This window comes from Callospermophilus lateralis, chromosome X (assembly GCF_048772815.1).
Source record: "Callospermophilus lateralis isolate mCalLat2 chromosome X, mCalLat2.hap1, whole genome shotgun sequence".
In the NCBI taxonomy this organism is placed as follows: Eukaryota; Metazoa; Chordata; class Mammalia; order Rodentia; family Sciuridae; genus Callospermophilus; species Callospermophilus lateralis.
Window position 1 is genome coordinate 56533358 of NC_135325.1, and position 71796 is coordinate 56605153.

The window sequence follows — 71796 nt, forward strand, 5'->3', positions numbered from 1 at the left end:
CAGCAGCACTGGGGTCTTATCCCAATTTTGAGTACTGCTCCATTAGGGTAGCTTTGTTCAGACCATCCATGTTAGTGGTTCCCACATTGCAGATAAACTTGTCATTCTTTGCCAGAATGGTGAAGACTGAAATAAAAGAGAGGAATCCAGATCCCTTCCAGCTTGAGCAGCACTTTTGGAGTTGGGGGCAGGGAAAGGGGATTGTCCAGAACCAGAGAACTTAGCCCTAGAAATAATTTTGTCAGTGTTGTTATTATATAAGTAAAAGCCGCTATACATAAGACTACTTGTAGGAAAACTGGAGCCCAGGGAGAAGTTAGTGTCTACATGACATTAAAACTAAGCAGATCATTTGGTCAGTTTTGGTCAACTTGATTCACCTGATTACTTCAGTGGAAAACAATCAGGCAAGCTTCTTGGCATAAAACTGACAAAATAAACAATTCCTCCAACTAAAGGTTTTGCTTTTCCACTCCTGACTTTTGATTCATGGAGACAATAAGTCTGGACTTCATTTGATTTTCTGGTATTCTCATCTCACCTGATGCTCAGCAGAAAGGACAGAGGCACTCCTGTGCCACAGTTCCCATTGTTCCCTCTGCCCATCTGCCTTTGACAGGCCTGGATCCCATCTCTGAGAAGCAAGAACAGGATCCTATGGGATCTCAATCTTTCTTTGTCTCTCTTTCTCTCCCTCTCCCTCTCTCTTGTTTTTGCTTTCTTCCTCTCTTTCTCCCCTTTCCTTCCTTACTTTGCCCATGGAAATATGAAGGGCTCTGACTCCTAATCTAGGACTCAACTCTCTATACACTGCTGCCCCTCTGCTAGCAGGGGCTCCATCTCATCCAGCCTATATACTTACCATCTACTCACTGTCTTTGTCAGTAACTCTCTGTCTCTGGGGAGACCCAGGAAAGCATAGGAATGGAAATTATTTCCTTTCCTTCTCTTAACCTAGGGAAAATTTTGGTGGGGTGAAGGAGAGAGCTATTTTCATGCTGAGGGATGCAGTTCTCCTGTTTCTTGTCCTGGCCCCCTCTTAGAGGACACCCTCTGGTAAGGAGGCCTCAGTCTATTTCAAAGCAAAGGAGGTCAAGGGATTTTATAAGGAGCAAGGACAGGGAACAGAAAGGAAGGTAAGGAAAAGGTAAGGTGTAGGGTCTTTTTCAACTAGGTTGGCAAGATCTCCAAATCCTCACTGACCCTTCAACTGCGTTCTAAAGATCCTGGGAACAATACATCACTCTACAACATCTGCATCCTCTCTACCTTGCTTCATTTTCCCCCAGGAGTTAGAGAGACATCTTTTGTAGAGCCAATTTAATTGAATACATTTGTGAGTATTCATTTCAGATGTTTGTGGCCAAAGAGTGATAGACAGGAAGCTAAACAATACAAGAATGGTGGGGAGGATTGTTGGGGAATGAGAGTAGTGAGTAACAGTAAAGGGACCAAAGAAGTTAAGGGGAAACAAAGGGGGGAAGGTTGTGCACAGGGAGCTTTAAAAAAGGCATAGGGCTGAATATCTGCTAGAGAATCACTCCCTGTCCCATTTGTACCCCATGTAGTGCTGCTATCTAGTCTAATTGGAGGATGGCATCTCAATAACTGGATAGATAGGGCCTGCCTCCTCAGTGAACAGTGGGCCAAAATGTTATTCCCCCTTCCCAGTTTCTGTGAAAACACTCCACCAAGAGAATACCTAATAAATATGGCCCTGCTAAAGTATACATTAGTGAGATAAACTCACAGCTTGAAGAAGGATCTCAGGACCCATCTAGGTCACTGCTCCTTCTCTACCACCACTGCCTTGAAGGTGAAGAAACTGAAAGGGAAGTTACTCCAGCAAGTTGGCCACACCTATATGCCTCTAGCTTAAGGGAAGATGAGAAAAATAAGGGTACCAAAGTCTTCTGTAACCATGAATGCTTAACACAAAATAATACTTCCCAGTGTTACATTTTTGGAATCCTGGTAGTCTAGTGGGGGACATCTAGGGGTTGTTCCTGCACCCACATCAGAAGATGATGAAGAGGCAGTTTTAGGGTACAGAATTCTGATTTTGGACCCTGAAAAGCAAGTTAAGACCCTGTACACCTTTAGTCTCTTTGTCTCCATTCCATCAATCTAGATCACCCAACATTCAGTCCTTACCTTCACACAAGAAGGCTACACTTTTCTTCCAGAGCCCTGGAAATAACAGGCAACAAGTTGACAATGTGTCCTAAAAGAAGCAAAAGCCAGGGAAGGAAAGGGTTAAGAGAAGATCTTGGCTAGTCATTTTCCTTCAAGCCAGAGGCTCACAGATGTTGCTTGAGCAACCAGAGCCAGCCTCAAAACCCCAAAAGAATGCAGAAACAATTTGAGAAGGGGCTTAGGGTCAGAACTAAGGATTTCCCTAAAGAGGCAATGTGTTGTAAGAAGGGTTGTATGGAATATTTCAAAAATCAACTGTGCTGTCAGCTCAAGACCAGAACAGTCATTTGTATATAGTTCTGCAAACATAATCACTGTCCAGATACATTGTTCAGGGCTCTGAACAGCCTGCTTTCTCAAGGAAATTAGCCCGTGTCATCGAGCTTATTTTGCATGAAGTCACGCTTATATGAATCTTTCAAAGATCATGCATGGCCTTTCAACTGCCCTGGGAGGTGAGCAGGGCAAGTTACAAGATATTCATTTTATAGCTGGAGGAAACTGAAGCCAGAGGGGTAAAGAGATTTGCTTAAGGTGACAGAACAGGGAAGGATCAAACCTAAGTTTTTCAAACTCTCTAGCTAGAGTTATATTCCCATATTTTTACTTCTAGGGTAGAGGCCGAGGAGAGTGAGACTATTAAGGGTTGCTTCTAACCGAGAGTATAGGAAGGATGACTGTGGTTGTCAGGACCTGAAAGGTGAAATTGATGTAAAGGAGAAAGCTATGGGGTCTATATATTGACATGTAGGACTTCCTGCAGCTCTACATAAATCAGCTGCTACCAGTAGTTACATCTGCTTTACAATAATGTGTTCTCCATTTACGTGAAGGAGGCAAGGATAGACTTATGACAAGGGCTAACATTCAGTTACCTTTGGGCCAACCCAGGTCCTAGCTGTCATGCCATGGGTCTCTGGCATAGGTCTTAGAGAGCCCAGAGAGGCATAAGTGAATCCAAAGCCCAGGCCCTTGGCTAAAACCTTGTCCAGTTTCAACCATTAAATGTTCCTTACAAAGTACTTCCAGACATTTTACAGAGCCTGCAGGACTTCATCCCAGTCTGTCCGGAAAAAGATCCTCTGGAGTTCTGACAATGGCAGGAAATTGGCATGGTAGTAGAAGGTGATTTTGACAGTCTATGGAACAAGGAAAGGGGGCTGACATGAGGGACCCAGGCAGCTGTTCTGGCTCCAGTTCTGAGCTATGAACTCCCCCAGCAATTTCTCTCTCCTACACACATACTGTTCTCGACTCACATTTTCTAGAAGGGGGGAAGATGGGCCTCTGGCCCGGGCCTAGCCAGAGGAAGTAGGAAGGGGAGAGTAAAAAGGATAGATGAAACAGGAAACTTTTGGGTCCTGGAGGAGATAGATAACAAGGCAGTTTGGTGGGTTTCAACCAACTAAGGATTTTATTGAGGAATTTATTTAATAGCTTAGCCCCAAGAGGAAAGGTTGGCTCTGACCTTCCTGGAAAAACAAGCATCAAGTTACCACAGGGAATAGATAATCCAGTGACTTCAGATGACAATTTGGAGCTTGCTGCTAATAGACACTGTGAGTACTGTGAGAAGGAGGAGGCAGGGAAAAGGAAGCATTTTCTTATTCTAGTCCATGAGCGGGAAGAAAGAACAAGGAAATGAGCTTACAGCAAACCTGATCATGGAGTAAGATAACATTCTCTTGTTCTCTAGACTTCCCACCAAATTTCCAAATATAATGACAGCTCAGCCTCCCCTTATGGAGGATGAAGGATGTGTTTCTAGGAGCTTCATGATCCTCAGCTCCAGGCCAGATATACTAGCCTAATTTTCATAGTACTCAACTTCTGTACCCAAGTCCAGAGGAACAGGATACACACTTGGACTCACAACTCTGAATGACTTACCAACACTCTTCAGGCCCACAAACACATTGAATCACTCTAGTTTACCATAATATACTATTACATACTCACATTCAACCTGTTCTTGGGTCAGAAACATGCACCTTCCCCAGATATACGTGTACACACACACATACATATATACAATAAAAAATATCTACAACTTCTGGTTCGTGGATTGGCCACCAGCCACACTCACAATATTCACACTCATTCTCTTTGGGCTAAATATGTCTACATTTCATCACACTCATACCTCCTTTGTATACACACAGCCATATCCCTGTGCACATCCATACAATGATATATAGAAACAAAACCACAGTCACATATACTCTTACCCTCTGTGCTTACCTACACATTTCAGAACCACCTTTACGTGTACCCAGAATGTTGCTTTCTGTTCCTGTTTTTCGTTTTGTTTTACTTTTTATCTCCCAAGACGCATGACCTCAGCTTAGAGTGAGAACAAGGTAGTGCTGTGTGAGAGTGTACAAGTGGACAGTGAAAGTCTTCTATGAATAGAAGGCCTGGAAACAAGGAAAGAACACTAGTTTTGGAGTCACGAGGCAGGTTTAAGTCCAGACTCTGCCAACTGGTCCCTCAGATCTCATCAAAACACTTTCCCTCTCTGGGGGCCTAACCCTAACCTTTAGAAGACACCTCTTCCTCCATTCCTTAACATTCCTGTAATGACCACTAACCTACTGGTCTTTCATCTTACTTGTCACACAATTCTGAGAAATCAATGAAATCCTGCAATGGGAGGTAGCTATCCAGCATGTTGACCACAAAGATGCAACTGATCTGGGTGATCAAAGAGAACACATTGCAAGCATACACAGCCTTTATGGCTTCTTAGTACCTCAGGCCAAAGAGTACCTCAAACATGGTATTTGTCTCCTGAAAGAGACAGACAAAGGATGTGGCTGTCTCATGACCATGGTCGGGAGTGAGGGTCTCCTGAGCTGGAAGCAGAAGGGTAGGTGATATCTCCACAGGCTATGTGACAATGCAGCAAGATAGCTAACTTCTCTCGTTCTGTATACCCAGGGAGAGTGAATACTGCCTACTCTGTTCTAGCTCTCCAGGTTCTATGCAGAGTAAGGAGATAACTGTGAAGAGCTTGGGGGTTCATTTAAGGGAATATTTGACTGGTATAAAAGGAATTGGTCCAGACACAGAATCTTCTTTCCACCAGATACTCCCTGGCTTCTGTCAGAAATTGTGTATCCTTTCTACTGGCCCAAATTTCATCCCCCACTAGTTAACTCTTATTGCTCAAGACCCTCATTAGCTTGGGAAAAAAGCATTGGTAGCAACTCAAATCTAGAGATTCTGAGTAGGGACTGTTGGCTAGATCTTCTCTAGGGATGACCTCTTTTCCAATTTTTCCAGCAGTAGCTTGGGCACCTTGGAGCAGATCCAGGAGTTGGCACTTATTGTCTTTCAGAGCTATATCCATAATCATCCTGGGGGCCAGAAGCACCATTTAATTAAATTAGGTCAGGTCTTTTTTTACTCCCTCACAGTACTAGAGATTGAACTCAAGGTACTCTATATTGAACTACTTCCCCAGCAATTTTTTTAAACAGGGTCTCACTAAGTTATGGAGGCCAGCTTTGAAGTTGTAATCCTCTTGCCTCATCTTCCTGAGTTATTAGGATTATAGGCATGTGCTACCATACCTGGTACAAGCTAGGTCTAATGAATGCCCAGGCTGCAGAGAACTTATTCATTTTTTTTCATTCATTCCACAAACATTTCCAAAGCCCCTTTACTCTGGGCCAGACACTGTGTTCAGCATTAGGAGCATAGTGGAGATTAAGACTCAATCTCTATGATAAAAGCACTGAGTAACACATGAACAAGCAATCATAGTACACTCTATATCATTGTCATGAGTCCTTTTGGGAATGTGGCAGTGTTTACACTTACAATCATGTACAGAACATACATGCATAAATGTGTGCTGTTATAGGGATGCATAGCATGATAGTGGAGATCAAAAGAGGGGTAGTTGACCAGGTCACAGAGACAAGGGGGCACTTAACTGGATCTTGAATGACGAGGAGTATTCTAGGTAAAGAGGATAAAGAACAGTCCCAGTGGAGGAAATGCCATGGGCAAAAGCAGGTATAGATAAAGCCGAGTGTGGTGGTACGCACCTATAACCTCAGATACTCGTAATTTTAGCTACTCTGGTGGCTGAGGTAGGAGGATTTCAAGTTTGAGGCCAACCTAGGTAACTTAGTGAGACCCTGTTTCAAAACAAATTAAAAGGGTTGGGGATATAGCTCAAGAGCTTAGTGGTAGAGTACCTCTGGATTCAATTTCCAGCTGAAAAAAAGCAAGCACAGATGCCTAAAAGGACAGTATGTTTTCCATAAAAATGAAAGGATCTATGAATTAAAACATGAGGAGGACTGGGGATATAGTTCAGTGTTAGAGCACTACCCATAGCATGCATAAGGCCCTGGGTTTTCTCCACAGCACCTCCAAAAAAAAAGAGGAGTGGAGAGGCAGAAAGTAGGGGAAAAATTTAAAAATTGGTAGAGGCTTTGATTTTGAAGGGCCTTGAATGCCATGCTGAATTTGATTTCCCCCTCAACAATAGCAAAACAACAAACAAACAACAAAAACAAATAATCAAACAAACAAAAAACAAAGAAAAGAATTGTTAGGCAAAGGGATTCAGCAGGATGGATTTTATTTTATTTTTGGTGCTGGGGATGACTAAACCCAGGACTTTGCATATGCAATGTGACTGAGCAACATCTTCAGCCCAGGACTGAATTCTTAAGCCTTCCTTAGAGCAATGCATTTACTACAGTTCATTTCAAAAATCTCTACAGGTAATTTTGAAATAATGTTTACTAGTTCATTTTTTTTAGTGAATAAAGTAGAGAAAATAGATAAGTTCAGAATATATCATTCATGGTGAGTGTAAGTATCGGTTTCATAAAACTTAAGATGTGTCTCTGTGTGCAATACCTAGAAAGTGAATGAAGGAAAGAGAGGGGTAGGGGGAAAGGAGAGGTAAAATACAGTTTTTACTGTGGGTCTCTGGCAAACACTTGGAAATCCATAGCCCTCTTAGCCTAGGTTCTAACATATGAGGAATTCCAGCCTCAATCCTGAAGAGACTTTATCAATAATCTTCAACCATATCTGACTCAACTCCCTTCTGGAAGCCTATACCCCACAGGCTATGACCAGTCAGGTCTCAAACCTACTACCTGGTGATGGTGGCAGAAAACTCCATATCCATAAGAACAGTTCTTGTACATGGTACTCCACCAGGTGAGAGGTGGGCTTCAGCATAGTCTCCTTTACTTTAGTAAAACAGACAGGGAAAGATGCTGGTAAGCATGCTTGACAGTGTCAGCCATCTGGAAGTAGAAGGGCTAGGCATGGGCTGGGTTTGAGGAAGAGGATCATCACTATCCATCCTTCAGCTTTGTGGGCCTCAGCAAAGCCACAAGAATTGGGTTTCTAAAAACGTTTCCTGAGATAAAGCAGGTATTTTATTTTCTTTATTTTATTTTTTTATTGGTTGTTCAAAATATTACAAAGCTCTTGACATATCATATTTCATACATTAGATTCAAGTGGGTTATGAACTCCCATTTTTACCCCAAATACAGATTGCAGAATCACATCGGTTACACATCCACATTTTTACATAATGCCCTATTAGTAACTGTTGTATTCTGCTACCTTTCCTATCCTCTACTATCCCCCCTTCACTCCCCTCCCATCTTCTCTCTCTACCCCATCTACTGTAATTCATTTCTCTCCTTGTTTATTTTCCCAAACCCCTCACAACCTCTTATATGTAATTTTGTATAACAATGAGGGTCTCCCTCCATTTCCATGCAATTTCCCTTTTCTTTCCCTTTCCCTCCCACCTCATGTCTCTGTTTAATGTTAATCCTTTCTTCCTGCTCTTCCTCCCTGCTCTGTTCTTAGTTGCTCTCATTATATCAAAGAAGACATTTGGTATTTGTTTTTTAGGGATTGGCTAACTTCACTAAGCATAATCTGCTCTAGTGCCATCCATTTCCCTGCAAATTCCATGATTTTGTCATTTTTTAGTGCTGCGTAATACTCCATGGTGTATAAATGCCACATTTTTTTTTTTTTATCCATTCATCTATTGAAGGGCATCTGGGTTGGTTCCACAGTCTGGCTATTGTGAATTGTGCTGCTATGAACATTGATGTGGCAGTATCCCTGTAGTACGCTCTTTTAAGGTCTTCAGGGAATAGTCCGAGAAGGGCAATAGCTGGGTCAAATGGTGGTTCCATTCCCAGCTTTCCCAGGAATCTCCATACTGCTTTCCAAATTGGCCTCACCAATTTGCAGTCCCACCAGCAATGTACAAGAGTACCCTTTTCCCCACATCATCGCCAGCACTTGTTGTTGTTTGACTTCATAATGGCTGCCAATCTTATTGGAGTGAGATGGTATCTTAGGGTGGTTTTGATTTGCATTTCTCTGACTGCTAGAGATGGTGAGCATTTTTTCATGTACTTGTTGATTGATTGTATGTCCTCCTCTGAGAAGTGTCTGTTCAGGTCCTTGGCCCATTTGTTGATTGGGTTATTTGTTATCTTATTGTCTAATTTTTTGAGTTCTTTATATACTCTGGATATTAGGGCGGTATTTTATTTTTTCCCAGAAGATTCTTTTAGAAAAAGTTCTAGTATAAACTGAAATTGGTGGAATTATATGCTTTTTGTCAAAATCAACTTTTATTTTGTTAATTCCTTTGTGGTACTGAAGATATAACCCAGGGTGCTCTGCACTGAGTTACCCCTCCAGCCCTTTTTAATTTTAATTTTGAGATAGGGTGTAACTAAGTTGCTGAAACTGGCATGAAAGTTGTGATCCTCCTTCTTCAGCTTTCCGAGAAGCTGGGATTATAGGTGTGTGCCACTGCACCCAGATAATGGATAGGTTTCTTAAAGAGACCTTATGTCTTAGAAATACTGAAATGTACATGAATAAAATGATATATCTTTGATAATTGAGTTGAAAGGTAAAGGAGAAACTATTAATCATTAATCTGTCACAGAAGGTGGGTGATAGATACATGGGTGGGTGATCCATTACTCTCTACCTTTGTATACATTTAAAATTAATCTACCTTTGTATACATTTAAAATTTTCCATAATAAAAAAGTTTATCTGGGCATAGTGATGTTACCTGTAGTCCAGCTACTTTGGAGTCTGTGGTGGGAGCACTACTTGAGCTCAAGAATTTAACGCCAGCCTGAGCAGCATAGCAAAACCCTCTTTCAAACAAAAGTTTAAAATAAAGAAAATAAACAGTGGTTTTTGTGCTGGGTGTGTGGCTCTTTGATACAGCATTTGCATAGCATGTGGGAGGCCCTGGTTTGATCCCCAGCAAAAAGTTATGGGGAGACTTTTTAAAAAAAATATTTTGGTCCTGGGGCTGGGGTTATAGCTCAGCAGTGGAGTGCTTGTCTAGCATGTTCAAGGCCCTGGGTTCGATCCTCAGTACCACATAAAAATAAATAAATAAAATAATGGTATTGTGTCCAACTACAACTAAAAATAAATATATATTTTTTTAAATTTGGTCCTGAGGATTAAACTCAGAGGTGCTTAATCAATGAGATACATCTTCAGCCCCTTTTGTTTTATTTTGAGACAGAGTCACTAAGTTGCTGGGGGGCCTTACTGAGTTGCCAAGCTTGGCCTCAAACTTGCAATCCTCCTGTCTCAGCCTCTCGAGTTGCTGGGATTACAGGCATGTACCACTGTGCCTAGTGAGGGCTTTGATAGGAAAGTATAATGAGTAGTCAGAACAAATTTGGCAGGCATAACCCAGGGTCACCCTGTTCTTTGAACCAGTACTTTCTAACAAAAAGCACTGTACTGGCTTGGGTAGTATCTCCTATCACCCCTAAATCAAGTCCTTTATGGAACTTCAGAAGGTAACCTTAGTTAGAAATAAGGTTGTTGTGGATTAGTTAGCCTAAAATAAGGTTATACTGGAGTAAAGTGGGCCTTTAATCCAATATGACTGGTGTCCTTATAAGAAAAGGAAAGACACCCAGAACCCAGAAAGAACACATGTGAACACAGAATTTGAGACTGGAGTTAGGCTGCCACTAACCAAGGAATACCAAGAATTGCCAGAAACCATCAAAAGCTAGGAGAGGGGCATGGAACAGATTCTCCCTCTGAGGCTCCAGAAAGAAACCCCATACCTTGATTTCAGACTTCAGATCCAGAACAGTGAGAGAATACATTTCTGTTGTTTTTAAACCACCTAATTTGTGGTACCTTGTAAAAACAGCCTTAGAAAATTAATAAAGGCAACACTGGCTGTATATACTCTCTTAATGGCACTGCACCTTGACTATAGACCAAGAGCCTGAGGCTTTGAACAGAACCCTCTCCCCAGAGAATACAATAGGACCAGTGCCACAGGAGGCTATGGCATAGGCTAAACATGGAATGGCCCATCTTCTTGGGGGTAGCGCTTTTACTCAATAGATAAACAATTTAAATTTCTGTTTTTATATTAAAGGAAACACAAATATAACATGAGCCATAATGAAAAACTGGTATGACTAAGGTAAAACATAAGGCTTCAAAAAAGATACGTCACATCTGTGCTTGGATGTATGTGCACTACAGTACTGTTTGTAAAAGCAAAGTGTTGAAAAGAAAAATCCCTAAAAATTAATCATTTAGGGACTGGTTAATTAAATTAAGGTATAAATTCTACCTCCATCTACAAGCTTTATAAAAAGAATAAAGTAAACATATTTATACTGATTTGGAAAGCCATCTCTTATGGTTTGGATCTGACACTGTAGCTAGCACCAAATCTTCTCCCCTGATCCTCAGGAACTCAAGGGTACTTGCCATTTCTCTGAAATGTCCTTTTGTGCAAGTGTTTGAAAACACTAGCCTGAAAAAACATATCTAGGGGTGCTAAGCTTGAAAAGTTAAGTATAAATCAAGGGAATTTCAAATATACTTAAGTGTTAAAAAAACAACAACAAAGAAACTTTAAGCATAAGAAGAAAATTGGGCAAAACTTGCCTAATTTGTGTGAGTGAAGAAACTCTAAACATGATACAAAATACAAAAACTATAATGCAAAGTGTTGATACATTTTACACACATACACACACACACACACACATATACACACATAAAATACAAGCAATAGAGTAGGAACATATACTTATTTATTTATTTTTTGGTACCAGGGATAGAACCCAGGGATGCTTTACCACTGAACTACATCCCCACTCCTTTTTATGTTTTATTTTGAGACAGGGTCTCACTAAGTTACTGAGGCTGGCTTTGAACTTATGATCCTCCTGCCTCAGACTCCAAAGCCACTGGGATTACAGGCATGTGCCACTATGTTTGGCTAGGAACATATATTTAAAATACCTGAAACTTTCCTCAACAACAAAGACATCATATAAATTGATAAAATTAAGGTGAATAATAATAAAGAGAAAAGGGGCATGATCAGGGAATTCACAGAAAAAGAACAATCAACCAGACTTGGTGGGGCATACCTATAATCCCAGTGACTAGGGAGGCTGAGGCAGATCATAAGAGCAAAGCTGGCCTGGGCAATTTAGAGAGAGCCTATCTCAAAATAAAAAAGGGTTGAGTATGTAGCTCAGTGGTAAAGTGGTCCTGGGTTCAATCCCCAGCACTGCAATACAACAACAACAAAATAGCTACGTGTGCATACTCTGTCCTAAGAGTTATACTCCTAGCAATGTAGCCTGCTGATGTGTCATATCTGTGCTTGGATGTATGTGCACTATAGTACTGTTTGTAAAAGCAAAGTGTTGAAAAGAAAAATCCCTAAAAATTAATCATTTAAGGACTGGTTAATTAAATTAAGGTATAAATTCTTCCTCCATCTACAAGCTTTATAAAAAGAATAAAGTAAACATATTTATACTGATTTGGAAAGCCATCTCTTATGGTTTGGATCTGGAATGTCCTCAAAATACTAATGTGTTGAAAGCTTGGTCTCCAGTGCAAGCAATGATCAGAGGTGGGGTTTTTGGAAAGTGATTGGACTGAAATATTCATTGATGGATTTATAACTTGATGGCATTATTGGGAAGTGGTAGAAACTTTAGGAGGTGGGGACTAGTTGGAGGAAGTAGGTCATGTCCTTTGAGGGGCTGTCATTTTCTTGGCCCCTTCCTAATGTTCTGTGCTTCTTGGCTGCCATGAGGTGAGCAGCTATCTTCTGCCACATCCCTCCACCATCATGTTTTGCCACACCACAGGCCTAAAAGCAATAGAGCCACAGACCAGGGACTAAAATCTCTAAAACCTAAAATAAAATACAGCTTTCTCACTTTAAGTTGATTTTATTAGGTATTTCATCAGTGACAGAAAACTGACTAACACATCATCAAAATACATTCAAGCAAACAAAACAACACAGAGAATGTGTCTGGTTTGAGTCTATTTGTGTAACAAAACAAAGCATCATTCACGTTGATCTGCATAAATACTAATATTTTCTGGAAGTAACACACAAGCAACTGTTATCAATGATTACCCAACCTGGAAGGCTGGATGTTTACATCATTTAAATACTTTTCTATGTATACATATTGCTTTTTATTTTTTGGTATGGAGATTGAACCCAGGACCTTGCACATGCTAGCAAGCACTCTACCACATCCCCATCCCTTATTTACTTTGAGACAGGGATTTGCTAAGTTTCCCAAAGTGGTCTCCAATTTGTGATTGTCCTGCTGTAGTCTTTCCAGTAGCTGGTATTACAAGTGTGTGCTACCACATCTGGCCACATACTACTTTTTTTTTTTTAAAAGCCAGTTGATTTTGAAATAACTTTTACCTACTGCTCCCCCCTGCAAAGTGAGTATAGTACTGCCAAAATCAAAATTTTTTTGTCACTTTTACTAGGAGATAGACAAGGTTAAAGTCAAAGTGGGAGTGTACCTTGGTTAAATCCAAACAGATTTTCTCACTAGTGCCAAACAGTTTACTTCAGCAAGGACTAGAGGCAGAGCACTGTACACAGTAGTCTTTCATGAGCTTGGGATGCAGCTTAGTAGCAGCTTAGTGCTTGCTCAGCATTCAGGAGAGGCCCTTGGTTTGATCTCCAGCAACACACACACACACACACACACACACTAATAATAATAATAATAATCATAAAACAAAAATAAAATAAAATCTTCTTGCCCCAAGAGTGGGAGAGGTGATTGAAACAAGACTGTCAAGATGGGTACATGGAGATATATTACACTACTGTTTTTACTTTGTGTGTGCATAAAATTTTCAATAATAAAGAGTAAAAAGTTTCTAAACAACTCCATTTCCTCATCCCCCCATCTAATTAGTTGTTTAGACTGGATAATGCCTCTGAGAAAAGTGGTCCATGCCCTAATACCTTAAAACTGTGAATGTTACTTTATATGGCAAAATAGATTTTGCAGATCTGATTATGTTAAAGATTTTGAGCTGGAGAGATTATTATCCCTGTAAGGATCCTTGTATCTAGATGTGGTGATACACACCTATTATCTCAGCTACTTAGCAAGCTAAGACAGAAAGATCACAAGCTAGAGACTATCCTTGGCAACTTGGTGAGATCCCGTTTCAAAATTAAAATAAATAAATAAAAATGGCTGGGTATGTAGCTCAGTGGTACAGCTCCCTTAGATCCAATCCTCAGTACCACTTAAGAAAAAACAAGGAAGCAGATTTGCCCCTAAAACTTCCAGAAACCTGGAATATTGACTCCAGATTTTCTCTCAGACTTGATTTTTCCTTTTTCTACCCTTATCCACTGAGCCAACCTGTGTTCATTCATCCTTTTAGGTCTAGCCCAAATATCATTTCCTCTGAGAAACTTTTTTCCAATTTTTTTTTTTTGCCATGCTTGGGATTGAACCCAAGCTAGACAAGCAAGCCCCAGACACCACTATTTGTTCAGCCATCTTCATTTCCCATGGGAGAGCTAGAGCTGCACAGCAAACTATCTTTCCCTCAAGAGTAGCAAGGGGACTATTGCAAGGAAACAGTGGGAGAGAACTATATGATGGATGGAGAGAATTCAGAGTTCTCTCTCGCATGAGCCTAATGGTAGCTCCCCTATGGAAATAACTTCAGAAAAGGCCTAAGTGAAGATGGGAGATGGTAACTCTAAGGACAGAGGATTGTCCCCAGAGGCAAGTATCCACAGACTCTCACCCCCCTGAGAATAGTGCATACTAAGTCCACAGTGTGATCACCTGGTTTAGAGTTTGCTGACAAATTCTTCTTGAAGAGCATCGATCAGATCCAGCATGGACAAAAGTTAGCTTTAGATTCCCTTTCATTCCAAGCATGGTGGGAAAGGGGGCAACTGGTCTGGATTTGGGATTTACATTGCAGATGGTGTGACTTTGGGCAAGTCCCTTCAATGAGGAGTCTGTTTCTTCATTGACAAAACAGGAAAAAGACTCTCTTTGCAGGGCTATTATGAGAATCAAGAAAGGTATGTGGCTGGGGATGCAGTTCACTTAATCATGTGCTTAGCATTTGCAAGGCCCTAGGTTTGATTATCAGCACCACATAAAAGCAAAACAGCAAAACAAGAGAGGTATGTGAGAAAGTGCTTTATAAACAAAGTGATATATGTATATGAAAATTAGGATTTAAGGGCTGGGGCTGTGGCTCAGTGGTAGAGCACTCACCTAGCATGTGTGAGGTACTGGGATGGATCCTCAGCACCACATAAAAATAAATAAATAAAATAAAGATATTGTCTCCAACTACAACTAGAAAAGTATTTTAAAAAGAAAATTAGGATTTACCTTATAAATCCATGAGTTATTACTATCCAGAAAGGGCAGGTGGCACTGTTCTAAGACTTGCCTGTATAAATCCAAGCAGGGGCCCTTTCACAGGGTAGAGGGATCCTGTTATGAGAGACTCTCCTGGCTCTGGAGCCAGGCTGGGGCAAGTGGGCAGGTGAGAAAGGAAGCTTTGTTCAAACTGTTTTGCTATTGGGATTGAAAAGAGCTTAGCAGGGGTCTTTCCATGCTATAATGGATAGGAATTAAGTCTCTGACCCTTCCAGGCTCCTGTATTCTGTGGAATTCCTTAACTCTGTACCTTTCCCACAATGTCTCAAGGGAAGATAGAACTGACTCCTCAGAAGACCTTCCCTCAGGCATTCTTCCTTATTCTCTGGCATCCTGGACCAGCACCCCAAGTGCTTCTGGGATTGCCAATGGCACAGGAATTAAGAGAGTGTGCTCTTGAATCAGATTACCTCATCAGATTCAGCATGGACAAGAGTTACTTTTAGATTCCCTCTCTCTATACCTCTCATGGTGGGAAAAGAGGCAACTTTTGATATTTGGGACCTACATCTGCAGCGTGACTAAGATCACATAGCTGGTAACTCCAAATGTTTACTAGTTATATGATCTTAGAAATGTGACATATCTACTTTGGGCTTCCTTTCTTTGGGCTTCCTTTCTTCCATTTGCAAAATGCTTATAATTATAGTCTCTAACTCATAGGGCTATTATGAGGAATAAATGGTAGTTTATATAATAATATTTGACTTCCTAAATGCCAGGCACTGTTCTCAGCACTTCTGAAAGGACAGAATCCCAGAGGAACTAATATCAAAGACTAGAATGGTGATAAAATTTTTTTAGTGCTAAGAATTGAATCCCAGAGCCATGCACATGCTAAGCATAAGCTCTACCACTGAGCTATAGGCCTAGCCCTGGTGATAAAATTTCAATGGTGACAGGACCTGAGAGATCATGTGGGGCAGCTCTCACATTGTACAGAGGAGAAAACTCTGCCCCAGAATGATGCAGTTGACTTGCCTTGTAGCAAGTGTGGGACTATGACCCATCCTGTTCTCTTGACTCCAAGGTCAGGCCTTTTGTACCCTCCCAGGTCATTTTTCCACAATCCCCAGAAACCACTGATGTAATATGGACTGTGGGTTCAGAGGTGTTCTTCAGAGCTGCTGCTGGCTGGGTTTCACCACCCTTTCCCCACCAGTACTCACTTTCTGCTGGCATATGTGTTGGTGACATGGCATATGTGTTAACTTCCAACGTGCTGTTGAGGTGTTCCGACACTAGGGGACACTGTCCTGTGTCCTCAAGATAATCTGTAAAAGCTTAGCCTGTAAAAGAAGCCAGAATTGTAACTGGAGCCTGAGGAATGGGTAGAGGGGGATGACTGCCAATAGACAGAGAAGGATCTCAAGGCCCTAGGAAATTTGCAGGTTGAAGCATTCTGCAAACAAATTCTCATAATCTCAAGACTCCAGCCCTCTCTGTTTCCTCACCCTGCTACCATACACAAAAATTCTGTGAAGGCGGGCAGCACTCTGACTCAGGATTCACTGAATGTATACATTGGCCTATGACTTCAGGGCAGAAGCCTCAAAGATATGAGACAGAGTGGTCATGGATTCTAGAAAATTTGAGGGGCAATAGGGAATGTCTTTGGGAGCACACTGAACCCACTGTCAGAAGTCTTGTTTACTTGCCCACCCTTGCCCATGCACTTCAGACACATTATTTGACCTTGAGTAGGATATGTAACCTCTCTGAGCCACAGATACATTGTCTATAAAACAGGCTGTTGATTTTCCTCCTCTAGGGATAGAGGGAGGATGAAACTAGATAATGCCTATAGAAGTGTTTAAAAATCATAAAATAAACTACAAATACAAAAATATAATACTGGTAAAACATGCTAGTTTCAGGCAGAAAAAAAGCAAATTCCAAATTCCATTTTTCTTTAGAAGTAATTCAAACCCATTTACAATCAGAAAGAGTTTGAGTGCTCAGTCCTTTGCGTTTGGGAGCTCATTGATTTATTAATTTATTCAAATATCCCTGAATATCACAAAAGGAAAAAAAGCAAAACTATACATACCCATGATACTAGCAACATATCCAGCGTAGTAGGAAGCAAGGAGAAAGTTTAACCATTACGCTTCCCATTATCCTAGCCATTCCCCAAAATGGGTTTGGAGGACACAAGAGGATGAGGTTGGGAAGCAAGGACAGGTATTATGGGAACAGAGTAGTGCTTCCTAGGTGAGTAAGGGCAACGTACCTAGAGGTCTCAGTGCTCTTAACGGAACACCACAGAATATTACAACATTAATAGTTACACTTTATTGAACACAAATTAAGTGTGTGTTCTAGGCACTATGATAAGTACTTTATCAACATCATTTCTTATAATCCTCCCAACAACTTCCTGAAGTGAGTATGATAAACCCTCATTTTGCAGCTAGAAAATCTAGTCTGCAACTTTTCCAGGTTTATGCAATTAGTTCAAGGTGGGGCTGGAATCCTCACTTGCAAGTCTTCCAAGTTCCTGCTCTTTATTTCATTCTTTCATGAAAAATAAGAATAAAAGTTTCAAGGACAATATATTGTATTCATGTGCCAAAAATCACAACCCACACATTCAGGAAACAACAAAATAAAACGAGAGAGGCTGCCTGGATCCTTAGTCTTAACACATACTGCTGCCTGTTGGTTTGTGGAGGTACTTTAAGAAGGACGTAGAAGCAAAAACCTTAGAGAAAAGTCAATTATTCAACTTAAAAATTATTTCAAGCTAGCTAAATGAACTACAACAAAAATCCTGGCAGTGAAAGACATTGAGACAACAGTGAACTCAACAAACCCTCTGATGACCAGGCTTCCTCCTTCCCTACTCCAAGGCTTTCCTGCAGGGGAGTAAGCACTTGAGTACAAACACTGACCTTTTCATGGATTGGGGGATAGCAGAACACTCTTCTGCTAGATCAAGGTATCAAGAAGCCAGACTCCCTGCTAGAACTTCAATCTCCTTGTCTGCTCTAGGGATAGGATAATATTCAGACAGTAAGAAGTCATCTGAAGATAATTTAGATTTTGGCAGCTATGAGATCTAGTACCCTGGCCCTTTCTGATGATCACTGATTTACTGATTCTAGACTGAGTTAAACTAGCTGATATCTGAAGGTCCCTCTAGTTCCAATAGTCCATGTGTCGGGGAGAGTTTGCATCAAAAGTTTGAAGTATAAGAGTGAATCTCTGTGAGTACACTTCCTCAGTGCCCTTTCTGAAATCTCTCTGGCTGGCTGGAGGCCAGAGAATAGGAGTGGGAGGGAGGATACTGAAGAACATTATTCTCTGGTAGCCTTGGACTCAAGAGAACAGGTAAAACTGTGCCGACAGTAGGCAGTTCTTGTTACGCAAACAACAATAATAATAAATCCTGGGCCTTTTATCAAAAGTTACTCATGGGAATGAAATAAGCAACTCATGGATTCCACTGGAAGTACCAATAGCAAATGCAAGTATGTTTTCAAGTTGTTAAGGCTATAACAAGGATAGCTGTTTAGGACACAAAAATGCAGTCAGAGAGGAGAGCACAGGCAGATAATACATTTCCCCATAATTAGCAAAGAAAGCCCCAGACTTCCCTAAAGAAATTCCTCATTTTCAGAAAGACAGCTTCCTTCCAAAAGGCCTGGGAATGTCTTTTGATGCCAGGCAACTGGGAAGAGTTTTCCAGGGGTAAAACTCTCTTTTTGCTAGGGGCTGGGAAGTAATGCTGACGACTCTTGGAAAATGATGGGGCACTGAGAAAAATGTGAGCACTGGAAGGGCACAGGGGATTTGCTCTGATCACTTCTCCCACTTCCACCTTCTACTAAAGGGGCAATGGCTAAGAAGGAACCAAGATTGTTTTGCAAATGAATGTACCTGTGACTCCTCCCTTGCTCCTGACCATTTCCTTACCCTTGGAGATGATTTTGTTGATATTCACAAGAGGCTCACTCCAGTTCACTTCATTCTAAAGAGTCTGGCCATGATATGTTTAGAACTGTGTATTGATGTGATCACCAGCAAGTCACTGGCTGCATTCTGACAGGGCTTCTGTATTATGGGCCAAGAAAAGAAATAGAGTGGAGTAGAAGGGAATATACAGTTCTGGAAGTTTTGAAACACTCCCACCTGCTTCAAGTGAACCTACCCAGATGCCTATGATTTTAGCTAGACCATCCTACTGCATGGAGCCTCAGTTGCTTCTCCAAGGACATAAGGATATTACTTTCACCACAGGTTTGTTAGGACTAAATAGCATGTATAAAGTACCTAGCACAGTGCTTAGCAAGTACACATAGCATGTAGTGCTTGGCACATAATGACTTTTTAAAAACTAGAGTGATATCCTTGTTTTCCCCTGGACCTAACACTAGAAGTCTTGCATCACAGAAAAACCCAGCAAACTGGGACAAATGGTCACTCTATTTTCATCCATTTCTTCTCATCTCTCCAAATGAAGGCATAATTATCCCACACCCTCATTTGTTTGACTCACAAACCAGTATGTTTCTGTATTTCTCTAATCAAAAGTCTAAATATTTGTAAAAAACAAAACAAAACAAAAATACAACAAACTGTAATGTGCTTCTTATGTCTATTCCTGTCAATAACTCCATGATCTAGGGAAGTGCTTCTCAACCCTGGGAGATTTTACCCCCAAAATACATTTGGTAATATCTGGAGGTATTTTTCATTGTTATATCTGAGAAGTGAGAAAGCACAACTGGTATGGTGTGCTTAGTAGTGCATAGTACTACTATGAGCTAGGGGCCAGAGATGTTAGTAAATATCCTAAAATACACAGGGCAATTTCAACAAGGAATTGTTTGGGTCAAAGTATCAATAATGCGATTGGGGATGTAGCTCAGTGGTAGAGCACTCACCTAGCATGGTTCAATCACCAGCACTACCAAAAAACAAACAAACAAACAGACAAACTCTCCTAAAACCCTTGTAAACAATATTGAGTTTGAGAAGCCATAATCTAGTAGCAGATATTATTAGCTCAATAAATGCTAAAACTAAAGACTCTGGGTCTGGGAAGGTGGCTCAGCTGTACAGTGTTTGCCTACCATATGAGAAGTGCTGGACTCTATCCCCAGCACCACAAAAACAAAAAACCCAAGCAAACCAAAAGCAAGCCCTAAGACCCTGAGGCTGGGAGAGGTAGAGGAAGTAGGTCAAGATTCAAAGAGCTGGATAGTGGCCCATATCTGGCTCAAAGACAGACTGGTTGACTCTGGATCCAGTTCTTTTCCTACAATATTGCAATGCCCCTGAAAGATGTTTTGTTTTGTACCACGTTTGGCTATATTGCCATCTTGGCATGATAAGACTGAGCCCAGGGCTGGAGGTGTAGTTAAGTGGTAGAGCACTTACCTAGCATATGGGAGGCTGTGGGTTTACTCCCCACTTCTGACCTTCAGTGCTGTTCTTGAGCTGGTTCATACAGGCTAAATCCAATTGTGTGAATCTCTTCCCAATTCTGCATTTAGTAACTTTACATCAGTAGCTTGAAATATCCCACAGCAAGAAATTTACACTATGGAAACAAGCAAATTGTACAAATCAAGGCTTCTTTTAAAAGAGCCTGTTTACTCTTCCTAACAGGGCTACCAGGTATTATGCAGCCATTAAAAAAGAATTGAGGGCTGAGGGTATAGCTCAGTGGTGGAGTACTTGCCTAGCATGCTTGAAACCCTGGGTTTGATCCCCAGCAATGCACAAAAATAAAAAAATAAATTAAAAATTAAAAAATAAGTGTAGCTATAACAGTTGATTCAAAAACAGTTGATTCGCTAAGTGGAGTATTTCCCAAACCATGGTCAGTAGAGGATCAGAATTTAACAATTTCCACCTCATTGATACCAGGCCCCCAAGCTCTGGTTTTCAACCCTATATACAGGTCTCAACACAGAGAAGCACTGAATCATTAAACAGATGAACAAAATGAGGTACAGAAGTCAGCATTGCTATTTCAATTTTAAATTGAAGGAAGTAGACCAATCAGCTCGGACAAGAGAAGGTGGGTCTAGACTGAACCCATTTTTAGAGGCATACCTTGAACTTCCAGATACTCTCTTATCTATCCATACCCATTTTTTCATAGCTCTGATCATTACATGAAATTTCACCATATAGTTAATCACAGGGTTTCTTGTAGGTTATTTTCTTTCTTCCAATAGAATGTAAATTCCATGAGGGTTGAGAATTTGTTGTGTTTGTTGCTGTATTCTCGTGCCTAGAATAATAACTGGTACACATGGGTGCTCTATTTAAAGTTCTTCAATGAATTACTGAATGCATAATTACCATATAGCTTCAGATTTCAGTCTTCAGGATATTAGAAATTCTCTCACCAGAGTAGCATAAGACACCAAAGAAACTTGTGTCTGCTGGAGCTTTGAGGTTACTTTAACTGTCCATTCTCTTTATAACTGTACAGCCATGGTTCAGCTCTTAGGACAGAATTTTGTTGTTATTCTTTTTTGAGAGTTTTTTTTGAGGGGGGGAGAACACTTTTGTGGCAAAATTTGTATTAAAATTACATAGGAAATTTTTAGGACTGAGATACAGCTCAGTGGTAGAGCGCCTGCTTAACATGTAAAGGGCCCTGGGTTTAATTCCCACTACCACACACACACACACACAAAAAAAAAAAAAAAAAAAAAAAAAAAACTTAAAGGAAATTTCAAAGATAAAAAAGTAGCTTTAACAATTATTGATGAGTGAACAATCTTATTACCTTCATTCTCACCTGCCCCCTAATTAATTTTTCATAGCTTTGGAGGTATAATTTTCATATAATAAACTGCAAACTTTAATTAAGTGCAAAAAATGGGTATAGCTCAATGGGAGAGCCCAAGAAAGAAAGAAGATAGATTTGATGAGTTTCTTACATGCAGACACTTATGAACCATGGCTAACACCAATATAATGAACATATTAATCATCCCAAAATTGAGAAGTATTTTTTTAAACTACAGATTGCAACCCAATAGTCATTTATGGAAATACTTCTGGGACAACTGATGAGAGATAAATTTGGATGACCTGCAAGTTCATTTTCTTTCTCTTTTCACTGATGTCAGTATTCCTGGAGGGCAAGGCTGATGTTCCTAGGGCCCTTTGTATGCAGACCCTGGCCCTGGGTGTGCACACTCCCTAGCATTGTTCCTGATTTGAGAGATCACTGATACATTTCTTGTTACTTAGAGAAAGTAGGTGTTGTCTCGCCCAATTTCCTGGTGTAGAGGTGGAGCTTCTGTTCTCTTGGAGTGCTCATATTAGTATAGTCTGCCTAACCAGGCAGGTCCCTCTTAGCTTGTACTCTGACTATATAGTTCATATAGGTTATCTATGACCAGACTATGCCATGGAACAAGGAGAGTTTGGAAGACTGTGTGTACTCTGCTACTCCTCTGCTTACTTGTAAGTTTCCCCACAACCCACAACAAACCCCATGTTATATCTGTATTCTGTGCTGACTTCCAAAATATCACTAGGCTGTTGATAAGACAAAGCTGTTTATTGCTTACAGGGACAAGGAAAATACCATCTTGCAAAGATTGGGCTCAGAGGGTGGAAGGCCAGGCCAGAATTTGAGAAGTGTAATTCTCAAGGTGGGTCTTTCAATGCAGGGACTTGATTAGATTTAGGTAAGGATTATGATAGAACTGTTCAGGTTTGGTATAAACAGCAAGGAAAGAATTTTGAGTGAGGAAAGAGGATTACGGAATTTGAAAGTCTCTATTGATGCTTTCCATTGAAGAGTTGATGTGATAATCCTTTAATGAAAAATATGCCCATTTGCCTGAACAGGGGAGTTCTGGAAAAGTAATGTCATGCTAATGATAATGAATTGCAAAGTCATGTTATATAGACAGTAAGGAGTAGTTTCATTACTGTATTAGGTGGGTGTCTAGGATGAATATGGGGATGTTTTGAATTTTAGGTGCTAGTTGTATATGTTCATGACCTAATTACATGGCAATGATGAGTACCATTTTTTTTTTTAAATGAAACTAAGTAAACTAGAATTAAATTGCATTTTTCTCTTGTGGTGCTGATGATCCAACACTGGGCCTCATGTATACTAGGCAAGTGCTCTACCAACTGAGTTAAATTCCCAGGCCCAGAGCTGAATTGCATTTTTAAAAAATTTTTTCCAGTACTTGGGATTGAACCCAGGAGTGTTCTACCACTGAGCTACATCTCAATCCCTTTTTACTTTTTTATTTTGAGATAGTGTCTTGCTAAGTTGCATAAGCTGGTTTTGAACTTGTGATCCTCCAGCCTTAGCCTCCCAAGTAGCTGGGAATAGCTGGGATTAAAAGTGTGCTTCACAGTATCTAGTTCATTTATTTTAATTATTTATTTTTAGCAGTACTGGGGATTGAATCCAGGGCCTTGTGCATGCTAGGAAAATGGTCTACCACTGATTTACAACCTCATCCCTTTTTATTTTGAAACCGGGTCTCACTAAATTGCTGAGGTTGGCCTTGAATTTGTGATCCTCCTGACTTAGGCTCGAACGTAGCTGGGAATACAAGCAAGTGTCACCATAGCCAGCTTGAATTGTACTTAGTAAATGTAAGTATTTTTTTTAGCTTTTGTTTTAGTTACACATATGTATGTGTTAAAAGAGTCATGAAGTAAAATGTCTTTCTTACAATGAGTCTGGATCCAAAAATATTTGAAAAGTACTTGCCTTAGAAAGACACTGATAGAGGGGCTGGGGCTGTAGCTCAGTGGCAGAGTGCTTGCCTAGCGTATGTGAGGCTCTCGGTTTGATCCCTAGTACCACATAAAAATAAAAACAAATAAAATAAAGCCATTCTTTTGTCTTTTCAACTACAAAAACATTTTTAAAAATTTAAAAAAATGATAGTGATAGACTCCTAAAATAGATGATCCTTCCTATCTCAACTAGCTTGTACTTCATGGAAGAATACATAATTTGAAGAATGGAATGGAGGCCCTGTTTAGGTAGATTAAGGGATTGAGTGGGAATTTTGAATCCATAGTGCTGTTTTCCTTTTAGAGCACAGAGGGGAACTAAATCATATTGTTACTGCAGTATGAAAGAGAGACTAAACAAGAGAAAATTATTTAATGAAAAAGAGGCTTGAGTTCTTAATACTTATCAAAAAGAAAGGTTGAAAAATGCTGCAACACTATCTTACTGGGAGTTGATGTGGTTTATTTGGGAATCATTTAGTAAATAAGGATTAAACAGAAGTGGGACCTGAGACCGTGTTAAACACTGGGGGCCCCTGCCATTGAAGCTGTCTGTTCGGATGCAGATCTGTAATATAGGTAAATTTAGTCCCTTGTCTAAAGGTTGTAGCAGAGCATGGGCTTCAGAGGAAATCAACAGGTTTTTTTTTTCTTTTCTCTTTTTATTTTATTTTATTATTATTATTTTTTGTATTACTGGGGATTGAACCTAGGACCTCACATATACTAGCATACTAGGCAAGCACTCTACCACTGAACTACCCCTCTAGCCCTTTTAAAATTTTATTTTGAAGCCAGGTGTGGTAGCACATACCTGTAATCCCAGCCACTTGGGAGGCTGAGGCAAGAGGATAATAAGTTTGAGGCCAACTTTAGAAATTTAGTGAGGTCCTCAGTAACTTGGTGAGATCCTGTCTCAAAAATATCATTGAATTGTCAAGATCATTGTATTGTCATATGCAACTAATAAAAAAATAAAAATAAATAAAAACAAGAAGGGTCAGGGATGTAGCTCAATGGTAAAATGACCCTAGTTTCAAGTCCCAGTATAAAAAAATATTTTAAGACAGGGTTTCACTAAGTTTCCTAGATTGGTATTGAAGTCGCGATCTTCCTGCCTCAGCTTCCCAAGTAGCTGGGACTGCAGGTATGCACCACTGTACCTACCTTCTTTCTTTGATTTTTTTCCCCAGCTTCCTTCATTCTTAATGGTTCCATCTTAAACCATGTACCTTAGGTTCAGCTTTCTTATCTGTAAATTAATGAAGACAAAACCAACTTAATTGAAAAGAAAATACACAGGGCAATTAAGGAAACTCAGAGCTTTATAGAGGCAGGTAAACAAAAGAGTTATCCATGAGTATTAAGGGAGTCCCAAGGAAGAATGGAGAGAGTTTTATCTTAGCAAATTTGCCAGAGCAGGGCAATGTAGTCCTTTGCAATTCAATTTTGGAACACAAAAGAGTGGAAGGATTTATCAACTCTTACTGCTGGTTCAGATGAAATTCAAGGTTGTCAAGTACTTTCCGTAAGTCCTGGCCCGATGTAGACATTCAACAAGTGTTTCTTTCTCTCCTTCTGAAAGTAGAATGAAATATAAAATGTTGTAGGGTTCAGAGAAGGGCATGAACTATTTATGAACTAACTGCAAAGGACCACACTACTATGGCAAATTCCCTAAGGCCCTCTCTATCCTTTCTCATGACTTACACAGACTCACAGATGATTATCTCAGGGAAACTGGATTTGATAAAAGCTTCCAAAATTTTGTGGAGTGCTGGAGAATGAACCAAGCAGGGCCCTGCACTGCTAGTAAGTACTCTATTAATGAACCACATCCCCAGCCCTTTCTGTTGTTTTTATTTTGAGACAGGGTCCTGCTAAATTGCCTAGGTTGGTTGCAAATTTGCAATCCTCCTGCTTCAGCTTCCCAAGTAGCTAGGACTACCAGTGTGTGCCACCACACCTGGCTAGAATCCTGAATCTATTTTTTTGTACTGGGGATTGAACTCTGGGGCACTTGACCACTGAGTCACATCCCCAGCCCTATTTTGTATTTTATTTAGAGACAGGATCTCACTGAGTTGCCTTAGTACCTCACAGTTGCTGAGGCTGGCTTTGAACTCAGGATTCTCCTATCTCAGCCTCCCAAACTGCTGGGATTACAGGCATGTACCACCCCACAGACTAGACTACTGAATCTTAAAGGTGAATAGTGGTTTGCCAGAAAGAGGGAAGGAAGGAGTGTGTTCTAGGGAGGGATAAGGAGATGGGCAAAGACATACAGACTTAAAAGATACATAAGCAAATTACATTCCAGGGTAAGTTGACCGGAGAAAGCAGCACATACAGAGAATGAATTGTGATTTATTGCTATAAAGTGTTAAGAGACTCCTGGCAATATTAAAATTGCGCCAACTGTTCTTTCTCAAGTGTTAAATTGGAAAATAACTTCTGATAAAAGGATTGAGACAGTCTTAAATATATTTTAGACAACCTGTAAAATCAGAAGGGCTTCATGATATGCTTTCCTTCTACAATCCTCAAATCCCAAGGAATAATACTGAGAAACTAAGTAAATATACCTTTGTGGATGTTGAAACTAACAGCAGTGGAATGCTGGCAGAGAAAAAGCCAACATTTTTAAGCTATGGGAGAGAACCAGGGACCAGCCTAAAACTCTCATAGTAGAGATGGAAAGACAAGCAAACAAACGAACAACAACAACAAAAAACACACTAAAACACAAAGAGGGACAGAGACCACATAGCGGCAAGATTCAGATAAAACTAGAACCCAGGTCTTGTCCTTGGAAGATAACTCTCATTCTAGTCATTCGGGCCTCATATTACTGTGCAGTAGGCTGGTACCAATTTAAAATGGCCCCTGGGTATTTGCCAAGAAGGCAAATCCCCCGACCCCCCTCCCCCACGCCGCCTTCATGCCCCAGAACTGGGGATTGAACCCAAGGACTATCCACTACTGAGTTACATCTCCAGCCCTTTTTTCTTTGAGTCAGGGTCTCAGCCCCCCCCCCCCCCCTTTTTTTTTTTTTTTTTTGAATCAGCGCTGGCCTTGAACTTTTGCTCCTCAGCTTCCTGAGTCTCTGGGATTACAGGCGGGCATGACAAGAAAGCAGATTTTTTTTTTTTTAAACCCAACGGTAACGATATGGGTATTTTCTCTGTATTCCTTCTTCGTGTGTCCAAAGTGTTTTACTGAATTATGTCCTGATTTACGGAAATCATAACATACCTGAAAGCCCATTTCCAGGAAGTACACGGGCAGACCACAATCCTTCCACCGGCCGCCAAGGGGCGCAACATAATTTTTGTTTCTGTAGTCCAGACACACCCTTTCCGGTCAGGGACAGAAACTCGAGAGCAACCTGGAAATTGGCGGAACCTAGAGGCTTAAACACTTGCAGCTCGATTAGGCTGTTTTGTGAAAAGAACACTTCCGGCCGGCAAGGAAGTAATCACACATGCTGTAAAGCCAGCCTCCAAATCCCACGTTTCGATTTGCTACGCTAACTCTGGGAGGCGGGCTTGCGTCGGGGTCATTCTCTCACATTGGTTGCTGGGACCGCGGCGTTTTGGAGTGAGGGTAGCACATTGAGCTGAAGCTGTGCGGACCGCGGTGGCACAGGGCCAGGCATCTATCCCGGTTCTGGTGGGAATTTGGGACAGGGTCAGCAATGGATCTCCAGGGGATGGATCTCGTGTGGAGTGCATGGTACGGAAAGTGCGTCGAAGAGAAAGGGTCGTCGCCACTCTTGGCTTCAAGCATCGTGGTCGCCTGGCTCAGCAGGGCGGAGTGGGAGCAGGTGACGGTTTACCTGTTCTGTGATGACCATAAGTTGCAGCGGTATGCCCTGAACCGCATCACAGTGTGGAGGAGCAGGTAAGGCGGCGGGCTCAGGCCTCTTGCCTGCGTGCTGGTGGTGCTTCACCTCTTCTTGGTCAAATTCCTAAAAGGCCCCGTTCTCAAGTCCTCCCCTAAATCGCTTAATGATGCCACTTTCCCAAGTGCCTGGAGGAAAGTCGCAGGCAAGCTCTTGCACTAATTCCGTTGGTGGATGAAAAGTAAGAGGGTGTGTCTCAACAAACCTCTTGTCATATTTGTGAGATTTGACTTTTACCTCCATTAAGTAACCCTTTCTTGGGGAGGGAGCCGGTGAGAGCAATGGGCCTGAGCGAGGACTTAAGGAGCAAGTCAACATCCTAGTGTGGATTTCTGATGCTGATTAGGGCAAGTGGGAGAGGGTCTTATCTGAAAAACCATGGTCAAGTGGGGTGTCTCTGTCCAGTTTATAAGATTGGGGCTAGACAAACAAGGGATACAGGGCTTGTCTAGCTGAATGATTGAGGGTTGCAAGGTTGAAGAAGGGTGTGTCACACAACTATTGATAGGTAGTTTCCCAGATGTCTTGTATACATCCTAGCTAGCTTCCTAATGCCCTGTGTTGGATCCCACAGACATTACCCTGCCATTCCCATCTTTTTGTTTTGTGTCTTCATGAACTCTTGGGCCAGTATATAATGGGAATATCCTGCAACAACCAAGGTTCTGAAGTAGAGGGTGGACCAGTGTAAAGGATCTTTATGATGGTGCTGGACTGTGGCCCTTTAGGTTAGGCAACGAATTGCCTCTGGCAGTGGCTTCTACTGCTGACCTGATACGCTGTAAGCTCCTGGATGTAACTGGTGGCTTGGGCACTGATGAACTTAGACTACTCTATGGCATGGCATTGGTCAGGTAAGACCTGCATGGGGTAGAAATTGGAGGGGGGATGGTTTGGGATCTGAAGGTGGGGCAAGCATGTGATAAACAAGGCTTGCTTTAGGTACAACCTGAAGCAAAAAGCCCTGGGAGTCCCTGAGTGTGGCTCAGCCTGATTGCTTGACTTGACAACTTTTGGAAACCCGCCCCCATCAACATATTCTTTTTATTTCTTTTTTATTTGAAAGCCTTTTCTCTTTTATTTTCCTTTCCCTTTTGTAATATATGCTTGGCTGGGTGTGGGGTGGTGGTGGAGATTTACACCAGGTGATCGTTGTAGATCTATTCCACTTTTGACAGTCTGATTTTCAACTCCTCACCCAGAGGAACTTTTTTGAATGGCTTTATTGCTCTTGGGTGTGATTTAATGTGGATTTCCTAACTTTACTCCCATCTGTACCTGGCACCACCCTTTTCCCTTTCCTCTCCCTCATGAACACTGAAAGGTTGCTGAGTTGTGGAAGTGAAGACTTGGGCTGGGAGTTCCTGACTTAACAAAATGACTTAGTGGTTTTAGCTGTCTCATTCACTTCAGGAAAAAGGTTGCCACTGAGTTTTCTCATGTGTCAAAGCTTTTTCTCATACTGTTCCCCCCTGTTGCCTTGAAGTCCTCCCTTTATCCTTTTACCTTCTCTGCCATTAGCTGTTCTCCCCATATTCAATTTCCTTTGTTTTAACATCTATGATATGTTATGTTTTAGAATATTATGTCATGATTATTTATCCTAACTTAACTTGGCAAGGCCAGAACAGTGTCTTATTCATTTGTATGGATTCAGTATAGGGCAGACTCTCTGTAAATGTTGGAGGGCATGGAACTATCCATGTTATGGCTGGCAACAACCTTAAGAACAGGACAGTTAGTGGAAAGTTGTGGAAATGCAAGCTGTCAGTAACTCAACAAGATGCTTTGGATGAAACTTTTCCTTGGGCTATGCCACTTATTTCTCCCCCAAACCCAGGTTTGTGAATCTTATCTCAGAGAGGAAGCCAAAGTTTGTCAAGCTCTCCCTCAAGTCTCTGGCTCAGGAGGTACGTATAATAAAATGGCCTTGCTCAATTCTCTTTCTTCAGTAGGGCTCCCTAAATGGGGAATGGGGTAAGGTGTATATACAATCAGACTAGCTCATCCCTTCACTAGTAACCAAGCCTGGCAAGAACTCCAGAGCCTCAGCTTCCAGCTCAAAAGAAGCAGAATTGCTCCCTTGCTCCTCACAGTATGTATCAGTGGACTTGACCAGTCTAGCTTGCTGGGGATGGCCCAGTGAAGCTGAGGAGCCTGAATGTACCAATGTACCACTGGATGGGGACAGGAAAGAGGTGGCAGTCACAACACCTACTCTCAGGGAGCTGATAGTCTGAGGGAAGAGAGAGCTCAGCCAAGCAGCATGAAAATGCCAGATATTCCTGCCCTGAGTGAGTATTTAAAGTGTGCAGAGACCCAGAGGGCAGGCATGTTCAATCATTAAGAGACACTCACTGGAGGAGGTGTGGGATAAAGGAAGGAGTAAAAGGGACCTGGAAAGGGGAAAGGGAGGCTGGAGAAGGTAATTGTTAATGCTAATTCACAGAACTCTCTGTTGAAGGAGAGTGGTTATTGGTTAGGGTAGGTGGGTGTCTTTTTTTTTCTTATTTTTAAGACGGCTTCCACAGAGTAGTAAAAAATAATCAAGAGACCTGGTTTTTAATCTTGGCTCTGTGAGACTGGAATCTTCTCTTAAGACCTCAGTGTCTGTATCTATACAATGGGATGGATGTTCAGGCTAGTTTATCCCTGGGTCTTTTCCAACTATACTATTTTAAATTTTTATGCTCCCTATCAGGTGAACATTCCAGATTGGGTTGTTGAACTTCGCCATGAGTTGACCCACAAGAAAATGCCCCATATAAATGATTGCCGCAGAGGTGAGTACCCAGAGGGTTATCTAATATCAGCCCTCTGGGCCTGGCTGGGTGACATTTGGGATATACGGATAGGGAGGAGGTTCTTACTTGGCATTGGGGCTGCAATTATGGTGAATCAAGTGAGGTACTCACCTTGGGCACAAAATTTAAGGGATTGTCAAAAGCTCAGAGATCAAAATAAATAGCATTTTAATGTGGAAAAATGTATCAGGAACAAAATATGAAAAATAAAAGCAGGATTACTATCACTGAGTTCTTTTGCTTCAGGCTCTAATGTGACTTGGCAGGGTACTGTTTTGATGCCTTGATTACAGTTTTTTGGCCTCCCCTTAAATTTTGTTCCTGAGGTGGTACTTCAATAGTCTCACCATAAAGGGGAGGGAGATGCAAGTTAAGAGGCATTAGCCATCACAGTATCATGAACTCAGGAGTTCTTTGGACATCCATCTCATCCCATTTAAGGCCCCTTGTTTTAGCCTTTTCTCTTCTAATGAGATCTAGAAAAGGGAAAAGACTTAGCAAAAGGTTATGTAACTAGCTAGTGGGGTAGTATCCTAGTCCTCTCACCACTCCTTGCTGTTTTTGGCTTCTCATTTTCAGACCCAGTGTTAGGACTAGGAAAGGAACTGCTGGTGAATAGGAGAAAACAAAGAACAGGGAGATAACCCATAAGGAAGTAGACTGTATCTGGATATGTGAGATTTGAGTCTTGGAGCCAAGCCTAGGGCTTGGCTAGGGCTTTTCCATAATGCTTATAAGATGAGGCTAGAAGCCCACAGGACTGGAGACCTACTAGTTCCTTGTCTGCAGCTTGTCCTATGGCACTGCCTTCCTTCTTCCCCTCTTCTAGGTTGCTACTTTGTTCTGGACTGGCTCCAGAAGACCTTCTGGTGCCATCAATTAGAGAACAGCCTGAGAGAAACCTGGGAGTTGGAGGAGGACAAGATGGAGACAGAGGAAGAGGACCAAGAAGAAGAGAAGAACACTGCTGATGACATCAAAGAACAGAAACCAGAGCCTCAGGATGATGGGAAAGGTGCAGAGTTGGATGTCAGGGCTGATGGAGATAGTAAAGTCAGTGAAGAGGTGGATGCTCATTTGGCAAAGGCCCTGAGACATAAGGAGTTGTATGGTAGGTGTCCATGGGGGCAAAAAGGGGCCCATGAGCCTGGAAAGTTCAGGCTTAGGTTAGCACTGGTTATTTCCCTGGCTCAGCACTTCCTCAGGGGCTGTAGTATCCTATATCTCTCCCCATTCTGTTTTCAGAAAGAGCCCGAGACTTGCTGGTATCATATGAAGAGGAGCAGTTTAAGGTAAGAAAAGTTCCTTTGACTTGGCATGCTCTCATCTGCCCCAGCCATTTCTTCCCTCTTGCCAGCTACCTGAGAAGTCTTGAGAAGGAATTTGAAAGAAAAGTGGCAAAACATGAGGGAACTTCTCAGAAAGAGAGGGGGGAAGCTAGGAAGGAGACAAGAGCAGCAGAGTCCAATTGGATGATCCTCCACATCGATGGAAGGGAGCAGATGATGAAGTTTGTGGATAATCTGCCCTTATGGGTGGTAGGGAACAACTGGGAATGGGTAGTTGCACAGTCCTGTAATTTTGCAGTCTACCAGCAGGTGGGGCCCGAGAGCTTCCCTAGATGGGTAAGCCTGAGGGGTGCTGTTTTAGTTGGAAGGGAAGTAGCTCAGAAATGATTTAGTTCAACCCTGTCTTTTCAAAGAAGAAATTGAAGCTGTGAATTAATAAAGGACAGACCCAAGCCAATGATATAGCATATACAGTTAAAGACAGAACCATAATAAGAATCTGGGTCTCCTGATTCCCTTTCTCCTGTAACACCTTGTCTGCCCTCATTCCTTACTCTTTTGCCCAAAGGTTTCTGCCCATCTCCAACCAAATGCTTCCATTGGATATCAAAGTATTGGGGTATCTGATTATTGGGAGCCACGAAGAATTAGGAGGAGGGAGAGGAGAGGAGGAGAAAGCCTGGCATTTAAGGGTCATGTGATTTTTATTGGTAGAGCCAATAGGGGAGTTGTGGGCCCACCCCTGCATGCCCTGCCTTGTCTCCATAGGGCAGTCCTAAAGTCTTATGTGAGGGGATTCTGGAGAGGTTGGGGGTAGGTTGCCTGGCTGGGTCCTTGACAGAACCAGCCTTCTGATGGAACCTCTTTTGCTGACAGGTGCTGGAGAAATTTAGGCATTTACCTCAGGCTATTAAGGCGTGGAATAAACTGTCCCCATGTGTAGAAGGCATCCTGGCAGAGCTCAAGGGCATTTCATGGGAGAACAGGTATGTAGCTAGGTAACCAGGGGCTGGCTACTCACTAGGATAGAGGGTAGCAGCCTCACTGAAATCAATTCCCATGTCCTACCCTGCCAACCTGCTGTAGGAAAAATCCCAGAGATAATCCTAATCCTTCACATGGTGACCCGTGTTTTGCATGATCCTCTGCCTCTGGCTCTGCCAGCTTCTAGCTTGAGGTTGCCTACAGTGAGTCACTAGAATGACCAGAGGAATGAATATGCACTGTCATCCATCCCCTGACCAGCTTTGTTTCTTTTTGTCAGGTGGGATGTGGTGTTCTTGGCAAGTAGGAAAAGCCTGTGATCCTTAGCACTTCACTGCCAGCCCTTGTTCCAGTTTGAGAGCAAAGACATATGGTGGACACTGCTAGTCTATTTTTTCAAATTGCTATCAACCTTGGTGGTTGTAGTTTGGGGGACAGAGGAAGGGCCTTGTCAGAGCCTGGCCCCTAGGCTCCTTTTTCTCTATGGCCATGAGCCTTATTTTCCCCCCTAAGAAATAATGTTCAATTTAATGAGAGCAGACAAAGAGAATCTACCCATCCTTTTCTCATCCCTTGTTCTTGGAGCATTCTACCTAAATTCAAATGAAAAGGGGAGCTTTTTACTAATAACCTGAGGAGGCAATGATAGACTAAGGAGAGTAGGAAGGAATCTAGGATGGAACAGAATGTGGATAGATGGCATAGGTACCAGACTGGACCTGGAGGGGAGCCTGCAATGTAGGTTGGGATTGCCCCTGCAGTCTGCTCTTCACCCCCAGGATAAGACTACTTCCAAAAGTATTTTATCAGTGTCTGCCCAGCCTAGGATTCTTGGCTGTATTCTTCAGCAAAGAGATGGTTAGCAGTTGTCCAGCAGCTGGGGAAAGTATCCTTGTGCCCCTACATAGTATGACTGCTAGTGCTGAGCAGTTATGTTGGCTGCTATAAGTGTTCTTGGATACTGACCTAAGAAGATGAGAGGTAAAAAGACAGCAATTCCTCCTTAGGCCTACTCTGCTTGAGGGAGGGAGCTTCAGGTTTTGGAATACCCTGGGACCTATTTTCCACCCTCTAGGCCTGGTCAGCTGGGAGGGGCTCTTGGAAAGCTACTAATTCTGGAGCAATTAGCTTGCTGTTGCTGGTTTAGGTTTGAGCTAGATGGGGTTTAGAGATTACCTATAAGTCTACTTTATCCCATCTTATTTTTTCTGGCTTTTTAGAGTTCCTAATAAGAGAGCCTATGTCCAGCTACTCAAAAGGCTGAGGCAGGAAGATCGAAAGTTTAAGGGCAACCTGGGAAACTTAACAAGATCCTGTCTCAAAAATAAAATAAAGAGGTCTGGGAGCATATGCAGCTCAGTGGTAGAGCACTTGCCCAGCATGTGTGAGGTTCTGTGTTCAATCCCAATACAAAAAAAGAATAATAATAAGAAGAGGGCCTATGGATTGTATTTCATATTTTAGCCAGCAGTTGAATCCCCACAGTTTTTACTTCTAAGATGTAAAAGAAAGCCAGTTAGATGGGGGTGCGTGTGTAGGGGAATAGAGAATGATCAAGAATGGCCAAGGGAAACCAAAAGACTACAGGAACTGAAGTTTATCATGATACCAGGCATTTAACTTTTCTCTGTGGGCCTGAGACTTGTCTCCATCTGTTTGTTTAGCCACTACTGCTCTCATTACAGGTCATAGATCAACATGTGCTTGGTAGATGTATGTTCAAAACCCACTGATCCCAGCTCTGGCCCCAGGAGGCTCAAGTCTAAGATCCCCTTGTCACCTGCCCCATCTCCCCCAATGCTGCCTTGGCCACTTGAAGAACCAGAGAACATTAGTTCTGGGTCTTATATCAGCTTCAGTTTGCTAGACTTGTGTCCTTTTCTTTTTTTAAAGCTCTGTAGTACTGAGGATTGAACCAGAGCCTAGCACATGCTAGTCAGGGCCTCTACCACTTAGTTATACGCCTCCAGCCCTTTTTAAACTGTGAGACACGGTCTCATCAAATTGCCTAGCATGCCTTAAACTTGTGATCCACCTTCCTCAGTCTCCCGAGTAGCTGGGATTATAGGCATGTGTCACTAATGCCCAGCTTATCATCATCATCATCATCGTCATCATCATTTTTTGAGTCAGGATTTTCCTATTTTACCTACTCTAGTCCTAAACTCCTAGGCTCAAGTGATCCTCCCAACTCAGCCTCTTGAGTAGCTGGGACTACAGGCATGCACCACTGTACCTGCCTAAACTAGTGTCTTCTTATTCCAGGAATGCTGTGCTGGATGCTTTCTTGGATGACGGCTTCCTCATTCCCACATTTGAGCAGTTGGCAGCTTTGCAGATAGAATATGAAGGTAAGGTTCTAGGAGCTCAGTGCAGCCCTAGGGTTCTGTTTCCTGGGCAGGAATACCAGAGTGGGCTGGGTGCCAAGGTGGGGATGGAAGCCTCTCAGCCCTCCTGGCTGAGCAGAACAGGGAGCTCTGCTGATGTGAACATATGGGATATGGGATTGTCCTTAGGTGGCCTGGAATTTGGTAGGATGGGTGTGGTGGATAGGGTTGGGGGAGTCTTAACACCATTATTGTGCCATGTTAATTGTGATCTAGCCACTAGCTAGACAGCTAGAGCAGTGGCACTGGGATGGCCTTGCGAGGTCATCTAGTCCAACATCCTCATGTTACAGATGGTCAGACTGAGGTCCAGAGAGGGGAAGGTACTGACCCAGAGTCACACAGTGAGTTATTGACAAAGATGAAGCTAGAACCAGAGCTCTTTTTCTTTTTATACTTTGTTTTTGAGTCAGTTGTTTGTTGCCAGATACTAACTGGTTTCTCTTTTCCTGATGTTCTGCTCTTCTCTTTCCTTCTGTTCTGTGGTGGCAACTCTTGTTGTTGGTGGGGCTTGCGCGCGCGTCCGCTTTCTTTCCCCCCCTCTCTGTGTCTGTCTCTCTCTCTCTCTCTCTCTCTCTGTCTCCCTCTCTTGCTCTTGTGCTCTCTCTCTTGCTGTCTCACTCTTGCTGCCATTGCCCTCCCCTCCGTCAACGGGTGTCCCTCACAAACCAGAAAACGTGGACTTGAATGACGTCTTGGTGCCAAAGCCGTTCTCTCAGTTCTGGCAGCCCCTGCTCAGGGGCCTGCACTCCCAGACCTTCACGCAGGCCCTGCTGGAGAGGATGTTCTCTGAGCTGCCAACCTTGGGGGACAGTGGGATCCGGCCCACCTACATCCTTAGATGGACCATTGAACTGATCGTGGCCAACACCAAAACTGGTGAGGGAGACTAGCCCTAGATCCAGGGCGTAAGGCAGCCCAGGCAGTGCCACTATACTCAGCTCTCTGCTGAAAATCATCAGACAGATACCTCCCTTGTTAAAGGTTTAGGTTCATCTAAGAGGGTCCTGTGGGCGCCAGTGGACAAATTTTCCTCTTTCCTTTTTCTTCTCAGAGCCAACTAAACTGGGCTGGGGCAAAGTGCCCTGAATGCTATGAGCAGTTGGGAGGTATAGGGTAGGGAATCTGGGGGGATGGAAGGGGCACAGCCAAACTTTTCAAAGTGAAATGCTGGGGGTGGGGGTAACTGGTTCCTTCTTCTCAGGCTCCCTCTTCTCTCCTAGGAAAGAATGCTCGCCGATTTTCTACAAGACAGTGGGAAGCAAGAAGGAGCTGGAGGCTGTTCAACTGCTCTGCCTCCCTTGACTGGCCCCAGGTGGTTGAGTCCTGCTTGGGCTCACCTTGCTGGGCCAGTCCCCAACTCCTTCAGCTGTAAGTTTCTTGAATTCCGTCTGGTAAGAGGGTGAGGTCCTGCAAGCTTTAGGGCCACATGGCCCTAGAGTGGCCTAATTGGAAGACACTTTTGAGGACATCTAACCCAGTCCCCCTTCCATAGTCACGTGGGGGAACTGAGTCTTGGGAGTGAATAGAGTATTCTTCCTTTTAGATCATACAATTTATGACCTGGCTGAACTGAGTCCAGTGTGAGAATGCTTAGCACAGTGGCCTGCACAGAGTAAGTGCACAATAAATGGTAGCTGCTGTTTATTATCAAACCCAGGTCCTCTGACTCCAAGCCCAATGATGTATCCTCTATTAGTTTTCCCAAGGTACCTCTGGTAGTTACTCAGCAACTTTAGTGGTTCCCTATTGCCTTCCTGGTGAAATGAAGGCTTCTTGGCTCAACATTCAGAGATCTTTCTGATTCTGGCCCTGCCTGTCATGGTAACCATACCTCCTGTGAGTCCCCTTTACCCAATCCACCCTGGGTTCTAATGGTCAAACTGAATATTGTACTGGTTCCTGTAAATACCTGTGGTTGTCTCTCTTTCCTTCTCTGTCATGTCATGACCCGAAACCACTTCCCTCATTCTCATGGATGACTTCAGCACCTGTTTTTCTTCTTGCTTTCTGGAGCGATATCTGTTTCATTTGGGTGACCCATCTGACACTGCAGCTCCTCAACTCCAGTGACTTTCATTCTCCACTACGCTCAGCAACCCATCTCCATCACTCAGAGCTATTTCACCTCTAAAAGCTGACATTTCAGCATCCTGCTCGGTGACCACCACCTCTTGTTCTTCTAGTTTTCACCCTTACATCCCATGACACCTGCTCTTTGCCTGCATCCAGACCTCCATGCTTCCATTTTCTCCCTCCCTTGACCTTGCTTCTGCCAAGTCCTGTCTGTGGTTGATTGCTTCAGCCACTCATCATCAGCACCCTCAACTCTGCTCATCCTTTGGCTATATCTGACTTGCAAACCCCCATGCTGGGATTGATCCTCCCCACTCTGCTTCCCCTGCTCCTCAGCCCGGGTAGCTGAGCTCTGCTGGAGAAAGCAACATAGCCCTGCGGATTGCTGCCACTGCAGAGGTATGATTTTTAATCTCGGGCCAGGCCTCAGTTCTGCTTGTCTGAACTTTGACTTGTTTTCTGACAACTTTTTCTCCCATTCCCTGACTATTCTGAACCCTTACCACTTACCTTGAGCCCCTCCCTCTCTCCCATTTCACCCTAGCTTCTTCGAGCACATGGAGGCATCCAACAGGGCCCCCTCGACCTGAGGTCCAGCCCTCGTGAACTGATCTGCAGCTGCAGTCAACCTCGCCAGTCTCAGGATGAGGTGGCCTTGCTTCTCCTCAAAGCCTGCTCCTCCACCTGTGCTCTGGAGCCACCTCTGCCAGCATTGCTGGGGCTTCAGCCCAGCCTCTCACTTGCTCTGCTGGTTCTTGCTCCTCAATTTATGAATGTGTCTGTTTTTCTCCTCTTAAAACAAAACAACAGTAATAGCAACACAAGAAAAATCTGCTTTGACCCCACATCCCTCTGTTGGGTTATCACTAGCTTATCACTCCTTCCCCTCTGATCTCAAAAGAATAGTCCTCAGCTAATAATCTCAATTTTCTCACTGCCCTCTTACTCCTCAACCAACTGTAATTTGGTGCTCACCTCTAGAGCTGCTTTGACCTAATACCAAATCCAATGGGCCCTTGTTAGTCTCTGTGTTTACTGCATTGAAAATATTTACTATTCCCTCCTAGAAATGCCTGTGCTTATTACTACTGCCTATAAATTGCTAAGGCCTACCTAAATCTCTTTATCTAGCCCAGGCATTCCCCTCCCCCATGGTTCAGCCTCCTATACGAAATAAACTGCATGCTGAACATCTCCCCTTGGAGACATTTTAGTGTAACCAAAAGAATTGGTCATCTTATTCTCCGCCCCAACTCAAAAGTGATCTTCCTCCCCTGGCAGCACCATCTACCCTGTCCTGTTGACTCCTGAATATTTCCCAAATCTGAGATTTTGTGTTGCCGTGTCTACTTCCCCCAGTGTCTCCTTCCCTCTATTACACTTCTTTGAGAGCAAGGGCTCTGTATTAGCTATCATGCCCAAGCACACCACACAAATCCAGGCACCAAATAGGCCTCATTAAACTGAAAACTGCTCTGCTGTTTCCTTGCCAGCAGTGCTATCGTTGGTGGGAGCTAACCTATGCCTGAGGAATGAATGAAGTGGGAGACTGGATGCCAAGGCCCTTTTAGTCCCTGATTCCCTGGTTGAGTTCAAGTCTTTCTTGAATCCTTATGGCATCTGGGCACAATAGTTTTTATATGGTTAAAAAATGTGACCATGTAGATACATTCAGCCAAGGCAAGGCCTCCAGGTGATGGGACTGAACCAGACATTGCCAGATGTGTGCATTATAGACTAGAAGTGACATGGCTGGGTGGGAAATTGGGAGGATAATCGGAAGGGTCTGGAGGCATCAGGAAGAGCATCATGAAGGAAGCATTTGAGCAATTCAAGCAGAGAAAAGAATAAAGGAAGTTTCGAAGTGCAGAAGGAACACGGCATGTGTATCTGGGGTGGGGGAGGGAGTGAAAAGAGTAGCATGGAGAGGTTTGGATAGGTGGCCTTCAAGGTACTTTCCAATCCTAAGTGCCTGCAGAGTGGAAGCTGCTGGTCTTGGAGAAGTCTGGACCACAGAGATCTTCTCCCAACCCAAGCATACCAGAGGGATGCGACACATGTCAGCAGTAACAGCGGCTTACTTGGGTACGATTTCTTGTGCACAGATCCTGCCTTTTCCAGATAACCAGTTGAATTTATTCCTAATCACCCCATTACACAGAGTGGGGATAAAGGGGATGTGCTCAGGTATTATGCTGCAAGTCAGAGCTGGGGCCAGAATCCAGGTAGCCTGTCTATAGTCCCATGTTCTTCATAATGCTCTAATAGAATGTACTGTTACAAAAAACATCTGTTATTAGATGAATACAGAACTTGGCTTTTGTTTTCCCCAGAGAAAAAAAATAAAAGATACCACTGGCAATTAAGTGTCAGGCATGGTGCTGTGTTTTTTTGTAGAGATTATTTCATTTAGTTTGACACAGCAATCTTGGGAGATGGAGGTATGGTACCCTTCTTTGGCAGATAAAATATTGAGGCTCCGAGGAGTGAAGTGACTTATCCAAAAGTCACATGGTTTGTACAGTGGACAGTGGGACAGGGATCTGGGCCCATGTCCTGTCAGTTTGAAGTCTACCTTCTTTCCATCAGCTGGAACCTGTGACTGTCTCAGTCCTGAGCTGTGACCAGGCATACACAAGGGAGGAAATGTCTTTTGAGATTGTATCATCCTGCACCTGAGTGGTCCGACTGGATAGCTGGAGATGGTGGGTGGGTAATAACAAACAGTGGTGATAAGGCTTCTTGCCAATATCGAGTGCCTGAGAATATTTATTATTAATCACACTAATGGACCACAGTGAGAGGGCAGAGAGTTACTCTAGCTTTTCCTCTAATAAAGCTGGAAGCTTTTCAAGAGCTTCCCACAGCCAGCCAATATCAATTCAATTTGAACCAAGGTCCTCATGGAGTACAAAACTGGCCCGCAGAGATACTCTCTCAGTCAAGTCCCTAGCCCCCAGTCCAGTGGCCGGGCATATGTGACCAATCCTTGGGTGCTGAGAGAACAAACAGTCCACTGGACACGTGGTCCCTCCATGAACCATGCAATTCGCACTCCATACACCTGGAAGGACACTCCCCATCCCTCCACCCTGCCCACCTGTCCAGTAGGGCCTGAGTGCCTGGTAGGTGCTAGCTTCTATGCAAGGCTCCATGAGGAAGGCTTGCCCTCTTCCTCCCCAGCGACTGTATCTGTTGGTGGTTTTGTTGTTAGCACCGTCTGTTGTGTGCACAATGTCATCATCTTTAATTCTCCTCTGCCTGACCCTTGCCATCGGTCACCAAGCCCTGCTCTCTGTCTGTCTGTCCTTCCCAGCTTCTCCCTCTCATCTCCCCTGCCAATGCCCTAGGCCAGCCCTCACAGATTCTGGCCTGAGCTGTCCAAACAGCCTCCTCCCTGGTTGCCCTGCCTCAATGCTGCCCTACCCCAGCCCCCACCATGGGGATCATGGTGATCTTCAGACAGGCAGCCTTCACCTGTGCTCAGTTGGCAGGCGACCCAGTCCCCAACACATACACTTCCCTTCCCAGCTCTCTCTTCCTGGTGTAGATCCTCAACACAGGCCTTGCCCTCTAGCCAGGATACTCTCACCACACGCAGCAATGCAGTGTGCTCGCTCTTTGTCTGGTCCTCCTGGGCCTCACTTCTAGCACAAAGCCTGCCCTCAGTTGCTCCTCTCTCCTTGTGCTCTCTGCCTGCCCCCATTCCTATAGTTCCCCTAGAAGGTCTATGATGCTTATCAGGCCTCCCTTTCACATCCTGCTTTGTCTTGTCAACTGCTGCTTTTTTTTTTTCTTTTTTCCATTCCAGGCTAGGCTGTAGCTGTTCCATAAAGGGATCACATATTGTGTTCCACTCAGAAGGAGCCCAGCACACATTAGGCATATCCTTGGAGTTCAGGACAGATTGTTCAGCCAGGCCAGAGGAGAGAGGGATCTGCCATTCTCATTTCCAGCCTGACAGGCCTGTTGGCTAGTTTGTGTTTCTATGTAGTGTTTCAGTACAGACTAATAGCTATCATTTATTGCATGCCCACTATGTGCCAGGCACTGTGCCAGGCATTCTATGTGAGCTCTCTTATTTACTCATCTCAAGGAACCTAGAAGTTAGGTATCATTATTGTCCTCATTTTACTGAGAATGGAAGTGAGGTACAGAGATGAACCAAAGAACTTATTCAGGTTCCATGGTCCTGTTGTTTCTGTGTTTTGTGTGCTCTACTCACTGCCTTTCAGAGGCTGGTGTAGAAGCTCAGGGACCAAGTTCAAACCCTAGAGTGTTGGGGTAGGAAGTGACTTGAGATTTTGAATCTTTCCTACCCCATCCCTCCATTTCCTCAGTGTCTTCAAAGCCATGGGACAGGTCCTGCCAGATGGGGAGCAGGAGAAGCTGCTGCGCATCTGTTCCATTTATACTCAGAATGGAGAAAACAGCCAGGTGAAAGAGGGATCAGAGGCTCCCCCCAGCGTGAAGTCTCCATACACACTGGATAGCCTATACTGGGGTCTTAAACCAGCTGGTTCTAACTGTTGTTCTGAAGGAAAGGCCCAGCAGCAGGGGGAACAGGGCAGCCATAATGATATCAATCAAGAAGAGAAGGAAGAGAAAAAAGTGTTGCAAGACCGGATGGAAGAAGACGATGAAGAAGATGATTACGATGACCTGGAAGATGAAGAGGGAATTGAAGATGACGATGAAGATGATGATGACGACGATGATGATGATGACGACGATGACGATGATGATGAGGATGATGAAGATGAGGAAGAAGATGAAGATGAAGACAGAATGGAGGTGGGACCTTTCTCTACTGTGCAGGAATCCCCTACAGTGGAGAATGCCAGGCTCCTGGTCCAGAAACGAGGAGCTTTGCAGGGTTCTGCATGGCAAGTTAGTTCAGGTAAGGAACCTAATATGCATTCTCCTCTCACTGATTGTTTCTCTTTGAACTAGGGAAGAGATAGAAAGTGGCAGGAGGTAGCCAGTATGAGTCAAGCTTGGGAGAAAGTCAGGTACATGGATGACAAGTGACTTTCTTCCCTCTGAGGATGGAGCATGTAAGCACCAATGACCACTGTTGGGTGCTCGCTGTTTCATTTGTAGAGATCATTTAGAGGGGACCACGTGGGTGTGACCACCAGGCAGCAGCACTCAGAAGAAAGTGAGAAGTGGAGGAAGTATACGTATGATTCTGCTTCAATATGCAGTAAGAAGGAGTGCTTTCTGTATATTCATGGAGTCTGGCTGGTTGTGAGACACAACAAAATCTGGTGAGGCCACCTGAAGGAACATTAAGTTAGAGACACAGGAAGTATGATCACGGGCTGGGGATGTGGCTCAAGCGGTAGTGCGCTCACCTGGAATGCGTGCGGCCCGGGTTCGATCCCCAGCACCACATACAAAGATGTTGTGTCCACTGAAAACTAAAAAATAAATATTAAAAAATTCTCTCTCTCTTTAAAAAAAAAAAAAGGAAGTATGATAAGAAGAGAGAATAGAGTGATATGGATTTTAGATGTTCACACAAGGTCATGAGTCTAGAACCTAGGGGAATGGAGGTACAGGGAAGGTTGGTGATATACACACAAGAGAAAAGGGCATGGCCTGTGTACTATGGCCTGGGGGAGACATTACAGCTGGACCTGGGAGTGGTATAAGGTGGCCATGATGGGGAGTGAGATGGAACCAGAGACAAGGCAGTGAATGCGCTTATGGGGAGAGCTGTATCTTTCGCCTTTCTGTGGATGTTCATGGAAGGGCTAGGGTATCAAGGCCCTGGGTGGGAGTGTTAGGGATGGGTGAACACATTTTATTTCTGTGTGTGTGTGTGTGTGTGTGTGTGTGTGTGTGTGTGTGTGTTGGGGGTGTGTATGTACCTACTAGGTAAATTGTGGCACAGATATATCTCTTAGGGCAAGAAAGGGTATATGGGGGATGTCTTTGTAAATAGCAAAAGGAAAGATGTTTGTACAAGCAGAATTATGTGTGTATGTTGAAGGGACCAAAAAAGTAGGGGAAGAACTCATTGTGAAATGGGCCGTAGTGTAGCTGTGTGTGCATACACTCATAGTCATATGTCTTTTGTTTTTGAAGAGGAGGCAGGGTCACTGAGACCCATGAAAGCCAAGAGTTATCTGTATGAGGGAAAGAAGTGGCAGCAGTGAGAGATGGGAGCCTATGAAATGGTGTGAGACTGCCCTCTAGATGTGGCCTGTGTGTCCATGTTGAAGGACTGGAGTTGGACAAGGTGTCAGATAGGGCAAGTGATGGAGACAGTGTTGGGGATGTTAGCGATGGGGTGGATGGTATGGTCACATAGCCCATGGGTGAAGTAGTACCTGTGCCTGAAGGTAACCGTATTATAGCACAGGGACAAATGCTTGTAAGAGAGGAAGAGCTTTTTTTTTTTTTTTTTTTTTTTTTTTTGCAATGCTGGGTGTTGAACCCAGGGCCTGGCACATGCTAGAAATATGCTCTACCACTGATGTACACCCTAAGCCCATCATCTTATTTTGAACTGACACATAATTGTACATATGTATGGGATGCACTGTAATAATTTGATACATGTTTAAAATATGCAGACAGCACTTTTGGATGGGCTTCTATATGTGTTACATAAACAGCTGGTTCAGGTTTGATACTTTATAGAATGTTGAAGGGGGCCTTATGAAAAGGAGAATTCTTTGAATATCAGGGAATTCAGAAGTCAGAAAGTCAGAAAGAGAATATGTGTGGAAGAGTTAACTAGAGTCAGAAGTCAGAAAGAGAATATGTGTGGAAGAGTTAACTAGCAAAGGATTCTCTTGAAAACAGTGGATGTACTTGTGTAAAGATGGGGAGGAATGATTTAAAATAATACTATGGGGGATGTTGAAGCAATAAGACAGGGATAGGAAGGGCCTGGCATGGTCCATCCTAAAGTGGAGAGTGTGTGTGTGTGTGTGTGTGTGTGTGTGTGTGCGCGCGCGCGCGCGCATGCACATGTGCATATGCATGTTGGGGGTAGGCTGTTGGTTTAAACTACAAAAAGCTAGTGTGTTAAATCTTTCCTTCTTTCCCTCGGCCATTATTCCTTCTCTGTCTATGCATGTGTGCAAAGTTGGGAACTTGAAGTTGTCTGGTTTGTATGCCTGAGAATGTTAGGTGTGGAAGGCAGGGAGTGAAATGGAGGACATTTATTGAATGGAGGGCTTGGTATGTTTGCTTTTGTATGCTTGGGAAGCAGTAGGGGATGGGACATGCGAGATTGCCCTTTCCTGGAGAAAAAAAGTATTCTTTGTATGAGCCTCTGGGGCAAGAAGACCTTGAATGGGGCAGGTAGAACATGGTACCTCTGAGGGCCCACCCTGAGGTAGAGAAGGAAGAAGGGCCATGAAGAATGTGTGGTGAGCCTGTGCTGTGGTGCACACCTGTAATCCTAGCAACTTCAGAGGATAAGGCAGTAGGATTGCAAGTTTCAGGCCATCCTTGGCAAGTTCAAGGACAGCCTGGGCAACTAAGTAAGGCCCTGTCTCAAAAAATAAAAAAGGCTGGAATATAGCTTAGTGATAGCACCCTTAGGTTCATTCCTCCACCCACCAGAAACAAAATGTCACCACTTATGCTTATGAGGATAGGTGTAGAGGAGTGAGGGTGGGGGTATGCAGAAAGCTCATATTGAGATGGCTGAGTGGGCTGGTTGGATGGACAGGGTGGGTAGTCCTGTACACCAGTTAGAGAAACAGCTCATAAGCCTATTCTTTATGCCTCTCTTTGCTTCACAGAGGATGTGCGATGGGACACGTTCCCCTTAGGCCGAATGCCAGGTCAGACTGAGGACCCAGCAGAACTTATGCTGGACAATTATGACACCATGTATCTTTTGGACCAGCCTGTGCTAGACCAGCGGCTGGAACCCCCAACGGGCAAGGCTGGGTGAGTGCCCATGGCAGCAAGATTTCTCACCCCCTTTGTCTGCTGCCTGCAAGAGGGGAGGAGACAAAGTGGGGTGGGTAGGTAGGTGGCTGGGCCCTTGCTAGGACTCCCTGCCCCTAGAATAGAGTGCCATTGAAGTAAGCACAGAGCACTGGCTTGGCACCCTTCGCAGATTGGGTCCAGTTTTTTGTGTGTGTTTGTGTATGTGCACGTGCACACACATGTATGCACGTGCTCACATTTGCATGTGTGTTTTGGGAGGAGAGGGGTCCATAGCTTTCAGTGAATTCTCTGAAGGGTCCATCATTCCTAAAAGGTCAAGAATCAGATGCTCTTCATTCTGTTCCTGAGGAGAAAACTGAGGCCCAGAAAGGGGAATGGATTTGTCCAAAGGTGCATAGAATAATCAGAAGGCCTCCCCGTATGTCCAGGCATTTTGGTAGCAAGGCCTGCGCAGGGCTCCATGTTCTCCCTCGAAACTCGCCTTTGGATCACAGGCGGGAGAGCCCTGGGCTCATCAGGGAGCCAGGAACCAGGCAGCCCTTGCTGAAGGGCTATGCTGGTAACACAAAGGAGCCCGTCCAGAGGGCCTGTACATTCCGGAATGCTGGGCCACTGTGACCGGGAGAATCCTGTGAGTACCAGAGAGAGACCCCTTTGGGCCCCTGAAATTAATAGTCCATCCCTGTGCTGTTTGCCGACTCCCTGGGAGATGAGCCCCTCTTCATTTGGGCATTCTGGGAGAGGGCTCTGGATCCCAGGGGTCCCAGAAGCAGGCCAGGCCCAAGACAATGCCATGGACTCTGTATCTGAGGCAAGGAGGCAGTAGGCCTCTTTGAGAAGAGAGGAGATAGCTGGGGAAGCCAGATGGGAGTGGGATTCACCTGTCTGAAAGACCCCTTCTCTCTTTAGTCCCAGCTAGCCTGGCCCTGGGAAAAGCTGGCTTAGTGAGTACCAGGGTATCAGGGGTATCAAGGTATAGGCAGGTGGAGTAACCTGTTAAATCAAGAAGGAAGCAGATTTGGCCCAGCTCCTACACTTCCTGGGCTGGAGCTGGCATTCCCACCACAGCTCCACCCTTGACTTGGCTATGTGGCCTTGGGCAAGTCATTTCTCATCTTTGGACCTCAGTTTCCTTGTCTGTAAAATTGTGGGTGATGGGAGGGATGGGACTAGATCATCTCTAAGGGTTTTTTCAGCTGCAGTAGTATAACCATGGATCTGCCTGAGGGGAAGGATGATGGCTTTGTTCTCAGCTGTCACCTCATCCAGCTGGAAGGACCTTTGACCTGCAAGAAGCAGGGGAAGCAAGGGTGTTTTGAACTGGGCCAGGGAGAGGGAGGGCAGTTATCTCCCTCAGGCAGTCTTGCAATTATGGGATGGGTGCTGGGCCTGTCCCTAAAGACCAAGCCTGGCCTTGGGCCCTTTAACCAGCTATTATATGTGGGAGGTATCCAACACAGAGTCTTCTGGGTCCCCAAGCTTCAGGAATTTGGAAAGGAGGTCCTGTTAAGGCAGCCACTTCATTATTTTCCTGGGGGTAGAGTTGTGTGGGGACCCCTTCCCTTAACCCAGACAGCTCTCTATGGGCTTTAGTCTGGTTTATGTACTGGGTTTTGTATAGTGTTTTCTTTGAAAAGTTTACTCTTCCTTCCCTCCCTCCCTCCCTCAACTGTGGGGAGGGCAAAATCACCCCTGGAGCCCCACTGAAATCACTTTTTAGATTTGCTCCAGTCTTTTGTATAAAAAGCCAGGCTGTGGAGGGTGGGCCCTTCTCATAGACATGCACATATCAGGCACTCTTAGCTCCTCTAGGAGCCTAAAGTGCCTTCTTTCCTCACTGACCCCCCCCACTCTTTCCACAGCACCCTGGGCCTAAGCTGTGGTGTTGGCAGTGGCAACTGCAGCAATAGCAGCACCAATTTTGAGGGCCTTCTCTGGAGCCAGGGGCAGCTGCATGGGCTCAAAACTGGCCTGCAGCTCTTCTGATGCCAGCCTTGATGCAAGTGTTCATCCATCCCTGCCAGGACAACAGCCCACCCCAGAGTCCACCTGATGTTCCATGATACAATTGGGAGACAGCCTGAATCAGTCATGGCAACTCATCTTTCCACCACAATGGAATTTTGAACGTTTTTCCCCTTTTTATTTTGCTTTGTTTTGAAAAACAATAAACAGGCAACTGTAGTTTTGGTGTTTGTGAGATGAGGGAGGATGTGCTGGAACAGACTAGAATAGTTCTTCCTTTACTGTGGGGACTCCAGAGAAGGTGGACTAATAACTAGGCTTTGAGCAGGAGCTGGATTCTCTTGAGTCCACTGGCTCTGATTGCTTTCACAGCCAGACTCCACCCATACCTTCTGCCTGGTTCCTTTGACCATTTCTGCACCACTCAGCTTTAGTGTGGAGTTAGCTGACTTTGAAGCATTAGGCCTCAGAGGAAAGGCATTGCTGGCCACAGAGTCTACCCAGCAAATGAAATGTGTTTGTTGAGGCTGGGTTTGCTCAAAGCCTTACTGACAGCGGGAAGGAGATCCAGGTTTTCCTATTTATCTCCTCGTCTTGCCCTCACTGGGCACCAAGCAGTAGTTGAAAGCCAGAGATTATCCTTTTACCTAGAAAAGATAGAGTGGACTTCCCTGTGGTGGGCACTGGAATTAGAGTAATGCCTTAGGGATTGATCCAGAGCCCCTTCTTTGTGGTCACCCTAGGGTCCTCATCTCACACTCTCTCCTCAGTGCCTACCCTGTGTTAGCCCTGAGCTGCCAAGAGATAGGTGACAAATAAACTATGTTCTCAACCCTTGGAACCTTTAGTTTGGTGAGGAAGGAAAGTTACCAAGTGATAATCTGACACCTTAAGTGATATCTGCAAGTTTCCCGTGGTAAGAAATGATGAAGGAGAAGACTTAACACTCTGAAAATTTCAAGGAAGGATTTGATGGAAATGCAGTTACCAGAGTGAAATCAAGGTTCCATAGCACTCGAGGTGTTCAGGATTCAACCCAAGGTCTCATGTGTGTGTGCTAGGAGAGCACTCTATAACACTAAGCCCCAGCTCTTCAATAAAGGTTTTAACCTGAATTAGGATCCCTAGAGAGTCCATAACACCTGAAAGGATAAACTAAATAATCTTGGTGTGTATGTGTACATTGTCATTTTTCTAGTGAGCTAGTCCACAGTTTTTATCAGATGGTCAAAGGGTCCATGAATCTACCAACCCTACAGAGTTAAGCTTTCCTTTCCTGTATGGATCCAAGAACTAGATATGGGCAGTGCACTCTTGTATACTGGTTAATGCAAAGTTTCTCTTTCCTCACTATAGCAAGGGCTAAGTTTTCTAGTATACTGGAATGTCATAGGTAGAAGAGCCCTCGAATACCATCTAAGAAAGGGATTTGAAAATATATTCTGTTAGGAATCTCAGCATCTGGGGAAATGGGTGCTGTGAGTTCTCAGTTTCCCCACCACTGCTTCACCAGAGAGCCCTGACTTTATTTACTATGGTATGTATTTGGATTCTACATATTATTATTTTTGAAAGATGGCTTTGTTGTTAAAATAAGGTTTGGAAATCATGGTTCTAGTCTAGCCTCCTCATTTTAAGTGCATTGAGATAGACAGAAGGGGAAATTATTTGCCCATGGCCATAAAGCAGTTACTAGGTTGGTATAGATCAGTTTTTTTTTTTTTAAACAATGTCAACATCACCTGGGGGTTTGTTAGGAGTGAAAATATTTGGACCCCACTCCTGATCTTCTGAATCAAAAACGTTGAGGATACAATCTCTGTAGTTTGACAGACCCTTCAGGTAATTCTGATGCACACAAAAGTTTCAGATATACTTGGAAAGGGGAAAAAGCTGCTCAAAGATCTGGGTTCCAGGCAAGCTCCACTGCTTAATGAGAGCAACCTTTGATTACAGTTTCTTCATCTGTAGAAGAAGGGTAGTATTTGCCTTATGGACTTGTAAATGTCAAAACACAGTAGGATTGAAAGTGCTCTCTAATGTGTATCATGCTTTATATGTGTGAGTGGTGTGGATTTATGCCAGGGTTAGTGAGTCTTGAACTCAGGTCTCAAGTCCCCATAGAATGCTGGATAATGCTTTCCTCTGGCCCTCAAAGACTCATCTAAAGATAAGGATCAGATTGCATGAGTTCATTTCTAGTGCAGGTCCAGAGAGAGTTGTCTTTCTTAAACCTGGGAGTTAAGAGGTCAGGTTGAAGGACTTAACATGATGGATGTGGGGGTGGGGGTATGCAGTTGCCATGAAGCAAACTTAATCTAATGCTCTTGGACCTTTTCCTTCTAATTAGAGATCAGACTGATTAGAAAAGTCTTTGAACTGCATCCATTTAACAGTGATGTGTGTCAAGGAAATGGAGCATAGATTATATTGGTCAACAACAGAATTGAGAGACCCCATCCAGCAGGAAATAAATTGTTATAGATGAATATGGTTCTTACCCCCCATTTTGTGGTATAGACTGTGTTCCAACAAAATTTGCAATGAAGTGATAATTGCTAAAATATTACTGTTCAAGAGTCCTGCAAGGCCCACTGTGAAAGGATTAAAATGTCTGGACCAGGAGGTGGAAAAGCTTGTTTGAGGGGGTGATATTAGTATTAGGTCTTCAATGGCAAAACTTTACTAATAAGAATAATGAGTAAAGGAAGGGCAAAGTCTGAAGGACTTGAGAAACAGCATGGTGGGGACACTATAGCAGGGTCCAGGATAATTAGAACATGGTGATGTGGCTTGGTAGGTCATGAGGCCAGAAAGGTGATCTAGAAAGTGATTTGGCCAGATCAGTTGATTTTCCACGTGTGATTAGGGAAGGGAAGAAGCACTGAACATTGAATTGTCCCCTCTTGGAATTCTTATTGTTTTTAACAGTCTTCCCATATTCATGCTGCCACTCTCCTCTGAGAAAGTCTTTTTTAAAATAATTATTGAGCCATATTAATTTTACCAATTAATAGGTTTCAATGTGACATTTCCAAACATGCATATATTGTGGTTTAGTCAGATCCACCCTCCCTATCTTGCTCAGGAAGTCTTTATGTATTAATTTATTCTTTGAGCATACTTCATTCCCCCACCAGAGTTAAAGTTCCTCAGGACAGGAACTCTTTCTTCCTCTTCTAGCTACATATAGGTCAGGCTATTATTTGGTACTAAGAACTTGATACAGGTATGTCTGAGGAATGTTAGAGGAGGCAGCAACAAACAAACAAACAAAAAAGAGGCTGGGGAAAGTTGTACTCTTATTTTCATGGAGTATGATTTTAAAACGAGATTTTCGAATTCACCAATAGTCCCTTGCAAAGGCCTCTAGTGCTGGGTTCCACTGTAGCACTTGTAGTCACCTCTGCATTTAGAATGAGACTGACCTGGGGTGGGATGGGGAATGGGTAGGAGGCACCAGGAAGGCCTGAAGGAAGAGAGGACAACCTGTGACCAAGGGCTTATGGCTTGGAAGTTATCAGGTTGTGGATATCCAGTCCTGCCATTTACTACTAATTCTTGTTCATCCTCTGTCAAATCTCTTCAGTGCTCTTGAAGTCTCATTTTCTGCACAATAACCTGAGAAGAGGTTGATGCATCTGAGCTCCTTCAGTTAGGTGATTTGCCCCCTTTGGCTCTGATATTCTGGTTAAGGCTCAGTAGATGATGTCTCTGAGGATGTGAAGCAATTCAGGGAGAAACTATAGGCAATATACAGAAATAAGTCTGAGCTGAGCCTGCTTTTAACCCAGCAGTAGAAGCCAGCACTACCCTATGAAAAGCTTGTTTGAGGGGGTGATATTAGTATTGGGTCTTCAATGACAAAACTTTACTAATAAGAATAAGGAGTAAAGGAAGGGCAAAGTCTGAAGGACTTGAGAAACAGCATGGTTATTTAAACAAATAGCATATAATCTAGAGTTAGTCTAGGAACTGTGTTATACTTCCACAGTTAGAGGGACCATGCTTACTGTGGTAAAAATCAGATGCATCTCAAGATGCAGGTCACAGGGACAGAAATTTCATACTTTATGAACAAACTGGAATATATACATACATATGTATATGTGGTATGGTTTTTGTCATTAATGTTCTTAAAGAAAGAGTCCTTAGTGATTAATAGACAAATAGTTTATGCAATAAATAAGAGTGGTTACAATTTCATTGTCGTCAACAATATAGCATTTTCCATCACGATTATAGGTGAAACAAATTGAAACCTTATGAAATAGTCATAGCATATTCATGCTAATGAGAACATATTATGAAGCACTGCACATGCATTATAGGGGCAGACAAAACTGGGGAAGGGATATATTTCACTCACCTCTTGTTGGCTCTGTGTATTTTGTCATTGAGACTTACATTATGTTTGGGTCAAACAAGAAACCCAAAGAGGTTTTATAAAAGTTTACAACCATTAAACAGTATTGTTTAATCCCACAAATGGATAAAGCAAACTACTATAGCTCAATGATACACAAACCAGGACTAAAAATAGTCAATCTGCCTATGTATATAGCTAGCCATAATACAATAGATATTGAATATGCTGAGTCTTTACAAAGGCATTGACTACTTTAGATAAGCAGGTTCCAGAAATGTACTGGTTTGGTTTCCAATGATAACTAACTAGTGCCTTTTCAGTTGAAGACTATGCACTCCTCAGTATCAGACCTGAGGAGAAGCAAACTTGGGGAAGGCAGAAAAAGGTTAGGAGGAGACCTGAGCAGGGCTCTTTGGACAGCTCGGCATTACTTTCCCTGTGCAGATCCAGACCTGGTTCACAGAGTAAAACAAAGTGTATTGAAATTGTTGGCCCTCAAAAAGGGCATTTTGTATAAAGTCCCATACTTACAACATAGATAGAATGGTAACTGAGCGCCTCTCAAAATGAACTCTTCCGTGTTAGAAGAAAACTCAGTGACAAAGGTTAATGGACATCAATGATTGAATTCCTATATAAAGATGATTTATTCCAAAATAGAAAAAATGAATTTTAGAGAAGTATTCTCCTAAAAACTAGCAGGGGGTAGGAAGAAAGAGGGAGAGGAGAAAACCATGCTGTGTGTTTCATTATTTCGAAGAAGAAAAGTTTTGTAGATCATTTCCATAAGGCATCTGTCATATCTATCATTCTCCCTTCTATACCTGGCACCTTAAGAGAGTGCAATGGTTCAATGTTACATTTGAAAAGGCTCCTACTCTTTGAGCTGTCTTATAGAAAGGGTACCCTGAATTGACCATGCTACTCCAGGGTCACATTTGTCCTAAGGTCAAAATGAAAACAACAAAGTCACAAAAGGAAAAAAAAATGTCACAGAATCTACAAAATCTAAGGCCTGAACAGGCACAGACTTGCTATGAGGTCAGAAAAATCAGTGAGATAATTTAAATTACAAAGCACCTCTTGCAAAATATACTGTTTCTTGAAAATCACATAAAACACTGTGCAGTAACCCCTGCTAAGTGCTTGGAGGTAAGTATCCTGAAGGACACATGCTTAGCCCCATGAAGGAGGCTGTTATTATCAAGGGAGCCAAGGGGGTCCCAATGCTCTTTGTTATTTGCTGTTTTTATAATTATAGACAGAAATGGAAAAGTCAAGAAGTATGCAGACCTCCAATATAAAGAAAATGTCACTCTACTATAATTTAAGTAAGAGCCAAGCTTGGATTTGCGCATTCATAGTTGTACAGCTCCATTATAGATTCTTGCAGATGATTCACTAACATTGACACTTTACACAAAATCCCCTTTTCAAGGACACATTAAATAGCCTAAAGAGAACTTACGCAATATAATGCTTGAAATTGAACACACAATAGCTGTGCACCTAATAATAAAGAGGCCTTGAAAAATTGTCTTTGTCTATAATCTACTACTGCCCTTTGGAAATAAAAGCTCCCTCAAGACCCCTGGGTTACTTCCCTGTGACACACAGTGCCACAGAAATCATGGTGAAAATTCAGTACCAAACCTAGTTTAAGATGAGTTTTGTACATTTGTTTCTATACAGTCAGGAAAAAAAAGAGATACAATTTGTATCAACAAAAGGTCATTTCTGGTTTTTTGAGGCATTGCTCCTAGCCACTTTGGTTCATACACATTTTATGAAAGGAGAAAAATGACAATTTTTTTTAGGAAATAAGAAATACATATGCTTCCTTAAAAATATTTCCTGTATTGGGAGGAGCTTACAATATTTTGAGTACTAAATATGAACATGTTCAAGATGAATTGCAGCTGACAAGATTAATCTTGTGCTTCCCTGTCAATTGTGCAGCTAGTGGATACTGCAGTGCCATTGATGATTTTTAGTAGGAAGATGAACTAGCACAAAGGCATTGCGATAATCTGAGATTGTCAAATACCCTGATTTAGACATGGGGCAGATTTAGAAGGTCCAAGAAGTTGAAGGTATGAAGTGGTGGTGCATGAAATAGCAAGGTCTGCAGTGGCAACTGTCACTCTCTGGGGACCTATCTGATAGAAAAATACTTTTGCACTTAATCAGTATGCTGGGGGATGGGAAGATTAGAGGGTAGGAGATGAATGTGAAGCTGTGGTTAAGTGAAGAAAGCATTGGTAAAGATGCAGTGTTGATCAACTTGGACAGAGACAGAAAGCAGCATGCAAGCCATTGTCAAACTACCAGAAACAACCCTGACTACAGCCTCACATTCGGAGTGTTTCACAGTAAGAAACATTTATAGGCAGTGTCACACCTTCTCATGAAGAAACAAAAGGCCAAGGCCAGGCCTTCTCAACTTTCATGAAAAAACGACCATAGAAGTTAGCAATTTCCAGCTCAAGAAATAGTGAGCTGGTCATGGTTCAAAATGTTAAAATATACAGTGGATTCAAAAAGGGGGTTCATTTAGTGCAGCTTAAAAAAACCAATAAACACCTCTTCTAGAGGCATTTAGCTACAAAGGTTCCCACCCTGAGCAAGATACAAATTGCACAAATGGTGCCACCCAACCCCAAAGTCATCTTCTTTAGTGATGCATCTAAGAATTATCTAATGGCAAGTGCACCCTCTTTGCATGGATTTGAAGTGCATAACTGAGCCAGCAATTAGCAAAAATGCAGCATCCCCTTTAGAAGCTGTCTTTTTCCACTTAGAAAATCCCCTGGTTTGTTTCCTAAAGAAATTCTGCTCCACCAATGATTGACCTTATTGCCCAAAGGGTGAACAGCAGGAGAAAGTGGATTACATGGCTATGCACTGTCTTCCATTACATTTTATCCTGTGATGTTGAATACTGCATAGGTCAGAAGTCCAAAAAGCATCCATTAGTCCCTCCTTGTGTGAAGCTTTTGTATTCATCGTTTAATGCCACATGGGTTTGGCCATCTCTCCTGGGATAAGGGGAGTGGACTCTGGAAGTAAGTCCCTTAGTTCTGGTCTTCTGCGCTTGTGTAGTACACATATACTATGTGTGGAACTTGAGCTTATCCAATATCTCCTCTGCAGAAGGCTGCAACCTGTCCCCTAATTTGTTGAGGTGAAGAGACTTGGAAGTTAAGAACTGTTAATAAACATTGGCAAGTAAAAAGTGCAAAGGAAATGTAGCTGGTTCACTCTGGTGCCTAAGAAAGCAATGTTCAAATATTGGCATTTAATTTTACTTTTCAATCTAGTTGAAACTATGAAACGTGACAAAATCATTAAGTCAGATTCATGATCTATACAGCTGTAGACTAAGGACTATGTACAGTCTACCTTCTCATCACTATATAAAAAAATTATGCCAGAGATACACACATACACACATCAAAAATCAAATATATACATTCATACATGCAATATAATTGCTAACAGTAGGCTTTAAATATAGCTCTAGAAGATTCAATGTGACCTTATAATTTCATTAATAAAGAGAGTGAATGAGCAAATATCCATGCAATAAAGTATGTGTTTACTTTTAAATATCTTTAAATGTTTCTATTTAAAAAACATAAAAGGTTAATTCAACATATGATCTGATCCTGATGCTTTTGCTCTTCAAATTGGATATATTATCCGTACTTTGAAAACACTGGTAATGGAATCCCTTGGGGCTTCTTGCATTTTAGGCCTCTCCCCTTGGGTTTTGTCCTCCATTACCTGCATGGTGCAGTGCAAAGGACAGGGGACTTGGAGTCAAAGGACTTGGGTGTGTCTTGACTTGGTCATTTGCTAGCAGCACGACCTTGGTAGGTCACTTAATCTCACTGAGTTTCAGCTGCCTTCTCTATAGTAAAACCTACCTCACAGGGTTGTTATGCGCTTAAATGATGTAAACACTCCTAACTTTTAAAGCGCAATGCAAATTATTAGTTACTATGATCATAGTATTAGTGTATTATTAGCATTAATATTCATATGTGTATAAAGGAACAAGTCCTTTGTCATGTCAACGTGCAGCCCTAAGCTTGGCAACAATCAAGGCTGCCAGTTGCTGGGCATCTGCTGTATGGGGATTCTTCTCCATCACTGCAAGAACGATGTTAGAAGGGAAAATATTGCAGAGGTTTTTGTAGGTCTGAAATTGGTGCTCTGGGATCATATGCTCCCTGGAATCATTGCACATTCCAACCCAAGGATTCCTCCAAAGCTGCTCCATCTTTTCAGGCACGCTCCGTACCATGACTGGCTCATAACATGGTTGCATGAGGCTGTTACTTAAGGGATAGGAGTGGTAGCCATAGGAGTCAGTTGCACAGGGCAGCGGGTCCCAGCTGGCATGCTGTTCACGGCACAGAGGAGGTCGTCTTTGCCTCATGGGGTTGCTCTCATAGAGGCGAGAATCAGAAATGCTGTCCATTCGTGTCATCACCAGGGCACGGCCTGACTGTGAAGTTGCCCCAGGATGGATATTGGGAGGCATGGGGTAGTCTCCAGGACAGCTGGATCGTGCTCCAGTTGCTGGGAGCTGGGCATGCAGAGCTAAGTGGGGAACTGATTGCTTGTGGGGGGCTTGCTTGGAATCCTCTGGGCCATAGCTCTGCACTCTCGTTAAGGCTTCATGGTAACCATGAGAAAAAGGCTGAAGACGGTTCTGAGATGCTGAGCGGTGCAGCTTCAAACTGCCTTCAGGATGGGCATCAGCTACAGCCAAGTACAGGTTGTTGTAAGAGGAATAGTTGTCGTTCCTGGTATGGCTCATGCGGCTGTCAGGACAGAGATTGGGATTCCGAGCATACACCCCCCGGTCTGCTTCAGCCATGTAGTACTCTCGATTGTGCATGCTGTTGATGTTCAGTTTGGAGAAGTCGCCTAACATCGAATAGTAGCCATGGTCCCCCATGGACTCAAACTTTGGGTATTGCTCAGCATAGTTAATAGGGGTCCCATGGCTGTTGGTAACCAGGATAGGGGGGTACTGCATGCTGGCCATGTGCTCCAATGAGGCCTTCTGGTGAGGGAAATGAGAGGATCCTGGCACTGGGCTGCTGGCCGAACGGGTGTTGAGTGCACCCACTGCATGGCTTTTGGGGGGTGGGATTGTGGGAACACTTAGGGCGGTCACAAGTGAGGGGACAGAGCTGGCCTCAGGCTTACGGGCAATGGACAGCCATTCCTCAGGCTCCACAGCCACAGACCGGATGCTGGGATCTGATTGGCGCTTGGGGGCCACGCGTTTGACCTCTGAGGTTATCTCACCTTTGGCGTTAGACATCCCTGTACCACACTTGGCTAGGGTGCCTTCGCTCATGGTTTTCACTGTGGATAGTTTGGCACTGATGCGGAGCTCATCAGCCACCGAACGCTGGGGTTGGTTGGCCCGCTCCGGATGGTAGTATTTGCACTTGTGGCCGTAGGTGCATTTTTTGCCTGAAAAATAATGCCTTGGGTTAAGACTCTCTCTCATAGTGGTGTAACCCTCTGTGCCAGAAACTGTTGTAATAAACTGGTCACCCAGGTTATGATCAGACACTTTGAGGTTAAGGCAGAAAATTAACTGTCCACAAAGATGAGAGACAGACAACACCGAGGAGCATCACACACTGAGATGAAAGGGAGCAAGTGAAAAGCTGGGGAGGAATCAGCTGAGCAGTTGAACAGTCTTGCATTTCTGGTAATGTGCAACTTGGCCTAGGGATAATCTGCATGCTGAGGCAGCCTAGAGTAAAGGAAGGCAGTATGGTACAGTGCAAAGAACACAGGATTGGAGGCTAGTAGAACCCAAGTTTCAATTATAGCCATATCCCTCACTGGGCCGTGTGACCTTAGTAAATGATACTTTCCCCCTGAGCCTCATTTTCCTCTTCTGTAAACAAGCTTCATAATTATGTCTCTATTATAAGATCATTGTAATGAAGAGTTACAGGGTGTAGAAATACTCTGTGATTTAAATGTTGAGGAAAAAACCAAAATGCTCACCCCCCAAACAAAGAGAAAATATCAAAAATAATCTCAGACCAAGCAGGCCATGTTACAGTTAGGCTCATAAACTTTGTATCAGAGGGACTTGGATATACTGTAGAAAACTGTACTAAAAAATAGAAAAACCAATGAAAATAAAGTTTTGGCAACTGGAAAGCATAGATCAGAAGAACAGGGTTTTCCTAAATGCAGAAGGTTCAGTAACCTGCCTGAGAGATATGTTCTTCTTGGGCCAAACCCAATTTGGTATTGCCTTTTCTGCTTCAGGAAGTCAGGTAGGTTTCTGCATTTCTCTGCTCCCCACAACAATGTTTGGTCCTTAAGCACTAAAGCACATGTGTTATTTTAATGAGTGGCAACTAGTTTTCCCTTCAATTCTGGTTTCCTTTTCCTCAAGCAGTTTCTAAGGTTTTTCTTTAAATGTTTAACTGAGAGTACAAGAAGACAAGAACTTTATCTCACAGAAAATGGACAAGCCAAGATTTCCCATTTGAAAGGGAAATCTGGAAAAGAAAAGTATTCATAGAGTTCTTATGTTTCCCTTAGAACAGAGCTCAGTTCTGCACATAGGTACTCACCATAAGGACATGGTTGCTTCTTATGCTCGGGAACGACAGGTCTCTTTCTTAAGAAATTTTCAAGGCTTGGTCCATGACGTCCTAAAGGATCATCTGGAGGCATAAATCTGAAAGCAAGCAAGCAATGGGTGAATGTCTTTCCTTCTGTTCCTATGCTACCTCTTATGGGAATTTCAGACCTTCATTACCTCTTCTCTGTTCTATTGTGACAGCCTTCTAACTGTCCTTCCTGCCTCAAGCCTATCTTTTGTTAACCCAGCATTTCTGCCTTTCATTCCTACTGGATCACATAGAAAGGATAATTTTTCCCTATGCATCATTCTTCCATGGATTATATGTTCCAACCATACTGGCATATCTGCTGGGTTCCCCCTACGTGCCACCCATGTTCACTCCTTCATAGCTTTATTCATATTGTTCTCTATACCTGTTGTGTCCAGCAGCCCTCCCTCCTCTATCTGTAAACTTCATTTCAAATGTTATCTTCCCTAGGAAGCTTTCTCTTATCACTTCACATGGACAAATTAAAAATAAAAGTTAACTGTAGTGCTTATCACAACACATTGGGTGGCCTTTTTCTTTGTCTTTTCCACTATACTTTGAGCCCCTTGGGTGGGAGTCCTGTTTTTCATTTAGTCTTCTATCTCCATGGCAACCAGCATCATGCATGGTACACAATAAGTGTTCAATAAATGTTTATTGAAATGAAATGAAATCTGTTCCTACTAGTAACTTGGATATAGACTATTCAGAGCCTATTGGAACAAAACGCACTTGTCATTCACAAAAGAATACATCAGCAACCGCTCCTCTATAAACTTCTTCCATTCTGGCTTTTCAACTTGAAGGTCTCTGTAGTTATCATTGGATACAATGATGCCGTCAGAATCAAAAGCCAATTTGACTATGAACCGGTCATCATAGCAGACAACCCTTCTGCCCTGGACCCTTCGGGATGGTGTGAAGACAAGAATCTTTTCCTTCTCCAGTTTACGTAGAATATCTTGATCTGTTGAAATATGATTATATGCCACAGAATAGAAATCATGTTTGGAACTTAACACCATTATCCCCATATTACAATTACAAATAAAAGAGTTAGATGAATATGCTATTTATCCTTAAGACACCTAGTGGGCTCAATTTCTGGCCATGATATCAAAATTGAATTGTGACCTTAGATAAAGTCACCTCCTTCAGATAGAATGAAGGAACTGGATTCAGTCACATTTAATTTTTTTTAAAACTACCATGAAGAATGAGTAGTAACACTGATTGATATCCTACATTCTTTTTTTTTTTTTTTTTTTTTTTTGTCGTACTGGGGATTGAACCCAGGGTTGCTTCTACCACTGAGCAACATCCCCAGTCCTTTCTTACTTTTTATTTTGAGACAGGACCTTGGTAAGTTTCTGCAGCTGTACTTCAACTTGGGATCTTCCTGCCTCAGCCTCCCAAGTTGCTGGGATTACAGGCATGTGCTGCTGCACCTGGCTATCCTAGCACTTTGCACTTTGGCTGAAGGATCAGCCTCTATTTTGTGTGTGTGTGTGTGTGTTTCTGGAAATCAAATCCTGGTCCTCAAACCTCTAGGCAAGTACTCTACTATCAAGCTACACCCCCTACCCCAGCACTAGCTTTTGGGCTGATGAAGAAAACAGGGCAGTAGTTGAGGATATGTCTGTCAGGAGGAAAGTAAAGCATCAATCCTAAGGACTTACATTTTTGGCTTCTGCTTGAAGGAAGGACAAAACTCAGGTGGAAAATCAGGCTATAGAATTTGAATACTGACCCCCTTTCTTTTTGGAATTTTGATTGCTGAGGAGAGAAAGCTTTTTACTTGGGCATGAGTAGGGCCAGTATATGATCTCAGACTGAGGCTTGGAAGCCTGTTCAGCAGATAGCAGACAGCTCCACACACAGATCAGACAGCCATTCACTGGAATTTCTCATTAGGCACAATGGGCAAGACCTAATGCTCAGTGGACTGGGGTCTATATGTTCTCAAATTCTGTAAGGAATTTTTGACTGCATTTATCATTGTAAATGAACATAGTAACACTTTACTGCCATTAAGAAGACTACATTTATACTTTTGAAGACCTTGGGCACTTTTGCCTTCATGAACTCCATTCTCCATAAAGAAAATTAAAAATTTCAGTTTATTTTAAATTTTTGTTGGTACTGGGGATTGATCCCAGGGCCTTGTGCATGCTAGGCAAGCACTCTACCACTGAGCTACATCCCCAGCCCCAAAATTTAGTCGTAGAACTACATTGGTATAAAGTCAACTATAATTCAGTTATATTGTTATACATCCAATATCATATTCATTTTTTCTTTTGATGTCAAAAATATTTTTGTGGAACTTTAGAAATATCATCAGCCCTAGGCTTTTAGCTTACTATGCTTCATGGATAAGTTGGTTCTGTCTTGGGACTTTCTACCTCCAACTTTGCAATCCCATAATCACTTCTCTGGTACAGTATGAGATCCATTGTCTCTCATGGTTTCTTTAGTTTTTTTGAAAATTTCAGTCATGTTTATAATCTGATTCATACCTCTGTCTGAAGTCTACAATCAAATAGAAAAGCACTCTTGTTTTTCAACTATGAGCTTTAATGTTTGCTGAATTGAAGTTATCTCTAACTACTACATGCCACTAAACAATGATGGTTTTATATGGATCACTTTATCAAAACTACCCTTAAAGGGTGGGAATGTGGATCAGTGGTAGAGCATTTGCCTAGCATATGTGCGGCTCTGGGTTTGATCCCTAGTCCTGCAAGAAATGAAAAATATAAATAAATCTAGTGAGCGTTTAATATACTTGAGACATTTAAAGTATACTTAACAACTTAGAAAAATATTAATCTAAATTGGGACCATCAGCCTCTCTCTAAACTCTCTTGCTAGCTTTGCCTATAGATGACAAGAAATGTCTTATTTGAAATAATACCTGTAATTGGTGCATCAGGGCGGGATTGCTCCTTTCTCCAAGCAGGCACAAATACAGTGATATCCTTGTGGCCTTTATCTAGAAACCAATCCACAGCAAGTTGTATTCCTCTACAGGAGAACTCTTCTTTATTCCCATGACTTTAGAAAAAATAGAGAATAAGAGGAAAGAGGATTAACAACAAATAGAAAAAACAAAAAATAAAAACAAAACCCCCAAACAAACAAAAAACAAAACAAAAACACTGAAAAGCCCAAGGGATTAACATCAAGGGATTAACAACACATATTTTTTATTCCTTGATGATGCCAAAAATTATATTTTTTGTTTCACAACAATTTTTGGGGGGTACTGGTGGTTTTATAATGAGCTTTGCCACTAAGCTATACCCCCAGACCTTTTTAATTTATTTTTTACTTTGAGACAGCACCTTGAAATTGTGATCCTTCTGTCTCAGTCCCCTAAATTGCTGGGATTAGCATTATAGTCCAAAGAATGTATTTTTAAAAAATATTTTTAGTTGTAGATGGATACAATGATTTTATTTATTTTTATGTGCTGCTGAGGATCAAACCCAGTGCCTCACATGAGCTAGGTGACCACTCTACCACTGAGCCACAACCCCAGCCCCAAAGAGTGTATTTTTAAAAGAGCAAATCAAACTTTTAAAAATTAAATTGTCACAAATATTGCCACATTATAAACTTCACAGAAGGCCACAGATGGTTAATAACAACTCCTGTAGTAGCCTTGGTGACCATTTCCTATTATTGTTTTCATTTTCTCTCTATTTCTACTGCCAACTTTCCCAAAGATTCAGATATTCACAACAGATGGAAAAATAGTGGAGGCTTTACCAGAGGGTTACATGGAGGATTAGTTGGAGATGAGTTATTAAGTTTAAAAATAACATGACAGAAAAAAGATACATACATAAATGTTGACAGAAAATGTTTATCACATATATTCTCTTAATTAAATGTAAAGCACTAAAAATCATGTTTTTGAAAAATTTAAGGTATAAGAAAAACAATAAAATTCTATAAAAGAAAAGAAAGGATATATGGCATTGAGATTACATATGAGTATGGTCTTAATTTTTTTTTTTTTTTTTTTTTGAGATGGGGTCTTGCTGTGTTGCATAGGTTGGCCTTGAACTCCTGGGCTCAAGCAATCTTCCTGTCTCAGGCTCCTGAGTAGTCAGGTCTATAGACAAGTGCCACAGTGCCCATTTTGTAATACCAACTTTGCAGAAAAAAATCCATATATAAACTTAGAAAAATACTAGAAAGAGATACATAAAAACATTGTCATTATGTGTTAGATGTTTATTAGTGACTTATTTTCTTTCCCTAATTCTAAAATTCCCTCAAAAATCCAAGCACTCTTTTATAACCAGAAATGATATAATAAGAGATGAAATTCTATCACAATTACTTATAGGAATAAACATTGTTCAAATTTAGAAGGCCAGACAGAATTCATCTGAATGGAAATTGGAAGATGGAAAATTAGCAGAAAAATAGGAAAAAGGTGCATACTATCTATTGCCATCATCTTCAAAACTCAAAAATTGTGTACCAGTTTTGTGTCTAGTTTGGCTGTGAAAATGATGATTCCTTAGCATGGTATCAGGTACTCTAACATATACATAAATCACACTAAATTATAGTTAATTAAAATGCTCCAGTGGAAAAACAAATTGGCATACAAGCACCAATTCTATCAAAATCAAGTGGATGTTGTTTGTTAAACAAGACTAATCAAGAGACAAGAACTGTTTTGTTGGTAGGCACATGAAGACAATATGATGGGGGGCGGGGCTGGGGCTGTAGCTCAGTGGTAAAGCACTTGCCTTGCATGTGTGAGGCACTGGGTTTGATCCGCAGCAACACATAAAAATAAAGATATTGTGTGTTCATCTACAACTGAATAAATGTTAAAAAAATCTAGAGACTAGTGCCAACATTATTTTTTAAAAGAGACAATATGATGGGTCTTTTCATGTTAGATTCTTCTCTTTCTCACTGGCACTCTTACTCAGCTCCAACAGAAATTAGTTCTAACTACACATATTTTTCCCTTTGGGTGAATTCACATATAATCTCATGAGCCTCATGAATACATGCACTGCAAGACTTCCCATTATTTTATCACTTTTTTGGCACATTGCAAAAATTTATTAACTGATTTGGTTAACATTTCTAAGCATATGCTAGCCATCTTAAAAGTACTCAGTGACTATCACAGAGAAATTATATTACTCTACTCAAAGTCAAAAATACTTAAGGAAAAATGGGGGTACATTTAACTGCCAATACACTCCAAGGCAGCTTTGGAAACAGCTACCATTGATAGCTTCTAAAAATTGTTTAATGAGAAAGCCCAGCATTTATGGGGTTAATATTGGATAAATCCAACACGAAACAGACAGATAGGGAAGATGTCCACTTGTGAGTTTTCCCCACTGTAGTGATGGCAAATATAAAGAATAACAAAGGAGCCATGTGTGAATTTGCACACCTGTCATCCCAGCTACTGGGGCAGAGGCAGGAAGATTAAAAGTTCAAGGCTAATCTCGGTAATTTAGGAAGACTCTGTCTCACAATAAAATTAAAAAAAAAAAGAGCTGAGTTCATTTCGACATTCATTGCACGAGGATGGAATATAATTTGCTTCACATCAATCCCTAGTACTTTCCCTTTCTCTCCCCCCCTCCCTCCCTTTGTTCCCTTTCCTCTAATCTACTGATATTTATTCTATTTGTAGTATTTTTTAAATTAGTGCATATGGTTTGCATAAAAGTGACATTCACTGTGATATATTCATATATGTGCATAGTAAAGTTTGGTCAGATTCATTTCATGGTTCCCTCAATATTATGCATAACTAAAAGGAACAGGGAATTGATTTTTAAAAAGAGCTGGGGATATAGCTCAATAGCAGAACATTTGCCTAGCATGTGCAAAGCATGGGGTTCAATTCCCAGTACTGGAAGAAAAATAAAAACCAGAACTTGGTAAAATCACCAAAAGTATCATTAGAAAGGGAATTTAGAGGAAGGGGATGAAATTTCATTTTGTTTGACTTTGTAGTACTATAATCTTGTTTTAAACATTGTTTAGGTCCAGAAATAAATACAAGAATAACTTTTTTTCTTGAATACTACAACTTTATATTTTATACTTCCAAATTCTTTGTTTTAAATATTTTATCATTAGAAATGTATATGCTTATGGCATAGAATGTGGAAAATGTATAAAATATAAAGAAAACCCTGAAGATCCAACTGTTTTACTACCACCCAGAAACAACACTGCCAATATTTTGATACATTTGATTTTTATATCAATTTCTTTACATACTGAGAATTGTTAAAAATTATGCCATTGGAGCATTCCATGAGTACATACTGAGCATTCCATGATACATACTGTGAAATGCCCAGTAAGAATCAGAAGGTAATATTAATCAAAGTAGCAAGGAAGACCTACAAAAGAGTTCAGTATGCAAAGTTTAGTGCCCAATGAATGTTTAAGGAATGGATTTATTTTTTAAAAGAAAGCAATAAAGTAATGCTTGCAAGATAACCCATTTTGCCCAAACATATAAAAGGTCATTTTGCAATTTAAAAAGGCTAAAAAGCTCAGAACCTGCAGTCACAGTGAAACGTGAATCTTGGTGAAACTACTCCTCACTTTGTCTTGTAAACTGCTTTAGGAACATATCATGATCCAGGCTATCAAGCAAAATTCTGCATAGCTGGCTTCTTCCTTGCAATTTTTTAGTAGGGTTCAAATATTTGAACTTCTTTCAGACTTAACAAAGAATCCAGTGCCATTTACATTTCAAAGTCCAATTCCTCTGAATTGGATTTTTCCTCCCAAAGGAAACAGCTCTCAGAATGAATGTACCCTTTAGGATCTTAGCACATACACAGTATGTGAATCACAGGTACACCACTTCAAATGTTAAACAAATGCCATCAATGGCAAACAAAGTATCATAATTTTAACATAGGCTTATCCAACATGCTGAGGAACAACAGATGTTAACATATAATTTGTATAAGAAATACAAATCTCATGGTAAAACTATAGCCAGCTAATGAGGAAGACTAGATTAAGAACAGTACTGAATTCATAAGTGGATTAAAGCACTGAACTTTGACCATGTGAAATGTGATTGGAGAATAAGTGGGATCTGTAGGTAAGTAACCTGGCCAGATAAGAAAGACACTAACAAGGACAGTTTTGGCAACACTTCTTTTTTCCTGGTACAGATTATTGAGTTGTGGGTCTCACAATGAGAGGCAAGCATTCTACCAATGAGCTACATCACTGGCTCTTTTTTAAAAAAATTTATTTTGAGACAGGGTCTTACTAGTTCCCAGGTTGGCCTTGAATTTTTGATCTTCCAGCCTTAGCCTCGTAGGTAGCTGGGAATTCAGTATGTGCCATGATGCCCAGCTCATAGTTGCCAACTAAAGAAATCATGTGGTCCACTATGTACTGTCTTAATATGCTATTAAATTAAAGTTGAGTAGTAATTTTTTTGCTTTATTAAACTCATGTGAAATACCTTTAATTTAGCAAAGCAACACATCAAGGCATAATTTGCTACCGGCACAGACTAGATATGTTCAAACTAATTACCTATGTAATTAATCCCTTCACTATTCTTTCCAAACAAAGTAACTATAGAATGTCCTTCATCCTCAGGGATCATTGAACAAGGAAAATCTTATATCACCATGAAGTCAAAATCCCTAAGAAACCTGGTTTCTTTTTATCTTCAACTCTAAAACACAAAACCCATTAAGAAGGGCAGGTTTTGGGAAATAGGCCCAGTCTCTGGTGTTCTGGGTGGTCTGGTGTGGGTAGAAATTGAGTCGGGCAGGTCATATACCCATTAACCTTAAGAATCACTCTAGCTTATGACTATTAGGAGAAGAGCTGAGATACTTCTTTTTTTTTCACTTTTGAGTAAAAAAATCATCCTCTGCTTTTAATTGATCCACTGCATCATTTTGATTGCTGTAGTGCTGTATTTGGGTCATTTAGCTTTCTTTTTACTATGCTTCTGGTTTCCCCTCATTAAAACAGGGACATGTTTTGTCTGCTTTATACACCTTGTGTTGATGCCATCAGGATTTAAAAATTAGAAAATCTGTAAATGTATTCTCTGCTACTAGTAGAAATGCCAAATATTCTTAATAACATTAATGGCCACACAATACTGCATGATGCTGTATCAAAAGAGGATTAGAGTCAGATTCTAAGCTTTGATACTTATTACCTATATAACCTTGGACAGTTATTTAATATTTCTAAACCTCGAGCCTCTTCACCTCCAAAAATGAAATGAATTAGTCCATTGTGGTGGGATTTTCAGTGAGGATTAAATTACATATGCAAAAAGACCTGGCATAGGGCTGGGGATGTGGCTCAAGTGGTAGCGCACTCGCCTGGCATGCGTGTGGCCCGGGTTCGATCCTTAGCACGACATACAAACAAAGATGTTATGTCCGCCGAAAACTAAAAAATACATATTAAAAATTCTCTCTCTCTCTCTTTAAAAAAAAGTCCTGGCATAAAATAGATATTCATAAATGTCAGTCTTTCATTAATTCAAAACCTGGAGTCTTAAGTTATAGTAATTACTTTGCTAATTACTAGTTATGTACATTAAGAGAGGTCATTTTAAACTTTTTAGTTTCAGTTTTCAAATCTGTAGAATAAAGTTGCTATGTGGATTAAACATGACTATATACTAAAATGTACTTCCAGATAGCCTGCCAAGCTATTCCTGTATACAGCAATGGTATGGTTCCTTTTTTTTTTTTTTTTTTTCAGTACTAGGGATTGAACCCAGGGTCTTAACCACTGGGCAACAGCCCCAGCCTTTTTTTTATTTTTTTTTTAATTTTTGATACAGGCTCTCGCTAAATTGTTTAGGGCATAACTAAATTGCTGAAGCTGGCTTTGAACTCACAATCCTTCTGCCTCTGCCTCCTGAGCTGCTGGGATTACAGACATGTGCCACCATGCCAGCCAGAGGTATGATTCTTAAGACTTAACCTCCACCTATACTTCTTGTACCTCGTTAGGAGAACCCGATACTGGGCCACATGTTGTAGGAAAAATAAGGGATGCATAAAGCAAGTTCCTTGCCCTCAAATACAATGGGATAATATGATTTAAAACTTTCCAGACTGACACCCTCAAAGACAATGGGGTAATATAATTTAAAACTTTCCAGACTGACACTTTTATTTTGTTCTGGTTTTGAATGATTTAAGGAATGCAAGTGAATCCATCAAGCAATGGTGGACCTGATGGGAAGTAGGATCCTGATCACTAGGCATTTAAGCCGAGGTTGGATGACAATTCACTTGGGAAATAGAAGGGATTAGTGAGGCTCTCTGACATGAAATAAAAAAAAAATCACATAAGAGTATAGAATAACATATATAGGCACTATTGGTACTATATTAGTATCTCATTGCTGCTAGTATTTAGCACTTAGTGGCTTAAAATAATACTGATTGTTCTCTTATAGTTCAAGAGGTTAGAAGTTTAAAATCAAGATGTTGACAAGGCTGCATTCTTTCTGCAGGCCTCAGAGGAGAATCTATCTCCTTATCTTTTTCAGCTCCTAGTGGCCATGTACATTCCTTGGTTACTGGCCCCTTTCTTATACTATTGATTTTTATTCCTCCATTGCATCTCCTATTACTTATTCTTATCCTGCTACTCCCTCTAATAAAGACCTCTTGTGCTTACATTGATTCACCTTGATGATGATTAATCTCCTTCTCTCAAGATCCTAACACAAGGGTAACTGCAAAGTCCCTTTTCTCACATAAGATAATGTTTTCATAGGTTCTAAGGATTAAGTTTTGGACATCTTTGGGGTCTATTCTTCAGTGTACTGGAGGAATTGTAGCTCAGAGATAATTGATGAGATCATAAAAATCAGGAAAACCTTTGTGAAGATGGTTGAACTTGAAGGGTATGAAGGTAAGGAGGTCATTTTTAGGTTGGGAAATGATAAGAGTATCAGGAAAGGGACTAGAAATCAACATAATTTATATGGAGACCATTACAAAGGATGGTATAAATGCAATAAGTATTATAGGTGTGTTCAAATGGGAAGCGGAAAAGGTCAGATCATAAGGAGTCTCAGAGACAGACAAGGGGATCCAAAATTGGCAGAAGAGCAATTGAGCATTGCTGAAAGTAAGTAAGTAAGTCTCCAAGTGAATTTATGAAGACAGCATTTTCAGGATGATTAGTCTAGCTAAGTAAGGATGTGACAGCAGACCCCAAGAGCTAAAGGGCTGTGACTCCTCTGAAGCATCACTGATTATCAGAGCTGATTTCAAAACACCTGAAAATAAATTTGCAGCAATTTCAAAGGAAAGCGAAAAGGCAAGGGCAGCATCATGATAGACTCTGTCTACAAGACACAGACAACAACTAAGGGCTTCTTTTCAAAGGAATACAATTTGTATGAGCTTAGGACTTTTTTTTTTTTTAAGAGAGAAAAAAATCACTAGTCTTACCTCATAGCCACATTACTTCCATCAATGACAATTGGCCTCAAATTGTCACTATTGTCTATTTCATCTTCAAGAGACAATTCAGGGCTTGCAATCTCTCTGGAGCCAGGCCCACGGGGCACTAACAGACTCAAGTTGACCTGCCCTTCTGAGTCACCTTTGTTCCCAAGTCTGACAAGCTCTGCCAATACATCATTTATAAGTGATTCTGGACCCAGTTTATTCAGCACTGATTGAATCTGTTCCTCAGCATAGCCCAGCTTTAGAGCAAAGTCCATCTTGGCTTGATATTCCTTCTCTATGTCGAGCTTACCATCCTGTAAAATGCTGCTCTGGGAGAAGCTTGGACGATCCAGGCAGGGTGATCGACAGAGCTGGCGGTGTGGCTTGGAGGGCATCTCCTTTCTCTTCAGCTGACCATCTCCAGGTTGGCAGCTGCTGTTGTTGCTGCTCTTAAGGCTCAACTGTTCAGGGTCACTCTCAGAGCTCATCCACTCTTCAGAATCATTATTGCCCTGCTCGGTACTGTCCTGCTTTGGATGCTGCTTCTCTTCCTTGGAGGCACTCTTTTCCATTTTTGGTGTCTCCACTGCAGCTGTGGCCGTCATCCCGTTCAGTGGATAGTCTGAGGTCTAATCAGCTCTTTTTCTTTTTAGCCTGCCTGGAATCCATGTATAGTGGCATTCCTCTGTGGTAAAATGTGGTTGCAATGGTGCAAAAGTTTGCCTGTTTGGTTTGGTATGTTCAGATGTTACCAGTCCCTACAAATAAACACATGCCACAATCATCTTTAGTAAACTTATGAAAAAGAATCTAATAGAAACGTTTCTTCCTAAGAAACTGCAGATTCTCTGTCATTTGATTTTTCTGCTTACAATGATTAACCTTGCTTTATATTAAAAATAGTCTTCAATTCTAATAATTCTAGACAAAATATCAGTGTTGGCAGTAATGTTGTAATTTCCACATATACATATACAAATATAGAGCTAAAGTTTTCATTTGTCACTACAAGTTTGAGAAAGAAAAACAATGCATTTCAGCAGGGTGAAAAGTATGTGTATTTCTGGGTGTGTGTGCATGTGTGTGTGTGTTGTGCACGCGCATGTGTGTGTGTGTTGTGTACGCGCATGTGTGTGTGTTTGTATCTCCTTGGAAAGACTTTTTTCTTCTTTTCTGCAAGAGAAGTGTTTCTAGATTCTTCAGCATACCCTGGCTAAGGCTGAAATCCACTCCTGAAGAGCATTTCCTATTAAGCATTACTCTTTGCAAAATATCAGGAATCCCATCAACTAAACAGACTGAACAATGATTAAAATTGCTTTCATACAACTGAAGTAGTCTGAAAGGGTAACAAACAGGCATATTCCAGATGTAGATGGTGGTATGCACATACTCTTGAATATATATGTAGTCTTATTTATTTATTTGTTCATTTATTTTGAGATACTGGCTATTGAACCCAGGAGCACTCTACCACTGAGATACATCCCCAGCCCTTTACAAGTGTTAATTTTGAGACAGGGTCTTACTAAATTGCCCACTGGTCTTAAGCTTGGGATCCTTTGCCTCAGCCTCCCAAGTAGCTGGGATTACAGGCATGTACCACTGTACCCCACTGCAGCCTCTTTTGTTTATTATAATTAGTAAACTGTATGGCTACAGTGGTACACTCCTTTAGTTTCATCTTCTCTGGTGGTTGAGGAGGGAGGATTGCTTGAACCCAGGAGTTTGGGGCCAGCCTGGGCAATAGACCAAGAAGCCATCACTTAAAAAGGAGAAAACCAACACAACTTTCATGATAAACCAGAACATTTTAAAAAGAATATTAATTACAGAAGAGAATTAGGGACTACTTTTATTTACAAACTCCTCTCACCTGCCTCATCTTTCCTGGCAGGTTTCAGTTATAACTGTTTTCTTCTCTTTGGATATCAGTTTTCTCATGTGTGTGAAATGAGGATTTTGATAGCCATCTCACATAATTGTAAGGATTACATAAGGTGAGTGAGGAAAGTGCTTAGAAAAGTGAATGAAACACCGTAAGTTTTTTTTTTTTTTTGTGCTGGGGATTGAACCCAGGGACTTGTGCATGCAAGGCAAGCACTCTACCAACTGAGCTATATCCCCAGCCCCTGTAGGTTCTTAATCTATATAAAAGAGGAAGACCTGTAAGTACTGACAAGATTCTCAGGCACCAGCTGTGCTCATTATTATAAACCAAGTCATCTACCTAAGCAGCATATTGGGAATTCCAAGTTACATCTTAATTCCATTTATGCCTACAAGAAAAAAAAGCCACCAATAGTTATAACAATGGCATGGATAACTGCATGATTACTTTAGGAGTCACACTTGGAAATATATTTATATAGAAGTGACACACCAGAACTGACATTCAGTCAGCATGTAATGTCTTCTGTAATGATTACATTATTACTTTTGACTTAACAAAATCCCTTTAATGAAATAGCCAAACACATTCACCCATTTCCTTCTTCCTTTTCCATAAATCTTTATTACTAAGTTCATTTTCAAATAAGTTCTTCATTTGCTATCTGATATTTTATTCTTTTAAAAATAATTTCTGGTCAGGTGCAGTGGAGCATGCCTGTAATCCCAGAAGCTTGAGAGGCTGAGGCAAGAGGATTACGAGTTCAAAGCTAGCCTCAGCAAAATCGAGGTACTAAGCAACTCAGTGAGACCCTGTTTCTAAATAAAATACATAATAGGACTGAGGATGTGGCTTAGTGTCGAATTCTGCTGAGTTCAAGTCCTGGTACACCCCCCAAAATAATCATTTCTGGTGTACAAAGGACAGAGATTTCCCTCTTAAATTTACTCAAAGCTCCAAAGTCACTGAAAGCAACTATTTAAAGGACTCTATGTACACTTTTGGCAAATGAAAGGTACTTTTAAAAGACAAATTCCATCTCTCTTAGCTAGTGGGACATTGAATACTTTTCTCCTTATCTACTATCCAGGATTTAGCTCTATTTACCTTGGCATTGATGGGATGGGAATGCAGCTCAGTGACAGAATGATTGCCTAGCATGAGTAAAGTCCTGGGTTCGATTCCCAGTACCCAGAAGCAAAACAAAACACACACTGATATTGGTGTGAAAACTTTCCTAATGTTTATGAAGACATACAATAAGAGATTTAAATTTATGGAAAATCCCACAAAGATAGAGAACCCTTATTAAAATCA

The 71796-nt window shown here is 42.0% G+C and overlaps 2 protein-coding genes across 7 annotated transcripts; one reads left to right on the plus strand and one right to left on the minus strand.

The window, feature by feature from the left end:
* The first annotated feature begins 27307 nt into the window (after positions 1-27307).
* Las1l (LAS1 like ribosome biogenesis factor) lies at positions 27308-47286 on the plus strand. Of its 6 annotated transcripts, XM_077107602.1 has the most exons (14): positions 27308-27641; positions 28371-28496; positions 29483-29552; positions 30344-30425; positions 31276-31557; positions 31692-31738; positions 32612-32721; positions 34985-35070; positions 35400-35450; positions 35779-35985; positions 36330-36477; positions 41523-42082; positions 44949-45099; positions 46965-47286. In XM_077107602.1, the coding sequence occupies exons 1-14, from the start codon at positions 27436-27438 to the stop codon at positions 47086-47088; spliced, it is 2250 nt and encodes a 749-aa protein (XP_076963717.1). In that variant the 5' UTR covers positions 27308-27435; the 3' UTR covers positions 47089-47286. The 6 variants fall into 6 exon arrangements, with proteins under 6 accessions (XP_076963717.1, XP_076963712.1, XP_076963713.1 ...); XM_077107597.1 differs by lacking the exon at positions 35400-35450; XM_077107598.1 differs by lacking the exon at positions 35400-35450 and having other exon boundaries at positions 31276-31461.
* A 6660-nt stretch (positions 47287-53946) lies between these two features.
* Positions 53947-69338, minus strand: Zc3h12b (zinc finger CCCH-type containing 12B). The gene is made up of 5 exons (XM_077107596.1): positions 68589-69338; positions 61022-61161; positions 58837-59071; positions 58063-58169; positions 53947-56932 (listed from the first exon to the last, which is right to left on the minus strand). The coding sequence occupies exons 1-5, from the start codon at positions 69191-69193 to the stop codon at positions 55512-55514; spliced, it is 2508 nt and encodes an 835-aa protein (XP_076963711.1). The 5' UTR covers positions 69194-69338; the 3' UTR covers positions 53947-55511.
* Between the last annotated feature and the right edge of the window lie 2458 nt (positions 69339-71796).

Excerpts from the sequence above, each read along its gene's own strand:
- Las1l (XM_077107602.1), top strand. The coding sequence starts at position 27,436 with ATGGATCTCCAGGGGATGGATCTCGTGTGGAGTGCATGGTACGGAAAG. Across the intron at positions 29,553-30,343 it reads TCAAGTCTCTGGCTCAGGAG|GTGAACATTCCAGATTGGGT; the intron begins GTACGTATAATA and ends GCTCCCTATCAG. Across the intron at positions 35,986-36,329 it reads CGTGGCCAACACCAAAACTG|GAAAGAATGCTCGCCGATTT; the intron begins GTGAGGGAGACT and ends CTTCTCTCCTAG.
- Zc3h12b (XM_077107596.1), bottom strand. The coding sequence starts at position 69,193 with ATGACGGCCACAGCTGCAGTGGAGACACCAAAAATGGAAAAGAGTGCC. Across the intron at positions 59,072-61,021 it reads CCCTGATGCACCAATTACAG|ATCAAGATATTCTACGTAAA; the intron begins GTATTATTTCAA and ends ATATTTCAACAG. Across the intron at positions 58,170-58,836 it reads TATTCTTTTGTGAATGACAA|ATTTATGCCTCCAGATGATC; the intron begins GTGCGTTTTGTT and ends GCTTGCTTTCAG.